Source organism: Peromyscus californicus, unplaced genomic scaffold, assembly GCF_007827085.1.
Source record: "Peromyscus californicus insignis strain IS unplaced genomic scaffold, ASM782708v3 Scaffold_22__1_contigs__length_63687245, whole genome shotgun sequence".
NCBI lineage: Eukaryota > Metazoa > Chordata > Mammalia > Rodentia > Cricetidae > Peromyscus > Peromyscus californicus.
This window is the reverse complement of record NW_026294525.1, coordinates 57,762,956-57,835,044: the sequence shown is the minus strand read 5'-3', so window position 1 is coordinate 57,835,044 and position 72,089 is coordinate 57,762,956. Positions and strand designations below refer to the sequence as shown.

Genomic DNA, 72,089 nt, shown 5'->3' with positions numbered 1-72,089 from the left:
GATAGGCCTCTGAAGACGCAATGCATTAGTTCACTTTCTGCTGCTGTGCTAAACACCATGATAAAATGCAAATTGAGAGAGGGAAGGCTTTATTTCAACTTAAAGTTATAGTCCATCATCAGAGGAAACCAGAGCAAGAGCTCAAGGCAGGGACTTAAGCAGAAATCACAGATGAATGCTGCTTCCTGGCTTGTTCCTTCTGGCTTCCTCATCTGCTGTTTTTATATACCACCACAGTGGGCTGTGCTCTCCTGACATCAGCTAGCAGTTAAAAAAATACTAGACACACACACACACACACACACACACACACACACACACACACACACACACTTACTACCCTGCAACTTTACTATGTTTATTATGTCTAAGAGTTTAAAGTATATTATGTAGGGTATTTTAAATAAAGAATAATGTCAATTATCATAATTGGGGCTGGAGTGATGACTCAGCAGTTAAGAGCACTTGACGCTCTTGTGGAGGACTCAGGTTTAGCTCCCAGTACCCATGTGGTAACATATAACACTCTGTAACTCCTGTTCCAGGACATCTGATGTCCTCTTGTGGCCTCTGTAGATATTGTATACACATGATTCAAAGACATAGATGCAAAAAAAAAAAAAAAAACCCACCCATACACATAAAACTAAAATCAGTGTTTTAAAAAACCATGTTATCTACAAATAATGATAGTCTTCCTTTCCTATTTTTGCCCCTTTTATGTCTTTCTCCTATTTTCTATAGCTAAGAAATCAAGCAATCTAATAAGTGAGAGGGGAGATGAGGCATTCTTGTCTTGCTCCTGACTTTAGAGGAAATGCTCCACGTTTATTTGTTTCCACTACTGACTTTAGAGGAAGTATTCTGTCTCCCTTTCTTACAATGTCAGACACAGGCTGTTGTCTATAACCTTGATTATTTTTCTAACATCTCCAGGACTTTTGTTGCGAAGGCATGATGAACTTTGTCAAATGCCTTTTTGATCATCAATGGCAATGGTTATGATTATATGGTTTCTGCCCATTAGTTTGTTTATAGAGTGCATTATATTTATTGATTTATATATGTCGAACCAACCCTGTCTTTCCATAATGAAGCCCATTTGGTCAGGTCATAATGTACTTAATGAACTCATTTTGTAATATTGTGTTGAGAATTTTTGCTTTTCTCTTCATGAAAGATGCAAAATATATGCTATAAAGATTGATCAGTGGTTAAGAGCACTTACTACTCTTCCAGAGGACCTGGGCTTTATTTCACATGGCAGGTCACAACTATCTGTAACTCCAGTTCCAGGGCCTACAACAACATGGTGCACAACCACAAAAATTAAAAAACAATTAAAGATAAAAAATACCATACCTCAAATTCTATCCAGAGCTATAGTGATAAAGACATCCTAGTACTGGCATAAAAACAGACAGGTAGATCCATGGAATAGAACAGAGAACTGGGAATTAGCCAACATAACTATGCCCACCTAACTTTTGACAAAGGAGGCAAAAAAACAAGCACCAAAAACAGATAGCTTATTCAGTAAATGACTCTGGCAAAGCTGGATATCCATCTGGAGAAAAACAAAACTAGATTTATATCTTTTACCTTTTATAAAAATCTCAGTTCAAAATGAGTCAATGGCCCTAATTTAAAGCCAGAAATACTGAAATTTCTAGATGAAAATATAGAAAATACTTCAAGGGAGGGCAAGAATTTTCTGAACAGAACATCAGTGGCACAGGAAATAGCCCCAAGGATCAACAGATTGGATTACATGAAATTACAAAGTTTCCGCACAGCAGAGGAAACTACCAGCAAAGCACTCAGAAGATCACAGAAAGGGAGAAAAATCTTTGAAAGCAATATTACAGACAAGGGCCAATGTCCAGAATTCACAAAGAACTGTATAACTTAGATATAAAGGAAACAAAACTATCAATCAACAAATGAGCTAATAAATTGAGCAGACAGTTTTCAAAAAATAAAACAAATGTCCAGATGGACAGTGTATTAAATTAACTCCTAATGATTTTTTTCTCACCCAAGACAGTATCTCTCTGTGTAGCTCTGGCTGTCCTGGAACTTAATCTGTAGACCAGGCTGATCTCAAAATCAGAGCTCCACCTGCCTCTGCCCCCTGAGTGCTGGGATTAAAAGTGTGTACCACCATACCTGGTCTAATGACCTATTGTTATGCACCCAGAGCACTGCATCTCTCATCCTTTATCTGAGAAGATTCTAATTAGAGTAGGTTGTGGCTAACACAGTGGCTCACACCAACCAACCATGGTGCAGTGAGCAAGAGACCAGAGAATGTTCAGTCCTGAAATGAATGTATAGACTGCAACCCACTTCCCAAAATCATTGTGAAAGAGGAGGCATAAAGAATATAAGAGCCCAAGGTGCTGCATGACAACAAGAAAACATTATCTCTGGACACAGCAGGGTAGCTGCACACATGAATACATAGTAGTTCTGACAGTATGTGCAAAATCCTTGCAAGTCATCAAGGAGAAAAGTATTGGGCAAACAGTTCTACCCCAAGCTGGAGGGCTATTGGCAATTATTAACTACTGGGAGAGAGTTTGCTCTAAGAGTATAACCCCTGGAAATTTGACCATTCCTGAGAATAAGGTCACAAATCCAAGAACCTTTGGGCAGCATAAAGTTAGTTTTGAAAGATATTTCTTTTTAAAATACACAAACTTGGGTGGGTAGGAACAAAAGGAGTGAATTGGGGGAATTCGGGTAAATACAATCACAACACACTGTATGACACTCTCAAAGTAATAATGGAAGGAAGAAACATAAAAGTTTGCAGCATCTCTAGCCACCAAGGAAATGCAAATCAGAACTACTTTGAGATACCACCTCACCCAAGTCATAAAGAATATCCTAAGCAATCTTACAGCAAATGCTGGAGAAGATGTGGAGAAAGAAGGATCCTTAGTCCTTCTTAGGACTTAGATGTGGGGATGCAATTTAACACCGCCATTTTGGAAATCAGTTTGGAGGTTCCTCAAAGGAATTGAAAATAGAATTACCACGTGACCCATCTACTTGACTCTGGGTCTACACTCAGAGAACCTCAGACTCTACCAAAGAGTTATTTGCATCATATTTACTGCTGCTTTATTCACTGTAGCCAGGAAACAGAACAAACTTAGTTGTTCATCCGCAAATAAATCAATAATGAAAACATGGTACATATATAAAATGGAATTTTATTCAGCAAAAAATACAAATGAAGTGAAAAATCTTGGTCAAAACAGATGGACTTATAATGTTTAGTATTAAGCAAGGTCACACTATCTCTAACAGAAAGAAAAAAAGTGCCTTCTTCTCAAATCCAGGTACTAGCCTATGATATATCCATGTATATATGTAAATAAATGCATATATGGATATACTGTAATATATAGATAGGAGAACAAGGAAAGAAAATATTTAGTGATATGGAAGGACTAACTTTATTCAATTTTAGTTTTTTAGCAAGTAGATTTAGTGATTTGAATATAGGTAAAAGACAAGAGTCTGTTGTGGAATAATCTTTTTGTACACTGTGAAGATGTGTCTTTGCTAAGGCACCTTCTGATTGGTTTGATAAAAAGCTAAATGGCCAATAAGTAGGCAGGATTTGGGGGGCAGAGAGAACATTGGGAAGAAGGAGGGTGAAGTCTCAAGGAGACGCCAGGAACACAGAGAAAGCAGCATGGGGTTTACAGAGTAAAGGTAGCAAAGCAATGAAAAAAAAGAATGCAGAGCCAGGTGGATCTCTGTGAGTTCAAGGCCAGCATGGTCTATAGAGCAAGATCCAGGACAGGAACCAAAACTACACAGAGAAACCCTATCTTGAAAAACAAAAGAAGCCAAAAACAAACAAAAAAAAAAAAGAAAGAAAAAAGAAAAAAAAAGAATGTGGATTAAGAGATATAGGCTAATTTAAATTATAAGAGCTAGTTAGAAACAAGCCTAGGCTAATGGCTGAATTTCTATAATTAATAAGAAGACTCCATGTGGTTATTTGGGAGCTGACAGGCAGGACAGAAAAGTTCAAGTATAGGAGTCATGAAAGAGGATATAAATAAAATTGTTTATCTAGTTTTAACTCTGTCATAGATTGTATGTGTGTGTGTGTGTGTGTGTGTGTGTGTATATGTGTGTGTGTGTGTGTGTGTGTGTGTTGTAGATGAATGTACAAAAATGAAATCGACAGTGAAAGTGGAAGCCCCAAAGCAAAGCTCCACAGCTGAAGAAAGACTGTCCTAACTCTATAAAGTTCATTGAGTTGTACAGACTTTGGGTCTTGCCAAGTGTTCATTTGAGTGACTATGTTAATCTAGCTGCTGTTTTTTGTTTTTGTTTTTTTGTTTTGCAATCTCTTTATAATGAAGTAATTTTTGATTTTTTTATTTAAAAAAGAAAATGAGTTCAGATAATAGAGAAAACAATGCTTTGTAAAACAAAGCTTAAGAAAAACAAGAAAGAGGAAGCATAGCCAATTTTAATTTTATAGCAAGTAGATTTAATAATTTGAATACAAAAAGCATTCCAATGTCAATTGAAAATATAAATATCTAATGACAAAAACTACATAGAATTATTACCCTATTATATAAATATAAATAAATTTGATGTTTCTGTTACATTGTCAATGCTAAATAAATAAATAAATAAATAAAACTTGTTAAATTCCATCTTTCTCAGTTAGAAAGGTACATTTGTATATATATACATATATATATGTATATATGTATATATATACACACATGTGTGTCCATATCTCTGTATACATCTATGTATTTATAATTACCCACATATATTTATATAATGCATATGTATTTCTATGCTTATATTAGTACACACATACAGTTATGTCATTTTTCATATAGATAAAGAGCCATCTACATACCAAGACAAAGAATGCAGTAACAATCCAAAGAAAGGGCACTGTCCAACTCCAGCTCCATGAGCCGGTGTGTTTATTGGGTTTGCCTACAGGAGTATGGGGGACTCACAGACAGCTTCACCATTAGGAAAACTCCCTTCAGTCAGTTGCTGACCTTTTAAATAATGTCAACAGGAATAATAGGAAGAGGTTGGCACTTGTAAGGATCTGGAGAAGGCCTCATTAGGGTCTCTTGAGCCTGGGGAGCTTCCTACCTCTCTGCAAGATGGATATTAATATGCCTAAACTTATGAGATCTGGTGTGAGTCATCACAGCTGCTCTGCTTCAAGACAGGTATGATTACAAACAGTCACTCTCTACACATACATACAGATAGTATGGAAGATATACAATAGCCTGCTATTGATTCAATCAATCATTCATTTTAAGAAGCAGAGTTCACATTTAATGTAAGCTATTATGAATGCTAGAGGCTTGCTTTAGGTGTTGTCTCCTTTTACAATGCAGTGATGACTATGAAATAGCAAATTCTCAATCAGATTGTTTTCTTCTCTTACCTGAATGAAAACAATATCTGACACCCCACAGATAATCTTGCTTCTCTGAGTGAGGTCCATGCAAGCCTTGAACTTGTTGTCTTCTGGCTTCAGCAGTTTGATTGACTAGGATTCCTGGACCCCTCTACTTATTGCCAGCCTTGTTTTCTAAGCATCTATTTGTTAAGTTAGTAACAACTGATAATATCTTGAAAACAGAACATTGCTTTACAACAAGTCTTGCAGATGCAGTATTTCATTTCGTGATCGTGTTATAAATACTCAGGGTGCTGACCTAGCACTCATAGACCAGTCAATTCTGTTGTTATTGACTGAGGATATAAAAGATAAAACAGCACAATGCATAACAACCATGGTGTGTTTTTAAAGGATTTCTGACACATGGTTACTCTCAACTTCACTTAAAAAGTGAAATGAATAAATGCAGAACCAGAAATAGTTTTTTCTCACATATGTGAAATCACAAAAGAAAAACAAATTAAAAGATGTATGAAAGCAGAAGAGGAACATTCCAGAATTGGGGGTGACATTGGGAAGGGTAAAAAGGGTTAAGCATAGGTGATTGGGGGGTGGTGGTAAATAGAATCAGAATACTTTATGTATGTGCATGAAAACATAATGAAATACATGGCTATGCCCAATTAATATACAACAATAAAATGTTTTCTCCATTTGGATATTTTTCTTATATTTGGTTCAAAAGAGATTTTTGAATAAAACTATACGAATGCAACACATATCCAAAGACATGTAGAATAAATATTATTGGATAAAAGCTATCTAGTTCAATTTGAATTTATGGTTGATAATGTATCTTTTTTTCATATACCCGTAGTAAATACTGAAACTAAGAAATCCTTGTGCAGCAAAAATTCACAGTTAATTTCTCACCCTGTTTTGTTTCAGACTTAATTTGATCAATCTGCTTCACCTATGACGATTGCTCCCCTTATCACTGGAACCGGAAGACCACGCTGCTTCCCTGTACATTTTAACCTGCAGAAGAAAAATAAATGAAGAGTGATAGTGTCTTTAAAGTGTTTGGGACATGTTTCTCTTTTCATTATCTCCGAGGCTGCTTGACTTCACTGAAGAAGGCCAGGGTCTTCATTAATTGCATCATTAAACCCCAATCAGGGGAAAGGTGTGTGGACAGTGATGATTTTTAAAGCACAATCTAAAGCAAGTGTCTGGATAAAAGGCTTCCGCCTTCCCTTCTGCATTTATCTTCATTACACTCCGCTCTGACTTATACAAAAAAGCTTGCTGAAGGCTGAAGGCTGTCAGGTGCATGTGAGTGGGGTCACTTTATTACACTGACAAGTGCCTCTGGCAGCCACCGCAGCTTTACTGCAGTGGACCAGAAGGACTCAGGGATGCAGCACAGCCAGGAACTCTGGTGAGGAGGTCCTGAGGCTGTACTCACTCTGTATCTGGGTGCTGAGGTGGCTCTAGAGCAAGGTGAGGTAAACAAGTTTTCAAGGTACATTTCCTCAGTCCAGAAATTGTGAATTCTGATCAAGAGTAGCTCTCAACATTCACTTTATAATGAATATTCATACTTAGGTGAACTCACTGATACTTAGGAGTCTAAGAAAAGGAAAATTTCCATGGCAGCCATTAGAGTTTATCCTGGAATTAAACAACAAACAGACAAATCTCTCGCAACACGAATCATTCCTTTTATGTAAGAGAACATGTCACAGTCCTGCAGGTTTGGGGGCATGGTGGTGGCTGAGGATCAAAAGCAAAAGGCTCATGTCAGCACCATGGAGCCAAGACCACTGTTAAGTGTATGCACGATCATGTCCTTTACTGCCAGGTTTGTTCTAGAAGAGAGGAGGGATTTCCCCTTGGAGGGACAACTACAGTGTTGTCTCCTGTCAATTTCCAAGTAAAACTTGTGAGGTATATTTGCATTGAGAAATGAAGAGCACTACTAGCTATTAAATAAAGAACACTAAAGCGATTAAAAGCTACTACTAAAGTTGTATGTAGGTAAAGAAGATGAGGATGAATGTTCAAATTTCAAATGTACAGCGTGTGCTATTACTGTTTTAGCGTGTACATAGACAAATGACTGCTTTTTGGACATTGGAAGGGAGTGTGCATTCCCTTGTCATTGCAAACCAGTGTGTATTGTCAATGGTTTAGAAGGATATTTGCAAATTGAATTCAGAAGAAAAAAATTCTGATTTTTAACATGTAAAACATACCCACAACTGCATACCATGAGTGCATTTTTCCTAATCCTGAACCAAGATACAACCAAGCCTTGGTGCATTTTTATGACCTCTAGCCATATTCCTGCATTTGGAATAACATTCAACATCTTCATTAATATTTTTTAACATTGTCATACTCCTTTTAATAACCCTTAAATGAATGGGTAATTGTTTTACCATTACAGCCTACAATCTAGAGCTTAAGTTATCAGTTATAAAAATTTAAAATATTGCATAATCCACTTAGAGAATAGACCCATTTTTCTTACCTCATTGTTTATATGTCAGACAAATTTATTATTATTACTCATATGTAGATCCAAGACAAATTCTTGGAGGCCCTTCAGTTAGCAAAATAAACATCAGTGCTTTATGAGTATGAAGTAAAATTAATTAAAGTAGCATAAGAGCTCATTAGAGAATTAGAGTGTACCCTTCTCTTGGAAAATAGTGCCCATCTTTTTATGAATGGAATGCAAGTATGAACAAGGCGAGGATGACCCACTGCTCATCATATTCAGGTAGAAATCTGGAAATAGTGGCCATAATGGGTTAAGCATGGCAGCACATTTCACTGCTACTCATCTCACTGAGAAGGGGAATCTAATTATCCTCCTCCTGAATTACAGTTGCTCTAGTAATGTCTTTGACCAACAGAATATAGCAGAAACACGTTCTGGGACTCATGTGTCTATGTCAGAAGAGGCTTGGGAGTGTCTACTTTGGATAGTCTCCCAGACATCTAAGCCTAAATGTAAGAAATCAATAGATCCCTAGGTCATGACCTGAAGAGATCACGTGAAGGTGTCTAACAGACATTCATTGCTGAGCCTGGCTTCCTAACCATCTCCACTAATATGCTGACATGTGAACCAAGGCGTGTTGGACTTTCTGACCCAGTCCAGCATCAGGCGATTATGACCAAGTAGTGCTTGTGGGTAATACATGAGTGGATTAGTCAAGTGATGCCTCCTAAATTTCTGACCCACAAAAATACGATAAAAACATTTGCAGCTCTAGTCTATATGTTTGTGGAGTTTTTCTTTTTCTTTCTTTTTTTTTTTTTTGTATGTAAGCCTGTAGGGCATTTTCTTTTTTTTCCCCATCTTTATTTATTTATTTTTCTATTATCAGCTTGATACAGTATAAATTCTTATCCTAATAGTGAAATGTTTCATTGAGGCTTGCCCAGTAATTGAGTAAAACCAAAACTTATTATAAGCCACAGTCATCCTAGGGTTCCTCCTGTTATATAGCCTCCCTGGTTCTGTGGGTTGCAGTCTGATTTTTCTTTGCTTTATATCTAGAATCCACTTATGAGTGAGTACATACCATGTTTGTCCTTCTGGGTTTGGGTTACCTCACTCAGGATGATATTTTCTAGTTCCATCCACTTGCCTACAAATTTCATGCTGTCATTGTTTTTCTCTGCTGAGGAGTATTCCATTGTGTATATGTACCACATTTTCTTAATCCATTCTTCAGTTGATGGGCATCTAGGTTGTTTCCAGGTTCTGGCTATTACAAATAGTGCTGCTGTGAATATAGATGAGCATGTATCTTTGTGGTATGATTGAGCATTCCTTGGGTATATGCCCAAGAGTGGTATGGCTGGGTCTTGAGGTAGATCGATTCCCAATTTTCTGAGAAACCGCCATACTGATTCCCACAGTGGTTGTACAAGTTTGCATTCCCACCAGCAGTGGAGGAGTGTACCCTTTGCTCTGCATCCTCTCCAACATTGACTGTCATTAGTGTTTTTGACCATGGCCATTCTGACAGGTGTAAGGTGTTATCTCAGAGTTGTTTTGATTTGCATTTATCTGATGATTAAGGATGTTGAGCATTTCTTTAAATGTCTTTCAGCCATTTGTGATTCTTCTTTTGAGAATTCTCTGTTTAACTCTTTAGCCCATTTTTAAATTGGATTGTTCAGTATTTTGATGTCTAGTTTCTTGAGTTCTTTATATACTTTGGAGATCAATCCTCTGTCAGATGTGGGGTTGGTGAAGGTCTTTTCCCATTCTGTTGGCTGTCTTTTTGTCTTATTGACCGTGTCTTTTGCCCTACAAAAGCTTCTTAGTTTCAAGAGGTCCCATTTATTAATTGTTGTGCTCAGTGTCTGTGCTGCTGGTGTTGTATTTAGGAAGTGATCTCCTGTGCCAATGCATTCAAGAGTACTTGCTACTTTCTCTTCTATTAAGTTTAGTGTAACTGGATTTATGTTGAATCTTTGATCCACTTGGACTTGAGTTTTTTGCATGGTGACAGATATGGATCTATTTGTAATCTTTTACATATTGACATCCAGTTACACCAGCACCATTTGTTGAAGATATGTTCTTTTTTCCATTGTATAGTTTTGGCTTCTTTGTCAAAAATCAGGTGTTCATATTCGCTTGGATTAATGTCAGGGTCTTCAATTAGATTCTATTCGTCTGTATGTCGGTTTTTATGCCAGTACCAAGCTGTTTTTATTACTATAGCTCTATAGTAGAGCTTGAGGTCAGGGATGGTGATGCCTCCAGAGGTTGCTTTATTATTCAGGATTCTTTTAGCTATCCTGGGTCTTTTGTTTTTCCATATGAAGTTGAGTATTTTTCTTTCCAAGTCTGTGAAGAATTGTGTTGGGATTTTGATGGGGATTGCATTGAATCTGTAGATTGTTTTAAGATTGCCATTTTTACTATGTTAATCCTACCTATCCATGAACATGGGAGATCCTTCCATTTTCTGATGTCTTCTTCAATTTCTTTCTTTAGAGATTTAAAGTTCTTATCAAACAGGTCCTTCACTTGTTTAGTTAGTGTTATCCCAAGGTATTTCATATTATTTGTGGCTATTGTAAAGGGTGATGTTTCTCTGACTTCTTTCTCAGCTCTTTTATCATTTGTGTATAGGAGAGCCACTGATTTTTTTTGAGTTGATCTTGTATCCTGCCCACTTTACTGTTTTTTAAGGAACAGTAGAACAGAATTCATTCTCTGTGTAAGTGGCAACTAAACCCTATTGACTTTAGCCTTCTGTCCTGTGGGTGTGTCTGGACTTTTTTCCAACAATAGGACAATCTTGCAGCTAACCAAGTGACCTATAATGTCAGATGAAAGGAGGGAGCTAGACTGGCTTCCTAAGACCCATGTGTAATAACATTACTCTTCGAGTAACTACTTGCCTTTAGGTACTATGGATCTCATGCCTTTTCCAGTTCATAAATCTGAGCTTGATTCTGCTGCTCAGATCAGTGTCTAGGCCTGGTGAGTTGCTGCCAGAGCTCACTGATGAGATAGCTGAGTGCATATGCCTGCTCACTAATTACCTGGCTCCTTGGCTGGGCTTTCTGATGGGTATGTTATACATACAGCCAGAAAACGGAAAAACAAACAAACAAAAAAGTTAAGACACCCAGAAGAAGCTAATTACCTTTAGCTGTGTGCTGTAAAGATCAAACCCATCATGTCTGAAACTACCATCCTTTGGAAAGCCTGCTTGTAAACTTGGCCCCTTTGCTGATGTTTGGGAGCAGGTTTATGGAAGAGTTTCATTATTTACTAACTGAGAAGAAGGGCTTTATGATTTCTAATATGTCTTTACAATGTGATTTGTGCTCAATGCCTGATTTTGTTTGTGGAGTCTGGAATTTTGGTATGTCTTCAACTATGCATATATAACCAGCTCACAATATAATCTTTGGCACCATGGCTCTTACAGACTTTTTTATTGAGCAATATTTTGTACATGTCATGATTTGATGCTAGAAGACCCAGATGTGCCATATGCGACTCCATCTGGGAGAGGACTATTGAGAACTTGTACCTAATCCCCTCTGCAGCTCCCTCATGGGTTCATCCTCTTGTCTGGCGGCTTAGTATCTTTTTACTGTGCTAAATCACAACCGTGAGCATGGCCGTGGCAAGCACAGTTCAAAGAAAAGTCATTCTCCCTCTCCCTGCTCCTCCTGTGTTTTGATTGAGACTGTCCTGCTAAAATAATTGCAAGATTATTGATGAGAGTGGGTTTTTTCTATATTTAAAAAATATTTTTATTCATTTTACATACCAACCACAGATCCCCCTCTCATCCCTCCTCCCGCTCCCCCCATCTTCCCCCTGAACCCACCCCCAAAAACAGTTTTAATAAAGAAAAATTACAAGCAACAACCAGAAATATCTATTTATAAATGTTTATAGAAAAGCAATGAAAATTGACCACCTATTTAGTTAACAAAAGAAAACTTCTAATCCCACGAGAAATAGAGACAAAGAAAAGTATTGACACTGTGGGAAATAACATTTAATAAAAAGTAAGAGTCCATTTGGGAAGTGGTTAATAATGTAAATGCTTATTTATAGAGTCATCACAAAACAAACCTGCAAACTATGTAGAGAGTGGGTTTGGTTTTTCATTAAATAATACTGGTAACATGGAATCATCTATGCTATGATTTTATTCTTGTGTTTGCTTGACTTATCAGTTTCTACTTTCTGGTTGCTTTTTATGACCTTGACTAGCTCCTTGATCAACTTCAGTAAGGCCTTCACCCATCTCTCTACCAGAAAGCTCTTCTCCAGCTTGCTTTCTGCCTCCTTGCCCATGCTCCCTTCTCATCCTTTATCTCAGCAGCATCTCTCACAGATGAACTGTCTCTTTGAAGTGCTTTGATCCTTTGGCTTAACATATACATATAACAGTGTTGTTTTAAATTTACTCTTTGAGAATTTCACTCATGTGTATAAAGTATTTTGATCATATATACCTCTCACTTCCCCTTCCAATTAATTCCTAGACTCCAGCCTCTATAATCCCTGACAATTTCATGTACTTTTCTTATTTTTATGCCCAACTCAGTCCTGTTAGTACTTGAAATACTACCAAATTTCCAATTTTCATACTACCTTTCTATCTACTGATTTGCTTCATATTTCAAAGCTTCACATATTCTGAGCTATTTGCTCTTCTTTTCTTACCTATTCTTCATAGCCTCACAGCTCCCAGTCTCATGACTTTAAATAGCATCTATAAGCTTCACCCCAAAAGTTTTATGACTAGCACTGAACTCTCCCTTGAGCTCTGGACGCTTAAAGGAAATCACCCAGTCAGCAACTGTTTAGAGGTATAAACACTTTCTAGCAGAACTAGCAGAGTTGAGCTCCTGTTCATTTTATATATACGCAAAAATATAAGTTAAAATATATACAATTCCAAATTCATTAAAAATGTAGACAGACCTTTCTTTTTTGGGCTACTAGCTCACAAAAAAATGATGTGGAGACTTATTAATTATGAAAGCTCGGCCTTAGCTTAGGCTTGTTTCTGACTAGCTCTTATAACTTAAGTTAATCTATATTTTTTAATCTATGTTCTTCTACACCCTTGTTACCTTTTCTCCATTATGCCTATCCTGTTTATTCCATATCTGGCTGGCAACTCTGCCTTTCTTCTTCCCTGAGCTCCCTCTGTCCAGAAGTCCCTGCTATACTTCTTTCCTAACTATTGGCCATTTAGATTTTTATTAAAACAATCAGTGACACATCTTCAAACAGTGTAAAGGAATATTGCACATTATTTTCCCCTTTTATAAAACTATAAACAATAAGAATAATTATTAGGTAAGAATTACATTTACAATGTCCAGTCCATTTGCATTTGGCAAATTTAGAGAAAATACCCCATTATCTATCCTATCTTAGTCCCAAATTTTATACTTAGTCCTAAATTTTATACCGTTTTTGGCATAACTTATATTACCATCCTAAAAGAATCTTTTTAGACTTAAAACATCTTTTTAGATAAACAACTTAAGCTTTTATGTTTCTTTATGTTTCTTAACCTTAGAAACTTTGTAATGCTTATGTAAATTTCTTTTTTGAATTTGGTAAAAAGAAAAACTGAAAAACTATAGCTATCTAGTCTTCAAACTCCATCAGAGACCCAAGAAGGATAAAATATTACATGAGTAAACAGGAGGAGCAGGGAAAGCAACTTCTATAACTATAGAAATGACAGAAACATCTGGCTGCCTGGACAGTCATATATTTGGCAAAATTAAAGAAGTTATCCTATCTATCCTATATTTGTGAGTCTAAAGTTTCATATCTAATTTATCTTTTATCATAACCAAGGAAAAGTATAACTATCTAAGTCTTCAACTACATCAAAGACCTCAAAAGGATACAATATTACCTAAGTAAATAGGAAATACATTGTAAGCAACTTCCAAAAATCTACAATGACAGAGACAGCTGCCTGCCTGGGACAGTCATCCAAAGTTCCTCTGTAACTTTGGGGCATCCATCTTCGGCCCATAGGCCTAAAGTCTCTCAGTCACTTCTCTCTGTGTCCTGTAGAATGTCTGGGCAGTTTCCTCTGTGAAGCAGGAACCTGAAGGATCATCTCTCCTTGCAAAGTTCAGTGGTCACCTTCCTATGGATCCTGCATGTCTAGTAAATACAACATTTTGTCAAGCAGTCCAGGCAAGAACAGTTTCTTATCCAAATGGCTATTTTTGCCAAGAAGAAGATAAACTCCATATGGAGTGTCTTTGACGCCCATCCTCTCTGAAGTAAATCGGTCCTGCCAGGAACAGACATGTCTACTGTCCAGAAAGTCTAAGTTTTAAAAACATTTTAAATGCCATATTCTGTAGGTCTTTGAAGTGTTTGAAGAATACCTATCTATCTGAAATATATCTATGTATACCTAGAAAACTTAACATGACTATAAGTTTGACTATCATAGAAGATTAATTGTTAATCTGTATTTCTTAATTATCCACTGCAATTTCAAATGAGCTGCACAAACATAATACCTTAAATGAGATTAGAACAAAATCAACTCTAAATTTGTATCAATAAACTAAAATCCATAGCAATGTAAAACATTTCAAACAAGTTATTGCTCTTTAAAAGTAGGTTCATTAATCTTCCCTTTCATCCTATCATATCTATACCATCCCCTTTTACTCTTTAGAAAGAGATTGCATTTCTAATCAACCTGATTTAAATAAAAATAAATATTCATAAACAATATTTTGGGAATTTGGTATAGCTTCTCATACTACTTCCTGTTGGATGGGGGCACTGGCAATCTAATGGGGATCCTGAGAAAATTAAGAATTATGGTCAAGTCCTGACTCTAATAGTCTGTTAGCCTGCATTGTTTGAGCCAGTTTCCTTGAAACGATTCTGGATGTTGGATGATCTAGGCCATGTTGTCATCAGAGACCTTTCAGGGGGTCTTGACTTGTCAAACCTGATGTATCTTAACCTGGAACAAATCCATAGCCTCTTTCCTGTGGAAACAAAAACAGAGCCTCCTTCACAAAGCAACATATCCTGAGATCCAAATTTTGAAGTCAAAATACCTTTGAAATATACATATTGATTTAACTGAGCAGCCTTTACAATCAAATGTCTTTCTGCAGTTAAAAATATCAAAGACAACACAATCCAGATTCTCTGTGTAATATCCATCTTTACACAACTTATCTTTTATATTACTTTTATTTTATCTTTAAAGACTTTATTTTTTATAACTATCTATTTCCTTATATAGCTGTCTATCTTCCTTTTCCTCTTTCTTTTAAGCCTATGTACAATTTTACACACAGTGTAAACCATTTAGAGGTTTATTTAATCTGAATTTGATTTATTGTTAATCTATTGTTTTAAACTGCACCATTACTAGGACAGAAATGGCAGCTTTGACTGCTGGCTCCGCCCATCTCATCTTTCCAACATGGTAGTGGTATGTTTACCGCCAGCTCTGGCTCTGGAGCCATGTATACTACCAACTCTTCACCAGGCACCATACTGTGCAGCTTGGAAATACCTCTGTGTACTGTGGTGCGAATCCACAGCCATGCTGCAGGCCAAGCCTGCATGCCATGAACCTGCCATACTGTAGCTCAAGCCTGCATATTGCAGCCTCTCGCCACCTGCATGAGACATGAATCTGGAACCTGTTTTTGGCTCCTTTTAGAATTGTTTATTAAGTATTCTCAGGTTTCAGTTGGAAACTCGAGCCAGCCCATTGGGCATCATTTGTAGCTGGAGTTTTCTCCAGTCCTGCCCGGGCCTGCAGCTGCTCAGACCCAAATAAACACACAGAGGCTTATATTAATTAAAACTGTATGGCCTAATGGCTCAGGCTTCTTGCTAGCTAGATCTTACATCTTAAATTTCTATAAATTTCTATAAATCTATACCTTGCCACATGGCTTGTGGCTTACATCTTGTTTCTCATGGCGGCAGCTGGCAGTGTCTCTCTGTTCTGCCTTTCTCCTTCCTCCTCTCTAGTTAGAATGTCCCACCTAACCCTATTCTGCATAACCATTGGCCAAACAGCTTTATTTATCAACAAATCAGAGCAACATATTTTCACAGCATACAAAAAGACACTCCCATGAGGCTTGGATGGATGGTTCTCTTAGTTCCGAGATTCTCTAATCCAGTCGTCATTTAGAACACTTTCTACTTCTTTACAAGGTAAACTTGGACTTGTAGGTAGAGGCAATATGCTTGCCTTTGAGAAGTTAAATACAGTTGATGATAGTAAATCATAAAGTTCATCTACAGCACTTGTTACTTCAAAGAAAGCATTTGTGTACATTGGAAATTTGTCAGTGAATATAAGAAACATTGATTGATTAACATCTCCACTTTTAAAATACTCCTCTGACAAACTAGAAAAACAGTTTCAGTGTCAGGGACATTACATAAGTCTCAAGAGCTTTTCATGGGAGTGTCTTATGTAGGGATGGACTACTAGTATCAAGGCTTTGGTAAAACCTACTCTACAAGCCCATTACTCAGAATCTCAACTGAAATATCTCTGTTCTAAACTTTCATTTGCATTTTTTTGGTCAGAAATGAAGTACATAAGCTGTGAAATGGATTATGCCATTGCACACTTACTTAACCCAGCTATTAGGAGTGTGTGCATGCTTTTTGATAAACAAAACATATAAATTTAGTATACTTTCTCTGTCACCAAAGGATAATCCTGGGTAATGTCTCAGTTACTTATTTTGAAATACACACACACACACATACACATACACACACACACACATTTTAAAAACATAATATATGCCTTCAATTTATAGTATAGCCTTCAATCCTATGATATTAAATACTTTTAATATACTTACAAAAGAGCTATAGTCCAAATATTATCGTCCATCTTGCTGTGTCCATCTACTATGAGAATACTATCTGGTTTTACAACAGGATGCTGAGACAACACTGGATATTACCATAGAATGTATTAATATTAACTGTCATAAAGCAGTTTCCTCTAAATTGAAACATTCATCCAAGAGGGAATGGGGCAGCTCAGAAGACTCTGAAGGCTAATGAAATTCAAATGCTTGAGAAGGCTAAAACTCCAAAGATTCACGAAGTTCTCCCAGGGTTACAGAAGTAGTAAACAATTGTGATTGGAGGAGACTCTGACCAGCCAAATACAGAGAAGACATTTCTCAGAGCTGTCCAAAGCTGCCTGGAAGTTATGCAGAGAGCTCCAGGGTTGTATCTTTTGTGAGTCCTCACCCCAAACTCTGGTCCTCTGGAAGAGCAGCAAGTGCTCTTACCTTCTGCGTTCTCTATCAAGTCTTAGTATGCAGCTTGCTGCCACCACATTATATAATCTGTTCTAACCTGGGTAGCAGACAAAACAACACTGGTATACATGAGGAATCACATGTGTGTTGTTACACTCTTATTTTGTTATGTAGAGAAAGTATTTGTAAAGCTACATTAAGAGCATACCAGTTGTCTATGAAAATTGGTATTGTGTGCTGCTCTGAAGGATTGAGTTCACTTTTCCCATCAGTCCTACAAGGGAGTACTCTGGGCCTTTACCTTTCATCATTTCTGCACCAGACGAGTTCATGAAGTAGGTATTGTCGTTGTTACTATTTTTATTATTACCACTTTTACAATATGATATAACCAGCCATTAATAGAGAACACATACACAATTAAAACTGCAGTTTCTCTGTCTGACTAAGTCTCTGGATTATTTACTAGAGAGATGAAAATCAAAAGTATCTATACTAAGTTGATTAGATACTGAGTAAGCAGGGCTCCCCCTGTTTGTTTTATTTAAAGCAATGTGTGGCTCAGCATGTTTACAAAAAGATATTTGACAAATCTGTAAAATATCTCAACAGTGGATTTTTAAAAGCCTACATTACAGAAGCTATCCAGAAAATTAATTGGAATATACTTACCCTTTCAGATGCACAGTGTAGGTTAAGATCTGAAATGAAAGTAAAGCATTCCTGGGGTAGTCTCATCAAATATTTAAAGCCTTTTCTTTTCAGCAGTGTCCCAGAATTTACGTTATCACTTCTGCATTCCAAGTCACAAATCTACTTGGATTCCTAGTCTCTGCAAATTTTACTTAAATTGTTTGAAGAATTTAATCTCATACAAAGACAGAATACGTAACTGTGTTGATTTGTCTCCTGATTTTTGCTTTTATCATAAAGGAGGTTTTGCTTTATTTCAAATCATAGATTCTTTTATATTCTCGGTTATTTGTAAACACCTCCCAAGATCATGCAAAATATCAACAGACTTCTATCCCTTAAAATGAAACACATGAAATGACTGTTGTATTCTTTCATTTGATTTGATGTATGTTAGATGACTCTAGTTCTGAAATAAAAGTGAATACAAAGAACTTTTACCTCTGTAACACACTGTAGGATAGCAAAGGCATTATGTAAGTAATCGATAGTAAATCTCTGTTGTGAGTCTGGATTCACTGAGATGAATGAACTAGATACTGAGGTTTCCAGAGCAATTTGCATACTAGAAAGATGGCTTCATTCTATGGTTTAGTTTCATGATTCACTACATTTGACTAAGATTTAGAGACAGAGAAGTGAACTTAAAATACACTAATCTTCAATTTCAATCCAGCAAGGGCATTTGAAGCCATAGTTCTATGTTCAATCTGTTTGTGTAGGGACAATTTGAAATTCTCGGACCAGTGAGATGGTGCCATGGTTAAAGGTGCTTGTCATCCACCTGAGCTGGATCCTTTGGTCTTGCATGGTTGAAAGAGAGAAGGGAGAACCAATTTCTGAAAGAAGTTGGTTTCTGTTCCTAGTGGTGTTTGGCAGGGGTGGGGGAGGTGGGAGGTGGTAGGTGGGTCACATGTATTTGCAGTACCACACATATATAAACAGCCCAAATAAGTAACTAAATATAAAAAAGGTTTAAGATTCTCTATTTGGACAACCTAATCTGAGCTGTATGCCCCATTTCAACAGAACAGAGTGGACAAAAATAGTTTTTCTCATCACTTTTGAGACTGATATCATCCTATGAAAGTTACTCACTACTTTTAATTATTTTTTTGTGATATTGTCCCCCACAGCTTTTATTCTGTCAGCCAGCATGTTTCTTTCAAGCTATAAACAGCATATGTCTCTTCAGGGCCAGCTCCTACAGGATGGTTTTACCTGGAATCCTAGACGGCTTTCATACAACTATCTTTTATTGAGCTATCAGAATCTTAAAGATACTTTATTGGAGAAATTAATGTATTTAAGCAGTCAGACTTTGCAACATTGCCACTGTGGTTCACTAGTGACTCCCACCATCTTCATTCCCCAGACCCTCTGTGCTTAACCTCAGAAGGCTAGGGAGAGAGAGATGGGCAGGGGGAAGGCAGGGGACTGAGTTTTGCTATTATAATGGGAAATAACACCTCCTTGACATTGGCTTAAAGGTCATTATTAAGAATTGACTTGTCTCAAACTCCATTGAACTCAATGGGGTCATCTAATTTCCTTGTCTGGCCTTCATTCTGAAAACACCTTCCTAGTTTTCCTTTTCTGATAGGAACCAACAAGGCCTGGCTTAGAACATGTTGCTAGTGACGACGGTTTATGGTAATACCTCTTCTGCTCTGTCAAAGTGTGACTACTGGCCCTCAACAAGTGCCCAGACATATTTGAATGATGCCGTCGATGGGCCTCACCTCTTTTTGGTTCACGTGAAAGCTGGGACTCCCGTGGTGCAATCTCCGTTCTGTAGGAGATAAGTCATGTATTTTTAAAGTCAGCTTCCTTTATGAACAACTCCATATGTCTATGTTTCTATTTCCTGTCCCCACCACACTCCACTGAGAGGGGCTTACCTGTCCTACATACATTGCCACGTTGGTCTAAATCTGCCATGTCCTCTTCCTGGCGCCTGTCAATGTCATTTAGTGCTGATGTGCTTGAGTAAGGGTGTTCCGTTAGTGAGGTCCTGCCACATCACAAGGAGCAGAGGAGACACAACACAGCTTGACATTTGTGCCACTGGAAAAAGCACACAGATTCAAGTTTATACCTAGAAACTAACATGAAAAAGAGCATCCCTGTTTTAAAAGATACTAACCCCTGTCTATGGGCATGCCACCCCAAACGAGCCTGACCTCAGCTGAAGAGACTTGCTCTTGAGGAGAAGGAGAGTAGGAGAGCATCTTCAATTAACTTTTAGTTTTGATAATAATCTTAATGATTTGATCTTTTTATATTTTTGGTTGTGAGCCTAGCCTTTAATGGCTGAGCCATCTCTCTAGCCCCTGATTTGATCTTTTTAAAATTTTAACCTCCAAGCTAATATAATTTTATAATGTTTCAGATTTCAGTTTGATTTGATATTTTTTTCACATGTTTTCAGTACATTTTATTTTGAATAAAATAATAGCTTCTTATTTTGAATGTGTTCTTGTTTCTTTAGTAAGTCTAATCCAAGTTTTTTTTGAAAACAGTATTTCTCTGTGAAACTGGAAATCAAGAAATTATTAACTTTAAAAAGGCCCAGTAAAGCTCATTCCTGAAAGTCATTGTACAATACAAGCATTTTTCTTGTGGTGTTGTTTATTTTATTTTATTTAGTTTTCTAGTCTGGCCAGATCTCCTTTTATGTCATACACACATATTCACACTTCCGACGTAACAGGAGTGTGTCTACAGCTCCCTGTAGGTGGCGCTGCAGTCCTGCAAGAATAATAGTGGAGCCACCAAGAGGTCTTCATTATGGTTTACTCAGGTACTGATTTAAGATTCCTTCAGAAAATGGAAAACCAGTGGGAAAGAAACTGGTTAAGTGTAAGCAATAATAAGCAAAAAGAGAAAATCTACTGAACAAACCTGGGAATTAATATAGACATGTACAGACCTCTTTAAATATGACATTAAATCACCCTCAACTGCTAAAGCTGTCACTTTATCCTTCCTAAGGCCCCTAGCAAACCTGATTTACACACTGAAAAAGAGTGGCATCAGGAGATGTATACTGACTTCCTCAGCTGAATCTTCGGTGTTATATTAATAACATGAAGACATAAACCTGTGTGGTAAGACAATCCATTACTCAGGCCCTGTAAGAAAATTTTATTTGACAAATAACAGAACTAATTCACATAAGAACTTAAATATTCAAAACTGGCAAAGAATAAGCGCAAAAGAAAAGAAATATATGTATAAACTAATTCAGTGGGAGCTGTAAATTCATGCAATGGAAGTAGAGGAGAGTCCAACATTTTACAGACTTGAAGCAGCAGAATGTGTAGCTGTGACCTACAGCAGGGTCTAGAATTCCACCTCTCTGGTCTCTGCAGAGCCAGTCTCCTGCTGTAGGGTACTGACCTGCATGTTGTAAGAAGTTTAACAACATCTCCAGTCTCCACACAATAGCATTTGGCCAATGACAGCACCCAGAAGACCTCATATGAAGTGTAGTAAGCCAGGCACAGGAACACACATGAGTCCTATATGATCTCATTTATTCAGGGGAATATATTTAAAAAAAGAAAAGTTAAGCTGTAGAAGAAAAATGAAAAATAAGAAGAGCTTCTATCATACCCTTATAGATGCACAACAATTACCTGTGATTTACAAAGGACAGCTTTTTAATGTTCTTGCTTATAATTCAATAGGAAATATTATTTGATAATTCTGTAAAATTGTCTTGCTCACTTTTTCTCCCCCAATCCCTCAGTTTGTAAAAAGGAAAACAACATCTCCAGACATTTTGAAATGCCTCCCGGAGGACAAAATTGCCCTTGACTGAGAGTTAGTTGTTGGACTATAGTAGTTGAGTTTTTATATACAGAGGAGAAATTATTTTGAAGTGCTCCTTCTTGCAAAAATGCTGTTTGTTTTCTAAGAAATGAATGTTCCAGAGGATCTAGAAATTCTTAGCCTTTGTTAACATGAACATAGCAATCCAATCCTATGTCTTGAATATATCCTGGCATGAACACATTGCCTCTACTACATTTTAAAAATTATTTTATTTTATAATTAATTTAATTTTACATATCAGCCACGGATTCCCCTGTCCTCCCTCCTCCCACCCCCCAGCTTTCCCCCCCAATCTACTCCCCATTCCCACCTCTTCCAAGGCAAGGTCTCCCCTGGGGATTCAGCTCAGCCTGGTAGATTCAGTTGAGGCAGATCCAGTCCCCTCTTCCCTACACCAAGGCTGAGCAAAATGTCTCAGCATAAGACCTAAGTTCCAAAAGGCCAGCTCATGCACTAAGGACAGGTCCCGGTCCCACTGCCTGGGGGCCTCCTAAATAGTTCAAGCTAATCAACTGTCTCACTTATCCAGAGGGCTTGATCCAGTTCCATGGGGGCTCCTCAGCTATTGGTTCATAGTTCATGTGTTTCCACTAGTTTGGCTATTCGTCCCTGTGCTTTTTCCAAACATGTTCTTAATATCTTTTGCTCATATAATCCCTCCTCTCTCTCGCTGATTGGACTCCTGGAGCTCCACCTGGGGCTTGGCCATGGATCTCTGCATCTGCTTCCATCAGTCACTGGATGAGAGTTCTATCATGATAGTTAGGGTGTTTGGCCATCTGATCACCAGAGTAGGTCAGTTCGGGCTTTCTCTCAACCATTGCCAGTAGTCTATTGTGGAGGTATCTTTGTGGATTTTCAGGGACCTCTCTAGCACTCTGCTTCTTCCTATTCCCATGGGGTCTTCATTTATCATGGTGTCTCTACTACATTTAAAGAATGATACTATTCTGTAAAAAAAAAAAAAAAAGCCTATGGTTCTTTCAAGTTTTATCAGACACTCAAGTGGTAATGGCATTCCCACAAAATAAAAGTATCTAATACTATATCTTTTTTTTTTCTGCACTCTAGTGTAGTCTTCAAACAGAGATTAATGACCATGCCAGGCTCTTTTAGGATGTAATTTCAAATGACATTGGAGCCACCCAATCTGGCCTTCAACTTGAAGGAGACTGGCCTATCTGAACAGGAGAAAAACACACTGTCCTTGGAGTTTAGATACTTAAAGGAACTAGCAATATGAAACATGAAATTGCATCAGATGCCTAGGGAGGTCTAGTAATCTTCAGTTCTGTCAACCACGTGGAAGCAGTGGCTTAGGGGTGGTTAAGTAGTGTGCTCAAAATTATGCAGTGGGTAAGAGTGCCAGGACCAGAGCCCAGGTGTCTAGGACACCCTTTCCTGGCTTCCTCATCACACTTTCTTGTGTTAACAGGGAAGCATGGCATTTCATGGTTCCACACTCAGTGAATCTCTGCGTTTGAATTCAGTATCTTGAGTACAGAACATGCTGGCTTTCTTAGGTACAAGGTCAAGATATTTAAAACTATACTACCTATAATTTTATACCTATTATTCATTCTTCCCCAGACTCTAGTAAATATTATTCTACTTTTTTTTAACTTCAACAACATTAATGGTTTTAGATTTTACAAATGTACGAGATAATGTAGGTCATGGAGGGCTCATTTGTGTTTTTGTGCCTGGCTTATTGCATTTTATATGGAGTCCTTCTGTGGTAGTTTGAATGTAATTGATCTCCATGAGCTCATAAGAAGTGGCATTATTAGAAGGTGTGGCTTTGTTGGAGTAGGTATGGCTTTGTTAGAGGAAGTGTGTCACTGTGGGGGCGGGCTTTGAGGTCTCTTTTGCTTAAGCTTAGCTTTTGCTTAAGTTTAACTCGGGATCACAGCCATATCCTGTTGCCTCCAAGATGTAGGACTCTCAGTTCCTTCTCCAGCACCATGTCAGCCTACACACTACCATGCTCCCCACCATGTTGATAATGGACTGAAACTCTGAAATCACAAGGGAACCACCCCAATTAATGTTTTACTCTATAAGAGTTACCATGGTTGCCAGGTGGTGGTGGTGCATGCCTTTAATCCCAGCACTCGGAAAGCAGAGCCAAGTGGATCTCTGTGAGTTTGAGGCCAGCCTGGTCTACAGAGTGAGATTCAAGACAGGCACCAAAACTACACAGAGAAATCCTGTCTTGAAAAAAAGAAAGAAAGAAAGAAAGAAAGAAAGAAAGAAAGAAAGAAAGAAAGAAAGAAAGAAAGAAAGAAGGAAAGAAAAAAGAGTTACCATGGTCATGGTGTCTCTTTATAGCAATAGAAACCCTAAGACACCTCCAGACACTATCATTGGTCACACACAGTGTATACATGTATTGAAATACCATAGCTACCCATGTCGAGGTACACATGCCTGTAATTTATAAAAGCAAAAGATTTAAAGTCTTCTTGCTTTGTTTAGGACCTAGTCTTTCACTAAATCATTCAATATCTGTGTGAGATATTATTTGATAATTTTGTAAAGCTGTCTTATTCATTTGAATGTGAGAATATTAGTGAAGTTTGAATTAAATAAATGATTGATAATTTTCTTAGAAAAAGAAATATCTAAAAATTTATGGTAGACTTAATAACTGGTCACTCAATGGCAGTGCGAAGAGAAGGATGCAGTCTGTTTCACAAACATGGCTATGCCTGCCCTTTGTGGTTGATGTTGTTCAAGTTTATTATATGCCCTGTGATTAGTAAATTATTCCAATACCTTTCTCTCTATAAAACAATGTATTAGAATATATTCGATCACATAGCTTTGAACATAGGGCTATATTATCAGCTATATGAAATGCAAATGCTGATATAATTACACATTGGAACACCAGGTAATCCAAAATCGGAGTGGTTTGGATGATTTTCATAAAAAAAAAACTGATGAAAAATATTCTTATAGAGATCTGTTGGCCCTGGATAATGTACTTAAACTTCAAACATAGATGAATTAGCTTAATAGGACTCCACCTCGTATATAAAAGATTATATAATTAGATCTGACCACCAAGGTCATCCTTTGAAATGTTCCTTTCAAGTAAATCAAACTCTGTTTTATCTTATTCAATTGCTCTGACTGAAGACGCTCTAGCTGTCCTGACTTGAAGCTAATAGAAACCCAACCTTAAATATTATGAGTTTTCCTCCATCAGGATTAATTAGATTATAGGAAAAGAGAAAACTGGAAATGTGGTACAGAGTGTCTTTTGAGACAGGGAGGAGTTGCAAGAAGACTCTTAAGAAATGAACAGTTATGCAGAGAATCGCTACACAGTGTTTCAAATTCTAATTCCATATTTCTGCTTTCAATTTAAAATCTCTTGAGTCAATCAGAAAAGATGCTTTTCAAGTCACAGCTAAGCAGCTCTTGTCCTTCTTGTGTTGTGTACTTGATGGAATGTTGGTAGAGCTGAAAGTGAGTTCTGAGGTGGACTCCCAGTGAGTCTGAGCTGAGAAAGAGGCACCACACCAGGCTCTTTCTAAAAGTAGAAGCCTGGGTCACCACCTACTCCTTTGGTGGGGGAACAAATCCTAAAATGTTTCTTTAGGTGGACAAAGAAGAAGCAATTACTTGTCAATACTCTTGGAGTAAGCTGTGAAGCAATCAGAGATGAAAATGAGCTGTTGGTAAATGGCTACAGATGGTGGAGAGAAGAGCCATCTCTCCAGATGTCTTTTCATTCCTTCCTGGCAAGGGATTGCGTCTTGACCTGGTGATCTCAGCTTCTCCTTCCTAGATTGATGGCGACCTTGTTGGCCTCATTCTAAGAAGAAAACAATTTAGGGATATTTCCCTAGAAGGGACATGAAATGAAGTCTGTAAAATATAGTGTTAGAGGGAAACATGACTGACTTTGTCTCTTGTCTACTCTCAATGTGAAGCTGTACATTGGCTTTATACACATATATACTGACTTCTTCAACAGGTGGATTAAGGAGCTGTATGGGTGACCATTGTTTCCAGCATCAAAGGATCAAAAAATAAAAGTAGAAATCAGGAATTCTCATACTTGAGTTCACTCTCTAAAGTACTAGGACATGTAAACTCACTAAATCTTGATTTCTACAAATGATGTAGAGTAGGTACCTGTATGAGTTAGTAAACAACTACCCAAAGGCTGGAACCTAGCAGGACATAGATAGATGTTGAAGGTAGACCCTACCTTTGGTGTCTGGTACACATGTGTGAGAGCTCTTTAGTACTGTCTCTTTTCACCAACTCCTCGGAAGAGACATCTTTTACTCTAAAGACAGAGTCTTAGGGTCTGCATTTCATCTCCACTTCATCTTAAAGAACCTCCCAGTCCTAACAGCACATCCAGCTACAATTTCTCTCATTGGGGCTTGGAAATTATGGACACTGCTCTTCTGACAGAAACTGAAGAGACTCAGTAGAAAACACACAAATGACTGTCTTGGAGGATCCAGGCACACAGAGATGGGTGCTCAGCGAATTGTGTGCACATCAAACTTCCTCATTTTTGTGCTCTCGGTAAATAGACATGGCTATCCACAGGCATTTATCTCAGATAAGAAACACCTGAATATTTGATGTTGGATTGCCCTGCTGTTTGGTTGTTAGGAATTCATTCACTATTTCAAAACAAGGAAATCACCTTTTAATTTTCCCTTTGTAGATTTAAAATGACTGATTGTTGTTGCTTTCTTTATAAACTGAGAAAGCAAAAAAAAAAATATTACTGAGACTAAGATTCCTCCATTTTCTCTTTCTGACACAACAAATCAGTAAGAACAAAATCTTCAAAATAATGATTGACATTTAGAAAGCATTCACTATGTACAAATATCTCTGTGATTATGGGAACTAGATATTGGTATTTTCTCCAGTCTAGAAATGAGAAAATTTTGTACCGAGGGGACTTAGTTAACCCTATGCATTACCCAAATTTTCCTCCTACATATTTCAAGGTTGATATACCTTCATTTTACTTTATATTTTTGACTTGTAAGTATAAACATATTCCTGCTCATTATGCACATTTCCAAATGGACTAGGAGGATTGCTCCGTCCACAAACTCAGCATGAAGATCAGATATGTTGGCATGCTTGGGAACTGAGGAGGCAGGAACAGGAGGATCCAGAGATCCCCAATCTCTAGGCAGCAGAGCCTAGTTGGTCAGCTCCAGACCAGTGAGAGACCCTTTCTCAAGAAACTTTACCTGAAACTGTCTTCCGGCATCCACATCCACAGGCACACATGGGAATGTGCACACACACACCCAAATAAATGTGCAACTGCACACATGCAAGCATGCATACATATGCACACATGCCCTCTAAAACTTAGATGTGGAGCAAGTTAGTTACCCCTTTTCAAAGGTTTTGTCAATGTATATGTATATATATATGGTTGGCGTGAGTGCTTTAGTATAGCTTTGTTTTGTTTTTATTTATAATCATTTTCCTAGAAAAAAAAGAAACATTGTCAGTCAAAATGTGTAATTGCTTCTAAGATCTTAGATTGCTTTTCAAGGAGGCATGTAAAAGTCCCTCTAACAGTGTTGAGATTGTCGCCATGCTAAACTGAAGATGAATAATTTTAAAAGAGAAAAGGAGCAAAAGGAAACGTGTGGGTGAACATCACTGTAGTGATTTTGAAATTATAGTTAATAGCGGCTGCTGGGGAGGAAATGTCAGCTTTCTTTGGAGATTTGGCCCTGGACAAGTTGTCCATGCTCTAGTGGATGGTCTTACACTCAGGCACATACTGACATAACCAAATGAACTCAGTGGCTAAAATGGAGGGGGAGGGGATTGGGAGGGAGATGTGGTAGTGGTGGGGGAATCTGGGAAGATTTGGAACAGAATGATGCAGAGTAAACTGGATTCAAAGACATAATATACAAGTAAGAAATTCTCCAACATTCAACAAAAATACTGAAAAACCTAAGGCTGAGTAGTTACTTTGTAATTTAACATATTAGTATTTTCTTTATAGCTGTGTATGCTTTGCAAATGTTTTTGTATTTTATTAGTGCTATACATTCAGTATGAATAAGATATTAGTACAGCAGTGACTTTTTGTCAAGTTTGCACAAATTTTAACTTTGTTCAAAAATGTACATTCAAAATTTAATTTCACACACACACACACACACACACACACACACACACACACACACACGCGCGCGCGCGCACGCACACGCACGATCGCGTCACCTAAGCTCATGTGGGATTATATTGGTAGTGTCAGGACTGAGAAGGCAAGCTCAGACAGGATTATTTCAAGTTCAAGGCTAGCCTGGGCTATGAGAAAGGCCTCATTCCAAAACAAACAAGCACCAAAATCAAACTGGAAATCAAATCTAGAAGGACATTCGGTTAACTCATCACAGGATTCTGATCACCTTCACACAGCTATGCTTGTTATTTTTATAACCCATTTTACAACTGCTTCATATCCAACACTATACAGTCAAATCCAATACCATGAACATCTGATGCTTTATATACAAGTATAATATCTTTGGAAAAAGCATAAATAGCTGCAGAAAGACACACAAAAGAAAGTGGATGTTTCTGAGCTTCCAAACTTTAAAACATGGCCCTTTTCTGCCTGAATTTAAAAACTCTTAGAATATTGTTTATAACAAATAAATTGTGATGCATTATATAACCTCTACAGCTTGTTTTATTTCAAGGCAATACTTATATTATATTTATAACAGTGGTTATTATTTTCTGTAACAGAAACTTAAAAATATGAAATGTTCTAGCTCATACGTGCAGCATGGTTGGAAGGACCTGAGGAGAGAGGACCTTCATTCTGAGGCTGTTGCCCGCAAATGTTTTGTGAAGTAGACTGGACTTCACAATGTGAAAACATTGACTATGTCATGTGATTGATTACTGTTCACTTTGAAAGAAACTCTGAGCACGGTGTGATAGAAACCAGTGTATGTTAAATTAGGAAAGATAAACAGATTTAAAGGAGGCAACTGCTTTGAGACCCCATCTCGATGAAGCAGGAAAAAAGGAGATACTTGTTTGATAAAGCAATTATAATTTAGATACATGTGCTAGGATTTCATATCTGTTTTAGTTTAAATAAAGAATTTTTAGCTGGGAAAGTCTGACAAGATCTGAAGATAAAAAACTAAAAACTGCCTGGATTTTGCTTTCTTTTTATGCAATGTGGTTTCTTCATGTCACTGAGGAATGTTTTATTCCAACTTCAAGCCCGACAGAAATGTGATTGATTCAGACACTGCTTTCTTATGTCTCTGTGTAGTGTTTACCTGAAATATAAGCCACTATTTCAGTAAATATATTGGTCAGATAAAAACAAAAATTAAGGAAGTCTGAAGATTCTACATAAAATGCTGCTGTCTAGCTATACTCATTTCTTACAGGAAGAGTGTGTGTAAGGAATAATGCATTCAGAAAAAAAGCTAAGAATTCCCGGTCCTAGACAAGAAGCTACTGGCATTTGACAGATGCTCAGAAAGGAGATTCAGTTTTGTAAATAGTGTTAACTATGGTGTATTAACTACACTCACTGTAAGACAGGCCAGACACCCAAGAGTAGTTTATCAACAAGAACTGCACTTGATGGAGAAAGAGGGAGAGAGGGAGAGAGGGAGAGAGGGAGAGAGAGAGACAGAGACAGAGACAGAGACAGAGACAGAGACAGAGACAGACAGAGAGACAGAGACAGAGAGACACAGAGAATGAAGTTGGGTAGCTAGGGAGGTAGAGGTGGACCTGGAAGGAGTTGGAAGATAGGGTGACTACTATCAACATGCATTGCATAAAATTCTAAAAGAATTAATAAACTATTTTTAAAAAATTCAGCATAGCTAACAACTTGTAAACAACAAACATACATTTCAGTTCTATTCCATGACTTCAATTACTATTGATTTGTAAAGGCCCTTCACTTCCCCTATATGTAGCTTCTTTTGTGTATGTGCATGTTTATAAATGTGTGCACATGTGGGAGAACATATGCATGAGTGTGCACATCTGAGTGTCAGAGTTCAATTTTGTTATGTTTCAGGTAGCATCCATCTTGTTTTGTATTGTTTTGTTTTGAGACAAGGTGGTCTTGCCCAGCTTGGGCCTCTCTAATTATGCTAGCCTCACTCCCCAATGAATTCCAGGGCTTTGTCTGCCTTCACCTGCCTAGTGCTGGGCTTACAAGATTGTGGGCCAGGACACTGGGACTTTTTTTTTTGTGAATTGTGCAATTGAACTCATATTCTCCTGCACACAGGACAAGGACTTTACTGACTAAAGCTATCACTCCAGCCCTACTCCCTTCTACCCGCTAATACACTTCCATCAATCCAGAGGTGTGAGTTATTTGAAACCCCACAGCCCTCTTCTTCCTAAGGCTTGATGAGTGGCAGCTTTGAGTTCGGAGGCTGTGCCTAGCCACATCCTTGCTCTTCGGCTTGCACTCTGGACACTGCTATTTACTATTCTTGTCTTGAAGTCTGTATCCTAATGAGGCCGTCTTACCCCAAGGTTGTTCTGAGAACAGAGATGCTGGATATGCTTTGTGTCTTTTATGCTTTCCTGTGAGATTCTTCTCAAGTGTGACGATCCTGTGAGTATCTGGGGCTGCTGTTTGCTGTATTTTCCAAGAGAAAAAAAAATCCATTAGCGCAACTGTGTAAACCTGATGAATATTAACAACTGTATTGATTTGTGTGTGTGTGTGTGTGTGTGTGTGTGTGTGTGTGTGTGTGTGTGTGTGTGTGTTGAGAATTCTGCTGTGCCAAGAGCCCTTAAAATAACAGAGTATGCATGGCTGTAGATTTAGAATGTGGGTCATGATGTAGGAAGGCCATATTACTGGTCTGCAGATCATTGATTGTGATTTTTGTGAAATATAATAAAGAACTATGGATGTAATTTTAGTGAGTTTTTTTTTCTGATTCCATAACCTTGAATTGATTAGATTTTGTTCTGAGGGAAAAAAAATCTGTATGCAATGACACCAAGGGCAATCATTTTTACATTTTGAGACTTATTTTGGAATCTTTTGTGTCAGTTATAAGGCAAGTTATAGATTGTATTGATTCTTGAAATTCGAGAATGACATGAGATGTCATATGTCTGGCTGGCAGATGATAACAAGTCCATGCCCTATGAAGATATTTGAGTTATAAAAGGCATCTTATGAAGTTTTATGAATCTTAGGAAAGCCAAGAAGGGAATGTATGACCAGTGCTATGCACTCTAAAATTCCCAGTGACCATCTGTCACCAAAATATACATACAGAAATCCATACTCTAGTATTGGGGCTATAAAGTGAAACAGACATTCTTGAGAGGAATTAGAAATACTCCATGAAATAAGATATGCACATTCCTTAAGTTTTACCAGTTTCACTCTATGTACTGTAGATATGTCCTTGGGAAACAGGGTAGAACATATTCTTTTTTTTTTTCATTTAAAAATATTGTTTACTTCTATTTCATGTGAATTGGTGTTTAGCCTGCATGTACATCTGTGTAAGGGTGTCAGAGCCCTTGGGACTGGAGTTACAGTCGTGAGCTGCCATGTGAGTTTTGGGAATCAAACTATCTCTGATTGGTTTTGGTTAGTGTTTTATCACAGCAATAGAAACCTAAGGAGTGCACCATCCCATAACCTTACAAAGAATTGAAATCTGAGACTCCTCAAAGCTAATGAGAAGAAAATTTGGGAGACGGGGAAATAGAATTCATATACGTTAATATAAAAGACACATTAGGTGATATTTAAAACGTTCATTTCAGGATGAGGAAAGACAAAACAAGGTGGAGCTGCAGACAACAAGGAACACCCTGTGTTTTGAAGCTTCCTATGAGGTAAGGAATTGACTAATGGTTCTGCACAAGAAGGGGCAGAATTCTGAAGCAAGACCTGAGCAAAGCCCTGGGATTTGGTGGCCAGCCATGCATGGCATGGTGTGGATGAGATTTCTTTATGATGGTGTTAAAGATGATATTCTGAAGCAGATAATAAAATTCAAAGGAGCATTTAACAGGAGACAGATGGCTAACAGGAAAACTGTATCATCAGTTGTGATAACACAAAACGTGAGATTTGATGAGGACCAATATATTTGGAAGAGCCCCAGATGTGGAAGCATAATCCTCTTTACAACTCTGCAGGCAACTTCTTGTGAAATGATGAGCAGGGTGTCTACTCATTCCCAAAATGCAACCAACAGAAGCTGAGATAAGGAAGGTGTCATGTTGAAGACTGCTAAGCTTTATCACAGGGCGTTTCTAAAATAATGGCTTGGAAAGACTTTCATTGCTTGAATCTATGCTGTCAATTCAATCATAGAGTCCATCTAAATGTATTTACCAGAAAATGTGAATTGGCTTGCTCTTAAGACAATATAGGCTGATGAACACATATCAGTGATTTTACCACTGTCATTTGTTGTCTGAGTTAGGGTTTTTATTGCTGTGAAAAAAACGCAATGACCACAGCAACTCTTATAAAGACAATATTTCACTGAGGTGGTGGCTTACAGTTTCAGAGGTTCAGTCCATTATCATCATGGAGCTGGCTATATCTTGACCAGAAGGCAGCAAGAAGTCAACTGACTGTCACACTGAGGGAAGCTTGAGAAAAAGAAACATAAAAACCTACCCTCACAGTGACACATTACCTCCAACAAGGCCACGCCTCTTAATAGTGTCACTTCCTTTGGGTGCCATTTTCTTTCACATCTGTATTCATCAAACTTAACCAAATCATATTCTCTAGGGACTTAAAAATAGACACCTTAACACTCACATGGTGTGAAATCTGATTCACTGTTGCATTTTTTTAAATAAGAATGATGCATGCAGGAAGGATAACCCTGGAGAACCATGCCAAGTGCATTCCATCTTAACGCTTTGGTTCAGTTGTTCAAATCTGTTTGGATACTCCGCTCCATTTTTGATAAATTAGCAGGTGGACAGTCCAAATTATGCATGAAGGCTCAAAACCTCACCTTCATCTGAGAACAAGGACTTTGGTAGAACCTTAACAGGCTAAAGCCCTCCCACGTGACTACAGTGACAATATCAGAGCATCAAAACATGCATCCTGCTATCTTCAGCTTAAAAGTCAGCATGACTGAGGCCCAGGCTCACCATGCTCTCTCTGAATTTTTCTCAAGAAGTATTTACAATATACTTACTGTGTGGGAGTGTGGCCTTTGATCATTTTATTTGTTAACTTTTCTGGGGTGATCTTGCCCACAAATATCTCTTTTCTCTGTCATCTGTGTCCTCTCCAGGTCAGACAGATACACCGAAAGACAGACTAAAGTAGCCTGCAAATCAACATATCTCTCAACTGTATCAATCTGTTTGCAACTTAACATTTCAAACATAATAGTGTTTTAACTAAACCCACACTATGTCATCATCGGGCTCTGTGTTGCTTTTCTTTTGAAATAGAGGCACATGAATTCTGTTTTCCAAGTTAGATACTTAGAGGTAGTTTAAAATTTTTTCTTTGTTTTTAGTTCTTCCAAAATGCCAACAAGTTCTGCTTTTCTCTATTTGCTTAATATCTTCCAAATCTGAATTGTATTCCCCATTCTGACCAGAATCCCATCGCTCAGGTTACCTTATGTCTCACTTAGAATACTAGAAGTGCTTTCTAATTGACTCAGTGGATCCTAGTCTATCTATCAAGTATCCATTGTACAACTGCCAGTGGGAACTCGAAAATACAAACCTAAAATTGTCTTTTGCTTCTTCTTTGCCTTGAGGCAAAAGTCTGAAACTTTTGGTGTGTAGACAAAGATGATGATTCTGTCTGTCTCTTTATCACATGTCAAAGCCCAAAAGACAGTTCACCTTATCTGTCAAAATCACTGTGCAGTCTCCTAAAAGAAGCCTGGTCCCTAGTTTAGTCGATTTATTCCAGATACTGCTTTTCTTGCCTGGAACATCTTAATTTTATTGCAAAATTTAAGGAATTTCTAATAAGACAGAGTTAGAGTATTACCCTTTAATATCTTTACAAAGCTTTTCTTTACGTTTATTGTGTAAGATGTGTGGGTGTAGGTGCCCCTTGTACACGTGTGGAGGATAGATGTCCGAGGGCATCTTTGTGGAGTCAGTTCTATCCTTTCATGCTTATGTGCATTTTGGGTATTGAAGTCAATGCAGACTTGTGGTGGAGTCCAGTCTACTGGCCTGGATTGCCTTCTAAAGAAGGCTTTTCTAAAGTTCTGAGATTGTTTTAGGTGCTTCATTCAAATGTTACAACTGAGTCTGTACTATGCATACATTTAATTAAATGTCTTCTAATTCTTTAATGTTCCTTACATTTGTTTCAGGGTTTCTTTTTTTTGGAGGGGAGGGGGATGATGAACATAGTAATTGTTTTGATCTTTATAGTTTCTGAGGAGTTTTTAGCTCTTTAAACTAAGAAAGTGAATAGATAAATAAATGAAATGCAAGGAGTTATTTTGAGATGAAACCATGGAGAAGAATTCAAGAAATAGTGAATTGTGATGTATTCAATTTTATTTCTTATCTTCATGGATAAAGATATTTTTTTCTAGTCTACCAGAAAAGTACATAAGCACTAATTGTGTACTAGGTAATAATCAAATATAAATTATGTTACTATTTCTTAAAGAAATATTAAAATTCATGATATATAAGTAACAAGATAAAACTTCAATGAATTTTTTTACTCCTACTTTGACTGAACTTATTTATATAAAGCAATAAAGAAAGATATACATGTAATTTCTTATTATTCAATAGAAGAAAACATTTCATACAAACTTTTTGGGATAAGTCATTTTCTAAAATTCCTACAAGAAGTAAAACAACCAAACAACTCTTCAAGACACTCTCTTGTTTTCCTCCGGTATACTTGCTGTCAGATCCAGTTAAACTTTGTAGGTAGCCCTCCACAGGAAGACAAGCAGCTGAGTGGGCTTGTATTTCTTCTTCAGTTTCGGAAACCGATACACTGAAGGCGGGTTCTGATGGTAAATTTTCTTTTGAAGTTGCTATTTCTAAGCCCAACCCTCTCTAACATGGTCCCCAAAACAAGTGACCGAGAATCAAGTGTGTGAGAACCTGAAATATTTGTCTCAAGACTGAGACTGTCATGTTTGCCCCCAAATCTTTTTGCTGGATTTAAATACAAAAATTCATCATATTGTGGAAAGAGAAAGGGAGTGAACAAATTGTGACAATTTTCCTATACTTTTATAAATGATGCATAAAGTCAAACTCACCCTGAGTTCCTAATGGTCAATAATGTCTGCTAAATGAAAATGCTTGTCATTTTCTTTTCTCTTTTCTTTCCAGGTATAGAGTTTGAGCTAGATGGAAGTGTAATTTGATGCAAAGATTAACCATGTAATCACCCACCTTCTCTTTTTGAACTAATTCATATGCCAGAAAACAGAGAAGCCTGAAAACCCCTCAGTAGCCTTTAATGTTGTTTCAGACTTTTTGATTTTTAAAAGTCTGGAATGTTTTGGAATACAAAGAGCAACTCAGCTTCATGATGTGCGATGTGAAATGCCATGTGTTTTCCTTCCCTGCGCCTCGTTTCCCTGCATTCCTGGTGTATGACGAATCTTCTTCTCAGTTTACAGGTATGTGGACTATTTTGGGTCATGTCTAAGAATTTAACATTCTAGAAAAAGCAGAAATGTCTTAAAGGGCCTCTTCATCAGACAATTTTGGAGATTCAGAATCACACATAGATGACAGTTGTTACTCAAAGTAACTTCATTCACATGCCTTTGTCTCAATATCACATTTGTGGATTTTGACCTCTCTTTGCATAAAGAAAATTAAGGATTTCTAGCAAGGAACATACTTAAATAATTATCTGTATTTTATTCGTGAACACATGTAAAAATTAAGATTTTATTACCTATTGAGCACAATATTTCTGTTTAGGTAATCCCATACTGTATGATTCTTTAAAATTATGAGATGCAAGTGTTCATGAACTGAGTTTTCCAACTGCAAACTATTTGTTTTCTTTAATAAGATAAAGCAGTACAATCTTTGGAGAGTGAATTTTATTTGTTTCTTTATATATTCTGCCTAACGACCCATGATACTCATGAGGCTTCTCTGGTAAGTTAATGAGCTCTAAAAACAGACTTGCATGAGTCCCAAGTAAAAAAGTCATCTGAACACTAAAGGCCAGAAACTTGCTAGAATGAATCAAATATTCCTCCAAGTGAGGAAGTTGTTTTATGTTGGACAAGTTACTTGATAAGCCATTAAATGTCTCTAGTGACAGTCTTGAAAATTTAGCAAAAGTGTCATAATGTTCAATGACACTTGTTTACTGAGGAACTTACTACATGGCTGGCAGTCTCGGCCTATGTTGGGGAAAACAGGCACAGTGTAAAAATGACTGTATTTAGCAAAGCATTTGTACCTTAATTTTAATGTATTAGCTGCTAGAAAAGAAGTAAAGAGTAGCGTAGCATGGGATAAAAGACACTTGTATTACTATTACAAACGGTAAAATATTCACAAGCCCAGTATTGTGCACCCAAGAACAGCTACAATGAGCTCAAGAGTGCATCGGCTGGGACGTGCTCAGGAGACACTTGTTTTGCAGTTCTCCCGACCTCCGGCTCTTATGTCTTTTTGTTCCCCCCTTCTGTAAGGTTCATTGAGGGGTGTGTGTGCGTGTGTGTGTGTGTGTGTGTGTGTGTGTGTGTGTGTGTGTGTGTAGTATGTGGCATGTGTTTTGTGTGTATGTTGTGTGTGTGAATATCTGTGTTCCATTTAGAACCCAGTACTCCACAGCCACTTTTTTTTGTACTTTGACTCATTATGAGTCTCTTCAATTAAATAATTTTTTGATGAAACAATGGGAAACTAAAGGTTAAAAATCTGATCTATAGTCTAGTGAACAACATGCAAATAAAAGAAGGCAAAAAGTTATATATTCATTTGATTGTTGAGTCTTCTTCCAAATGCCTCCATCAGCCTTCATGTTCTCGGTGCTTCCTGCATGCCTTTGCCCACGATTCCACCAGATTTCCCTGCATTATCACCATGTTTCTCTGAGCACTGTCTATGGACTTCTCATCTTTCTTCATCTTGAACTGCTCATTGCACAAAATGTACTATGTAATTTGGTATAATTTTCTTATCTAAATCTATTGCTGTTTTATGAAGTTTCAATGTATAGAGCAGCTTTACAAAACCTCCAACATTCAATTTTTAACCGCTTCTCTGTCTTTTTTTTTTTTTCTTTCTTTCTTTGGTCTCCCCTTTGTTCTATGCAACAGAGATTTATTTTTAAACAAAAGAGTTTCCCACTTGGAAATTAATGTTTCCTCAAGCATTCTTGGCCCTCAAAGATAAAATTAGACTGTACACTGTACATTGTGTTTCAACATACACACTGATTTTAGGGAAACAGGAGTTCTACTAAACAATGTCAAATCTTTCTAGCTATGATATATTCTAATATTCTCATCAATTTTCCTGTCTACTTTACCTAAAAGTTCATAAACTGGATTTCCAATTTGCAGTTTTCATACCCAAGAAAAGATACAATTATAGCATATTCTTAATGCTGCTGATGTGGGAAACTCATGGGAAAGTCCAAGTAAAACACACAGAACACTCCCTGAGTCTGGCTAAAGTGCTGCGATCATTTCTACTCTACATAATAAGATGTCCATGCAGTCACTTTTATTAAAAGGATTTTTTCTCGGTGGCCACACCTATGTTTTCTGGGCAGTTCCATCTTAGTCCTGTAGCTCTACACTAGGAAACCATTTCCCCCACTTCTATGTCTGGAATCCTAACTCAGCTGCCTTCAATAGTCAAGTAGGAGTTTAAATTTGTGAAGCAGCTCCCCATGACGCACTGGCATGGTCACACCTGTAATAAAATACACTCATGTGATCAAACACTCACACCACTGCTGAGCCACAGATGGGCTAACGTCTGATCCCTTTTCTACAGTTTCACCCAGAAACCTAGTCTTCCCTTTTATTTTATTTTTAACACTCATTTCAAATATTTGTTGACCACCTAGCTTTCTCTGAACATACTTTAAATTCATATAATAATGCTACAATATTTTGCTTTGTATCTCTAGTCCCCAAAGTAAAGCTTTGCATCTGGTGTTTCTGAATCAAGTACAGCAGAGTGAACGTGATACATTCTGATTAATGCCCTCATGTGACTCTAGCTTGTGCTCATTAGGGAGACACATTTGGCCTCTTTTGAATAAATTCCTGGCATTGTAACTGTAAAAGATAGGCATGAGGACAAAGGGCCAAGCTGGAGGGAGAGGATATCTATTGGAATGGTATGGAGGGTGATGGTGATTGACTGGGTACCAGTACCATCACCAATATGTTGGTCTTCATTTTACTTACTCTTGGAAGAAGTCTCTAGAATTCAAACTATTTTGTAAAGTCCCTTTGTGTATATGAGAGTGCAAATCAACATGAGTGGATTGAGCAAAGCTGATGCCAGGACCATTCCAGTGTGAGAAGGAGGAATTCTCATCTCTCTTGTGATAGTATGTTCTTATCGTCAGTTATTGGCAGCATAAGGCACACAGTGGGAATGTCTCTCAGGGAAGAGCCTCTCAGAGGACATTGCAGCATGGAGCAGAGCATGTCATGCTGGTCTAACAGAATCTTTGCAGGCTCATTTTTTGAGTTTGAAAGTTCCTGTGAGACTTCTTGAATGGGCCCAGAGGTAAGTTACAGTCTTTGAGGATTTAGGTTGGGTTGAGATTTTAGAAACTATGTATAAGGGTAGGGCAAAACAAATACAGTTTTGAAACATCAAGATCTCAGTTTTATTTTCAGGTTAGAGTAACATAAATCATTATAATCATTATTTGATATTATAGATAATACTTTATTTTTTAAGGAATTTTTGTAATGTGTGGCTTATTATTTCCAAAATTGATTTTAAGAGAATATAAAAAAATAGTATATATTGCTTGGATAATTCAGTATGTCATCAAATTTTCTCTATATAGAATTACATGTAGACATAGTTAAAATCATATAAGATATATAGCTATATATAGCTATAAACCACATATTTTGTGTTTATACAGACATACATAATTATTACCCATAAAGAGTTGCTAGATTCATTTTACAAAAAAGGAATTTGAAACTTTTGAAATGTCAAGATTTCTGCATAAAAGTAGAAATCAGGTACAGGTTAGAACCACAAGTTCATGTAAAACTGTTTCAGTTCTCACAGATAATTTTTTTCCCACTTAAATAGAAAAGGAAAAGACACTTCTCAGCCTGGGGAGGGAAGAATCATGTTTATGTTTTGTTTTGTTTACTTAGCTGAATAGTGGGAGCCACTGTGGAGCTTGGGGAGAACAAAAGAGAAGTAGCAGAAAATAGCTCTTGAAATAACAGGGTCTATGCAGTAACCTCTACTTTACCCTCTCCAAAGGAATTATTCAAGTGCATTTTATAATTATCTTGGTGTTTACTGACTCAAGCATTATTGCTACCAGACAGACATTACCAGCATAATTTTGGTAGCAGTAAAGAGTAGAAAGGGAAGATTTTACAAATGCCAGGAACCTCGGGAGTAAAGCAGGAAATGTCCACAGAGGTGCCAGAGTATCTTAGCAAATGCTTTCTCTATTTACATGGAATTAAAGTGCTTATTTACCTCAGTGGAGTGAGGCCCATAATCCTAGTAACAGTAATTTTGTGTACTGTTAAAATTTTCCAATTTTGGAAACTAGATTTAACTTATACTTTAAAAAATTCCAGATTCATGTACATGTCCTCACACATGCCAATTTAAAAACCTTTTCAAGGCAAAAAAAAGTTGCATTTTGAATTATTATCAAAAACTTTGTTCTGGTTCTTCTCTTCTGTAAATTGATGTTTTCTGTCCCAACTGCCCGGTCCCAAATAACTAATGCACAGGCTCAATATGAACTATAAATGCTCTGCCAATAGCTCAGGCCTCTTACACTTAAATTAACCCATATTTCTATTTATGCTCTGCCACATGGATCATAGCTTGTTACCTCATTTTTCTACGCATTCTGATTGCTTGGTGGCTGGCTGACATCTCTCCTGACTCTGCTCTCCTTCTTCTGATCATTCTCAGTTTGGCTTTCCTGCCTAACTTCTTACCTGGATATAGGCCTGTCAGCTTTTTGCTAACCAATGAGAGTAATATGCTGTGGATATCCTTCTGTATAAATAAAACACTGATTGGCCAGTGGCCAGGCAGGAAGTATAGGTGGGACAAGGAGAGAGGAGAATTCTGGGAAGTGGAAGGCTGAGTCAGAGAGACACTGCCAGCCACCACCATGACAAGCAGCATGTGAAGATGCTGGTAAGCGACGAGCCACGTGGCAAGGTATAGATTTATAGAAATGGGTTAATTTAAGATATAAGAACAGTTAGCAAGAAGCCTGCCACGGCCATACAGTGTGTAAATAATATAAACGTCTGTGTGTTTATTTTGTAAGTAGGCTGTCGGACAGCTGGGGCTTGGCGGGACCCGGAAAGAAAACTCCAGCTACAGTAATACATAGTCATAGTGTAGAAAAGGATTGTTACACAGCACTATTCAAACACTATTAGAGTCAGATAAACGTATAGGCAAATGTATAACTAGACTCTGGAAATGGTTCTAATTCTCTCTTTTCCTTGTGTGTATAAGCATTTATCTACAGTACTTATTTATTCTATAAATGTTCTGAGGGAACATAAAACAAATATTGGCTAATAAAGCTGAATAAAATAATTTTAGTCTAAAATATTACAGTGATTATAATTTCTGTGAGTTAGTGTCATGTGTATCTTAAGGAAAAGCCCTGAAGCCATATGGCCAACTGTTGGAGAATCACTCTCAGGCTCCATAAGATGTCAGTTATTATTCCTGCTCATGTGCTATTTGCCATTCATTTGGAGGATGTGCAGTGATGATGAACATGCTCTGATTCTAGCTCTTCAAATCCTGCTTGTTGCAAGTTCATATTTCTGGCCAACTCTGTAAAATGGTAGGTAGGCTTAGGACCAATGATGAGAGCAAAGGATGTTTACCCTCTTCCAAACTACATGTATGCTACACAATGGACCAGTGTGGCACAAAATATAGAGATTACTAGGATGTTAAAAATAAAAACCTAAAGCAGAAAATGATGCACTATTGCAAACCACACAAGAACAGTCCAATTATCTTATTTACAAATACAATTTCTAAGATATTGTAGCTATAGTTTTCTTGCCTGGCCCACAGTCAGGAGAAATCTCTGTCACCCGCCAGTCCCACAGCCGCTCAGACCCAACCAAGTAAACACAGAGACTTATATTGCTTACAAACTGTATGGCCATGGCAGGCTTCTTGCTAACTGCTCTTATATCTTAAATTAACCCATTTCTATAAATCTATACCTTACCACGTGGCTCATGGCTTACTGGCATCTTCACATGTTGCTTGTGCTGGCAGTGTCTCTCTGACTCAGCCTTCCACTTCCCAGAATTCTTCTCCTCCTTGTCCCGCCTATACTTCCTCCTGCCTGGCTACTGGCCAATCAGTGTTTTATTTATTAATCAATCAGAGCAACACATTTGACATACAAAACATCCCACAGCAAGATATAACTTATACAGCAAGTATTTCAGGGTGTGTGTGCTGGTGGACATGGGAGGATTCCTGGGGCTCACTAGCCACCCAGTATAGCTTTTTAGGCAAGTTCCCAGGCAGTGAGAGTCTCTGTCTCAAAACTAACAAGGTGTCTTGTCTGAGGACCAATGCTTCAGGTTGACCCCTGACCTTTAAATGCACACGTACACACATGTGTCATCACACATACAATTGGCCTGTTATGTTAATATAATTTTAATAACATGTTAATTGTGTTGAATCCTCAGTAAACAATGATGCTTTAGGTAATTACATCTATGATCAATGCTCTCATCGACTTTACTCTGTGGGTGTGATTCCTGTTTTACAAAAAAGAAATCCATCGGCTCTATGACTTGTATACCTTGAAATGGCAAATAAGGACACATTATTTTGGCTCAAAGAGTCTCATGCCAAAACATATGATTAAAATATATTTAAATTTAAAAATTGTCTTAAATAATGAAAAAAGAAAGAAAAGAGAAATAGAAACCAAACAAAGAAGGAAAAAAAACAAGAAAAAATATCCAGCAGCAACAACAAAAAGCAACCACCACCAACACGATATTGTTCTTGATCTTTTGTCTATGAGATCATAAAATAGAGTATAAAATTTTCATAATTTTTGGAATTAGGGGAATTCCAAGTCTAATTTATCTTTGGCAGATAAACTAATGTAACAGCTATCCTTGGAATTCTTGTACCTGGACTCAAGTATTACACTGAACATCTTGTTGACTAAAGAAATAGCAATCAGAATAACACCTTACAGTTTTGCTTTTTAGATGTGAGTCTTTAAAATTTAAGTAGTTTTTGTAAAGGTTGCTTTTCCTATATTCAAATACTGTGTCTGGGGCAAATCCCTTTTCTCTTTTTCCATGGAGTGATGACTGCATGATCTTTAAAAAAGTGTCCACCAGCAGTCACTCACAAAGGAATGAGACAGGGCTAGTTCTCTGTAAAATGTGCAACGCCACATCTTAGCCACAGCAGCCTTGCTCCACCCAGCCTATCGTATTCTCTATTTCTTTCACATGGAAAGAATTGCCCCTGCAACACAGATATATATTTGAGATCTCTACTGCTTCAATTTTGAGGTAAAAATTGATTTTTGGGTCCATTCCCATGTGTTTTGTAGGAACACTATCCATGCTTGTTATTAGAGAGCTTTTATTTCTGTACTTCAAACAGTTTAGCAGCCTTCTCTCTTCACTAAAACATGCACCTCATTTTTTCACGTATACCTGTAGGCCTTTTGACTGTGGAGTCATGACATCTCTTTTCTCCTTACAGCTCTTGTTCATTCAGAAATGTGTGAGTCCTGTGAGTTACAGCTCATATATCATTTATTCCTGAAAACATCTAGTTTGAAATGAATTTTTCTTTCATGTGCCAACATCTTAGAAACACTAATAAATACATAAATATTCTTTATGCATTTTCCAAAGTCACCCATACATTAATGTTTTCCATAGTCTTTTACTTTTCTAGATTTCTGATGAACTTAGATACTGAAAATCTCCCATAAAAAGAAGATAAAGTCAGATACAAATTCATATGAATAAGTGATGGAATTATCAAACCTCAGTTAAGATGAAATATTGGCAGTAATGCAAACTCTAATTTCTTAATGAGTTTAACGTGTCTTCATGAAATGTAACAGTGTGCTATTTTGAAGTGCACCCCTGGCTATTAATCTTCAATCAGTACTAAACTGGAAGAGAAGGCTTATGTCCAAGAAGCCCTCTTTTGAGTTTGTTGACCAGGCCTATCCAAAACATATAGCCTATTGCTGTTGCCCTTGGCTACCCCCTAGAGATGGAAGACAAGTCCCTATTACTGAAGACACTGTGCTCTTCAGAAATGGGGCCCAGAAACCCCTGAGCTGGAACTGTCCTGAATGTCCCTTCCCCGAAGACTAGCCTTCATGGTACCAGAAAGTACCATGCAAGCTTTTAGAGGGGGCGGCAACCAACATTCCTACTAGCTGTGATGCCTGTGAAGCTCCTAAAGAGCCAACATGACTCGATAACCACAACTGTACAGCAGTAGTAGCATACATGACTAGGTGACTAGGTGGTAACCAACAGTTCTCTATTTGGACTTAAAATTCACTCAACAAGAGGGAAACTATGCTTGCTACTAGAAACCGAGCTAATTACCCAGTGCTAGGGAAATCATGGTTGTTGGAGGGCATTAATACACTATACTAACGTAATCCCTAACAACAATCTATAAACATTTATCCTTGTGCCCACAAATAAGTGTAGTCTTCACCCCTCATCATGGAAATTTCTTTATTACAGAGATCCCAACAGAAAACCATAATCAATCAATATGCAGAGTTGTGGAGCCCAGTCCCAATGGATACATTAAAAACAAAACAAAACAACAACCCACTCTAGCACCTAAAGGCTCAGGGAACATTATTGAAGAGGGGGGTAAAAAGTTACAAGAGCCAGATGATCAGATAGATTGCCTTGAGTCTGTTGTCTAGTAATATCAGAAGATACAGCCAAAAGTATCACCAATATGGCTACCCAAATGTCAGTGGAACAAGGGAAATACCACTAGACATGCCAAAATGCATGGGGAAAAGCCCACAAGGCCTTAACTCTACACAAAGAACTGTAAGCAACTAAGAAAACTGAGAATGGGAAGGGTGGTCTTCTCCAGGAAAGAGCACACCAACTGGCCAATCAACCCTGAAAACACACATACATATGTAGCATGAATCTTAAAAGTTCTTATTAATAAAGTCAAACCTGAGGCCAGTTATTGGGGTGAACCCTGGAAGATCAGAGCCAGAACAAGCCACAGCTATCTCACCTTGCCAATTCCTCAGCTGGTCTTGTTTCCTCAGACTGGAAGCTTCTGTGTCCTCATCCCAATGGCTCTCAGCTGAACTGCTCCTAGAAGCCTGAATGCTTAACCAGGCAAAAAGCTTAACCAGCCAAATGCTTAACCAGGCAAATCTTCTAGTTTCTGGTCCTCACGCCTTATAAACCTTTCTGCTTTCTACCACCACTCCCTGGGATTAAAGGCTTGCTTTCTGGGATTAAAGGCGTGATGAGTCACCATACCTGTCTGTATCCTTGAACTCATGGATTTCTGCCTCTGGAATGCTAGGATTAAAGGCATGTGCTATCACTGCCTAACTAGTGGCTTTTCTGTTCTCTGACCCCAGATAAGTTTATTAAGGTACACAATATTTTGGGAAACACAATACCACATACATATATCAACATATGCATGCAATAGTGATTAGTGAAAAAATGGGCCATAAATTAGGAGAGTGGGGAGAATTTGGAGGGAGGAAATGGAAAGGAGAAATGTACTTATACTATGATATCAAAAATAAAAGTAAAGAAGTAACTTGCAAAAAAAAAAATTGCCTTAGGCCTGGAAAGATGGCCCAGTGGTTAGGAACACTTGTTGTTCTTTCATGGGAGCAGGATTAGCTCAGCACTAAAATCACAGCTCACAACTGTCTATAATTCCAGTTGCAGGTAGGTGGTCTGATGCCGGCTTCTGACTTCCTTTGGCACACATGATGCACAGATACACATGCAGGCAAAGCACCCATATACACACAGTTTTTTTTTTAAAGTTAAATTTTAAAACAGGGTTAGGTGTTTAGCAGTTCTAAGTAAATAGAAAATTTCCCAAGCCTTTCTAGTTTCAGTTCCAATTGTACATATAGGTCCACAGTACTATGCAGAGTGCTGATTCAATTCTTTTCTCATTGGAATCTCTATGCACACTTACTTCACAGTATTTCTAGAGTATCCCAGGTGTTTGTGAATATGTACTTTTAAAAAACATCAGGAATATCATTGACAGTATCTATCTATCTATCTATCATCTATCTATCTATCTATCCATCTGATTAATAGGGTAGTAATAAATTTGTTTCTTTAATAAAAATATGATAGAAAAACATATATGCTGTGCTAACCTGCAAGAGGTATTTCTATATGGGCATAACAACAGTGTGCAAAATATGCAATATGTTGAAAGTGTTCATCTAAAGGCCATAGAATAATAGACAGTTTTGATTTCTTTTTGAATTTTTTGTTTATGCTTACTTTATTTTACGCATGAGTGTTTTTCTTGTATGTATGCACACCATGTATATGCACCATGTACATGCCAGGCATCCACAGAAGACAAAAGAAGCCATTGGATCCCCTGGAACTGAATTACAGATGCTTGTGAACCACCATACATTGCCAGGAACCAAACCCAGGTCATCTGCAAGACCAGCAAGTGCTTTTAACCACTGATTTATCTCTCCAGCCCCTTTACTTATTCCTTTTACTTTTAATATTTCCAATCAGTATAAAGTGTTTGCCTTGTTTGTGAATTAAAGAACAAATATATAGAGATATATTGAACAACTGGCAAAAACAAATTCAAGAATAAGATGCATCTGTTGCTAGAGTTTTCCTGCCTGGCCCACAGTCAGGACAGACTCTCTCACCCGCCAGTCCCAAGCCGCTCAAACCCGATCAAGTAAACACAGAGACTTATATTGGTTACAAACTGTATGGCTGTGGCAGGCTTCTTGCTAACTGTTCTTACAGCTTAAATTAATCCATTTCTATTAGTCTATACCTTGCCACGTGGCTTGTGGCTTACCGGTACTTTACATCTTCCTTATCCTGATGGCGGCTGGCAGTGTCTCTTCCTCAGCCTTCCACTTCCCAGCTCTATTCTCCTCCTTGTCCCGCCTATACTTCCTGCCTAGCCAATGGCCAATCAGTGATTTATTTATTGACCAATCAGCAACACATTTGACATACAGACCATCCCACAGTATGCATCTGTAGTGAACAGACTATTTCATTGATTTTATAAATATTTATTTAGAATATTATATGTTCTTAGGATTCTTGTGGGATATGTCAAGTTTTCAAAAAAGGAATGAAATTTGCTTCCTACAATTAATTGTGTAAGACATATTTATCTCTAGCCTATTGAGGATAAAATGCTATGCATATAAATACAAGGAGCATGGGATGCAGAGATGAGGAAGTTTTTCCAGAATTATGATTAAAATACTTTATGAGCTTAGTAGATATGGACAGCAAGATGTTGACAACCAGAGAAAAGATGTCTAAATGAAGTGCCCATATCCAGGAATGGGGACAGACAGATGTAGATGAAGCATTTGGAACAAAAGGAAGATAGATAGATTTGAATCAATTAAAATACTATCTGAAAGCCATTGATGAATAAAAATAAACATGCCGATATTCCTGGGTTCAGTTTACAGAGTCAATAGAAGGGTAAAGCAGAGATTAAAACAGTGACCAGTGATAAATTTTAGGTAAGGTAGATCAGAGTCACGTGGCAGGTCAATAACAGAATGGGGGAGACAATGAATGTGGTTTGAAACAAGTTGCACTTGGGAAACTTTCATAATCCATTTGAAACCAGTTCATTCAGCTATGAGCTGCATGGATGTGGGGCTCAGAAAAGAGGCTTTGGTGAGACACAGAGGAAAGTGGGTAGTCTTTGTGAATATGGTTACCAGAATCACTGCCAGGAGTATAAAACCACTTCACAGCAAGAACTAGGGTTTACTAACCCAGCCACTGAAACTGCAGCATAATGAGAACAAAGAAAAAGACAGAACAAAATGGAGTATTGTATTAAGTTCAGGCAAATGACAATGAGAGCCAGATGTGGTGTTATGGTAGTAACAGCTGGAGGAAGCTGAGGACATTAGGGTTACTTTCCTTGCTGCTTTATCTTTCTGAGTGTTACCAAGAACAACCAAGTAGCATAGCCAGTCTATGAATTGAGAATTCCTGGAGCCAAGTGCATGGCAGACACTTAGAGAGCCATATAGAAATGCAATAGACTGGATATACTTTAATTGAGCGAAGGAATAACTAAAGCCTAACATATATCTTAATCAACATTACCAATATCCTTTCTTATTAACATCAATTTGTGCCATGAAAGGTAAAAAATACATTGACCTATTAAAATTAATGCAATCTATGATGTAGATACAACAAATTTATTCATATGCAATTTTGACATTCATATCTTGACATCAGAGGTTACAAAGCTTGAAAAATGTATATATTTAAACATTAAATATTCTTCACATCACTTATTTGGTGCTTTCCTTTATTGTACTGTCAGAGAGAGTGATAATGTGACAATGCTCTTGTGGTCATCTGATTGGGAACTTGAATTTACTCCAATATTTCTTCAGTTTCATATTTAGTTTTTGATATTGTCATTATCTATCAAAAAGCACATTGGATTCATTCTCCTAAGGTATTGAAAGAATGATCTGATTTTATTTATTTTTCCTTATTTTCTTACAGAAAACTTGTGAAATCTGGGCTGTGGCTACAGTTCATTGTTAGAATGCTTACCTAGCACAAATAAGGATCTAGGTTTGATTCTCAGAATTGGGGGAAATTCCTTTTCAAAAAATTAAAAAGTTAATGTCTACTTACAAGAGGACAAAATCAATGATCTGAAAAAAAAAGACATTCCTGGAGCCCAGTTGTTAATAATTATTGTTTCAAAACAAATTAAAATAGCTATTTTCTTGAACATTGATTGGGAAGATTGTGTTCATAGTTAATAAAATTTCATGAGGTCCAATGTCTACAGGCTTCCATAATACTTTCATTCTCAAAAATAAACCCATGTAAAGAAAATGTCAGATGGCTAACTCTAAAATCAAGAATATTAAATTTTCATGTGTCTATTTTTCACCACAACACAAACACACTTTGAAAATTAATTAGCAATGGCTGCTGGGATCATATTGCAACTTCTGTACTTCATACACACTAGTGTTAAAATATCCAACTGTGCTCTTATGCTGTGCCTATTATTGTAATTCATTGTGATCCCAAAGGACATATATGACTTAATAACATGGGATTGCCATTAGATTTTCCACAGAAGAGCTTTGAAATTGGCAAATTGATCTTCAAAGATGAGGATTGTAAAGAAAGGCCACTTCCTCCATCATGTTTTTTTCTTCCTCTAGGTATTCTATTTACGTCATCTCACTTTGTATGAGTTTAATTTAAAAGAATCCAAGACTTCAGAATCAGAAACAGCTTTAGACAGTTTTTTTAATCAAGCCCTTTATTCTATTCATATGTCACCCTATTCTGTGTTATTGCTGTAAGCGGGCCCTGAGTCCAGGTCTAACATTATGAGAACACAGCTTTTTCTTGGCAATTTGAACTGCCCAGAAGTTGCTCCTTGTAAGTACGTGATATATCGTTCCCCATTTTCTTCCTATCACTGGTTTAAATTCCATCTTTTGGAGTCATGTGGAATAAGATATATTACACTGATACGATAACCTTGCCCAACTTCGTCTGGGGCCAGCTGACACATGCAAATCTTGAGGCTTAGGCTCATCTATAACTTACTAGCTGCTATATGCTTCAGAAAATATTGGAAGTAGTCTCCTCATCATTCCTAATATTTGTCACATAATAAAATTTCAGATTTGATGGGTTGGGGAGATAGCTCAGTCAGTAAAGTGTTTGTTATGCAAAAATGAAAACCTGACTTTGCATCTCCAGCCCCACATCAAAAACCTGGAGCAGAGGAAAATGTCTATCATCCGTGTCTGCAATCCCCATGCTGGAGAGGTGGATACAGGCAGTTTCCTGGGTTCAGTGAGCAGCCAGTCTTGACAAATTGATGAACTCTAGGTTCAATGGGAGACTTTGTATTGGTAAAATTATTAAGGCCACTCCACGTAGTTAAAAGGGAGGTTTATTTAGTGGCATAATTTACAAATGAAGGGAGAGGCAGTTTGCAGGGTCTGGGAAAGACGTAGCACAGTCTGGAGGTGTTCTCTGGAGAACTCTGCTCAGTCTACCTCCAGCGTCCAGGGTCCAGCAACCAAGAGAGGTGGCACATCTGGATCTCTGGTCTTTAGGGTCCTCTCTGGGCTCCGCCTTGTAGGCGTGACAGTTACCGAAGCCTCAGTGGGGTTTGGAACTTCCAGATCAAAGCTGGAATGGCTACCCACTACAACTTTGTGTAAAATAAAAGATAGAGAGCAACTGAGGAAGATATCCAACCTCCACGGACACACATACACACACTAACATGCACACATGTACATACACATAAACAATCACACACAATTTTACAACTCATTTTCTAAGCATATAAACTCATGACCAAGTGCCAACTTTTGTCTTAGTTAGGCCAAAGAGTTTCACATGAGAAGGAAGGATATAGACCAAACTGGAATGTATTCTCTACCTGCTCAGATTTCTTCAGTGAGAAAGAACGTTGGCCATAGTACCCTGAGCTTGAGACTGAAGTCAGATTAGACGGCTACTAACTGGCTGATTGTCATCCAATGCAGCCCTTGGCTGTGGGTATTAACAGAGGAGTTGTGAAGATTATAGATGAGGTGAGTCAGTTACGATCCCAAACAGTATATCAGACCTGTCAACAGCACAGTATAGTGATTACAATCAGCTATGGATCGGAAGAAGTTTCCTTTTAGGTTTCCCTGGATATCTGTGGTCAGGCTACGTGGTTGTTGGAAAGAAAATGGCTCCCATAGGAGGTGTGCCCTTGATGGAGGAAGTGTGTCACTGTGGGGGTGGGCTTTGATTTCTCCTATGCTCAAGCTACTCGCGGTTGCTTCTGCTGCCTGAAGATCGAGATATACAACACTTGACTCCTCCTCCAGCACCAAGTCTGCCTGCATGCTGTCACCATGTTCTGCCATGAAAATAATGGACTAAACCTCTGAAGTTGTAAGCTGCCCCCAATGAAATGTTTTTCCTTTATAAGAGTTGTCATGGTCATGGTGTCTCTTCACAGCAATAGAAACCCTAAGACAGGCTATTTGAATTCTCGTTCTCATAGGTCAACAAACTTTGTAACTGGCTCACCCCTACCCCTTCTTTCCTTTCTTTTGGTGCTTATACAGTGCCATTAGAAATCTCTTTGGTAGATGTAGGCTTTGTGCTTGCTGCTGTGGTGGGAGAGTTGGTTTCTCCCCTCTTAACAGTCCCAACCATTTTTGTAGAGTACTGCCTGCTGCACACACCTGTAATGGATTAAACTAACAAGAGTTATTCATCCTAAAACTGAAATGTAGATATTTTGACCACAATATCTACTCTATTTTCTCTTTCTTCTCTGAAGTCCCCGATGATTACTAATCCTACTGTCTGTTTCTATGGTAAAAATGTAGCTGATATTAGCTAAACTGGAACACTTCTGAAAAAAAATCAAATTTTGAGAAAATAATGAAGACTTTTTTTTTTAAATCTGAAAGTGAAATAAGGTTGTAAAAATGAAGCATATGAGGACAGCAGACTGTTGGTAATTCCAAACCAGGGAAAGAAAGCATCCTCCTTCCTTAGGTACCTGCAACACAAACTGCCCCTCCGCATTCCATGCACAGAGAGAAAAACAATCTAAGGGCACACACACAAAGCTTGGAACCAAGTTCACCAAAGGAAACCAGCATATTGGTGAGCTGTTTAAACTGAGACAGACTTGGTAAATGCATGACTTCAGGCAGGGTGAATCTTATCATTAGGTTATCCGTGGGAAACAAACATAAAGGGTCTGGTTTTGATGTCATGGTTTCTGCTCATTCTCTTTCATTCTGGTGTCTGGAGAAATCCAGCTAGCCAAGGTCTCTGTGTAAAACCCTGAGTGATAGAGTGCCCCTGACTGCTCATGATTTGAAAACCTCACCTTTTTTTCTGTCATGACATAACACAGTTCAAGGGTTCTCTCTCATCGATGCTTCTCATTTGATATTTTTACTTATCTTTCCAAAGCAGAGTGCCACAGTCCATCTCTCATTCTAGCCTTTCTCAACCCCTTACCTACAGTCCGTCTATTATCTAGAATTTTAAAAAAATTTGCAAACGATAACTCTCAAATCTACCTGAACCTTCTTTAGTCATCAGTTCTATGAACCCCAAGGTTACCCAGACCATTGTACTGGAAAAATCCATTAGTCTATCAAATTCCATAACCCTTCAACAGAAATTCTCTCTTTTTTTCAGAGCTCAGCTTTGCCCAATTTAAATTTGGACTTAAAACATTGCATATTCACATTTTATAATAATTAAATGTTTGTTAGGTGTTTGGAATATGTCATGTTAATCTGAAAATTATCTCACCTAGGTCATTTGTATCAAATGAACTTGAAAATTCACAAATTAATGACTAAATTCATCCAGAAAGGTTGTTGTAAAGATGCAAAAGACTATGTGTAAAAATCTAGGGCAGTAATTAATATATTAAAGGAATGTGACAAATAAATAATAAATTCATTAGACAATGACTTAGGTGTGGAATTTCTAATATTTTATTGTATGAAAATTTTGTACATGAATACAGCTTATTTTGTTCATTTCTACCTCTGACACCTCCCTCCTCCTCCTCCTCCTTCTCCTCCTCCTCCTCCTCCTCCTCCTCCTCCTCCTCCTCTTCTTCCTCCTGAATTCACCACCACATAACTTGAAATTTCATGGCCTTTCTCTCTCTTTGTCTCAGTGGGTAGTGAAAAATTTTTGCAAAATTACTTAGATTCAGTTCCAAAATGGATATAACATTGACAATCATGTTTGCTCTCTCTCTCTCTCTCTCTCTCTCTCTCTCTCTCTCTCTCTCTCTCTCTCTCTCTCTCTCTCTCTCTCTCTCACACACACACACACACACATTTATATATAGATATAGATATCCCACTGATTTCAGTTATTGTTGTCCATTGATAAATGGGTGTGGGGCCATCCACTAGATTATGAGACACCTGACAACAGCAAGACTTCCAAAGAAAAATGACTCTTCTTACCCTAATAACCATCTTCTGCCAATAGCTCCTTAGGTGTAGGGGGAGCCTTGTGAATGAAAATACTGGAGTTTTGTCTGGATTGACTTTCTATGGGTATTATTCAGATATCCATAGCTAATGTGATATCATGGTTATTGCAAGTTATAAAATGTCCAGAAGACAATATTTCATAGCTTTCATCTTCATCCTATTCTCCTATATTCTGCCCCCTCTTCCTCAATGCTTCCTGAATCTCAGTAGGGTAATAAGTTGATAAAGATGTTCCAACTAGGGCTGAAAACTCCAAGTGATATGCTTTCAGCATCTTGAGCAGTTATGAGACTTTGCATTAACTGCTATCTACTGTAAAAAGTTTTTTTCTGATCAGGGCTGAGAAAAGCATAGATCTATGTACATAAACAATCATTTAGAAGGCAGTTTGATAATATTATCATTTGAAATAATAATAGTAGGTTTCTCATTAATTTCTATGGCATACCAGGACATGACCTTTTGACCAGGTTTACAGTAGTGTACATGAAAGCCCTCCTGTAGAACAGGCCTCAAATCCAATCAGAAAGTGACTGGTTACTCCCGTATCAGTCATTTCACTCTTGAACCAGAGGGAATATCCTTCATGGAGGTCTATATTGTAACTCACAAAGTGAGCTGTTGGGTAAGTCCATTGGTGTCTTTCTTCCTTTAGTAGTATGTATAATGCCTTTTGGCATCAGGAAAGCTACCCAAAAAGGGGGAAGCTTCCCAGTCAGCTCTAGATTGATTTCTCTATGTCCTTCAATAAAATTGCATGATATCTTCAGCAAAAGGATCTTACCATGTAGTTTTGATGGGTTATCAAAAACAATAGCAATAACTTGTCTTCTATTGGGGATCTCTGGGATCTATGTGAGCAGTAACTTATAGGGGAGGTATCTTATTCCTAGCACTGAAAATCTTGTTTAATAATTTATGTCTTATGAAAGTAGCAATGTCTACCCATACAGGGTACTCCTGTTCAAACAGAAATTGAAAGTTTTCTTTTCCCCTTGACCACCATTGTAAGTTACTTCCTGGCTTTGAGACAAAAAACTTTCGAGACTTAAAGACTGTCACATGCACATATGTAGAGATTAGGGCATTTTACAGTGATCTACCTTGGGGGCTAGGAATATTAGTAAATAGAATAGAGCCATGGAGCTGGGCAAACAAGCTGTTGCAGCTCAGTGTCCTTCTTTACTCACATGGAGCTTTCGTGTTCCTCGACGTGTGAAAGCAAGTTAGAAGCCACACAGATTATGCACCATCACTGTCTCGCTTCGTGCTAGGGTTCTGAAAGAGGCTTGTGAATTGGTGATGAAAAGCAGAAGTACCAAATAAGCTGTTGCTGGGATTGGCAAGAGTTAGCACACTGTTTGTCTCCTTTCAGTTCCTTCTAGACTTGGAGGAAGATTCCTTCCCAGTCAGAGAATCTGAGAGTGTTACATTCAGGAGATGTCACTGTAAAACCACAAAAGACTGGCAAAAATGATTGTCCTTGGGACAAAATTATCAGGGGTGATATTAATGGTTCATTTGGTCTACGTTACAACAGAGAAATATTTCTAACAAGATGTTGGTCAAAGACAACATGGAATCAGAAAAATAGCCTTGCTTAAAATAAGAATATGTATTATCAGCTAACCTGTTTTGAGTGACTGGTTTAATCATGTCTTCGTCAGTTGGAAACCGTTAGATGTTTACAGAAAAGCAGATGCATGTAGATTTGTCTGCATGGCAACACTAAGAACAAGAGACAGAACCAGCCTTCCTCATTTACATTGCAGTGATATTTCAAGACAATTAAAATCTGCTTTGAAAAAGTTAGACTAAAATATGAGTTTATCATCTCAGTGATATCTGGTGTATGCATCCAGAAGAGACAGATCTCGTTACAGGAATGAAAAAACACCGTAGTTCAAAACCTCTTTTTTTTTTTGTTTATCAAAAAGCGATTTATTTATACCACATACCCCACAATTATCCTTGCCTGTTTGAAAGACCAAGGACTCAGGATGATTATTTATAATACAAGAGTAAGAGAACAATTACAGAGATCACCGCAGAACTATTCCTTACTGAATTTCCCACCAACTTTGGAAAGCTCCCAGAAAAAAGTGAGAGGAAGAATCTGAGACATGATTAAGGAGGCTATGGTGATGAAGTACCACAAAGATCTCTACTTAAGAAGGATGTGTGGGCTCTCTGGAGGACCATTGAAAGAGTTCCCATTTTACTCATATAACACAGTCCATTATGCTCGTTTGGGATATGACATACAAAGGACCTGTCAATGGCTCAAAGTAGACCTTCAAAGTTATAATTAACCAACCAGCTTCAAATGAATGGCTTTATTTACTCATATGTATTTTTATATCAGACTCTTTCATAGATGCTTCATATCTGTTCAATCCATCTTCCCAAAGACATGTCCAAAATGATAAAATTAATTCTGTATTACATGTATGAAGGGTTATTACATTGCAAACTTCCTGAAAGCCATTTGATACAATGGCTTGAATGAGACTTAAGTTAATTTCCAGTACCTTCTAGAAAGGATTATGGATAAGCTGGGAAGAGTATATATTTTCTAAAGAAAATTAAGACTTCATAATTGAGAAAAAATCTCTAGTGAGCAGTGTAGCTCGTATAATAAATTTGAAAGCTATTTTTCAGTTTAGATAAAGTTTGGTTAAATGAGAAAACACACCAGAGTGGATGACTTCCTAGTTATTTTTCTTGAAGGGGCAATTATAAAGGAAACCCTGACTTATTGCTAATACACTTCAATGCGAGGTTTGTTAGGTGGGTGTAGCATGGGAAGCTGGAGTGCTCCACTTAGACTCTTTAATGCAACTTATCTCTACTCAAGAACCTCAAACAGGGAACTGGAGGAAAGTGGGCATCTCTACACCACAATTCTTTAATCAAGGAGGAGCCCACTTGACTTCTAGTACTGAATGCAACTCCTGTTCTCAAGCTATGCATGAGTAGTTAGAGAAATAAAAAAAATAACAGAAGAGTAGAAAGACTGGGTGTGTGTGGAGAGAGAGAGAAGGAAAAAGAGAGGGCGATGTGAGGAGAGAGGTAGATTGCAAGTCTGAGAGCAAGCAGAAGGGGAAGGAGGGGAAGGGGGATGAAGAGGAGGAAGGGTAGATAAAGAAAGGACTGAAGAACATTTTCTCACACTGATTTTAGCAGGAGTTTTAGTAGCTATATAAACAGTACAATCCCCCAATCCCTAGAAGAGCAAACCAAAGAAAACACACACACACACACACACACACACACACACACACACACACACACACACACACACACAGACAATTCTTCTCTCCTCAGATTTCTTCAGAATATCAAATAGAAAGGATGCTTAATGACACCATCATTATTGACTGGGGTATGTTCCCTTTTCCACAGAACCGGCCCTTGAAAAAAGTCTGTAATACACATGGAAGACAACCATATACAGAATGTTCTCTTCCTTGACTTTTCCTTCATTCCCTTGAATGACTAAATAACTAAGAATCAAATATTGTTGCTCGTGCTATAAATGAATAAGTCGAATACTACTTAGGTACATAGAAGAAACTTGTTTAAGCAGAACTTAAGGTTGTAGTTTGACTATGATTACAATTATTCAAGATAAATATCTAAAGTTTATCCTTTCAAAAAAGGATAAAACCCAGCTTCAGACTTTTCCTCAAAATGTTGTTTGCAACTTTTTTTGTACAAATGTTCAGGGAAAAGAGATATTATGTCATAATTCATCAAAAACCACTAGAATGCTACATAGACCCCTCTATAAACATGGTTTTCCAAACCATATTATAAACTTTGAAAACTATCTCTCTCACGAATTACTTAAGTTGACAGGGATGAAAATTACAAGCTGCTGCTTACCTACCTCTATAATATGCCAGGTCAGAATCCAAACTGAACTTGTAAGTATGTAAGGTTTGCTAAAAACCTATGCAGAACTGTTCATTGCACCAACATGTATTGCTATTAGCAGAAGCTCCAATTCACTATCCTGGTGAAAACTGGTCTAAATTCTATCCACTTCCCCTGTTTTTGGTGATGGTAATCAGGGGGTGGATACTGACTATTGATTTATGTTTGTATCTGAGAAAAATGAGACTTCTGGAACTTTTATTCAGCATTGACCAAATTTAAGGCAGTTTCAGAAATGTTACTTAAACATTTTCTCCATTAGTCATGAGAGAGGATGGGCATAGGAGTATTTGCCTATGAATCCCAGCAGTGGTGTGGCTGAGACAAAACATTTGTACAATGTTCCAGCACCCTTGTTTAAAAAGCCAGGACAACAGCAATATCAATAAGAAAAAGCAGAAGGAGAAGGAGGAGAAAGAAGAGAAACTGGAAGAAGACAGGGAGGAGGAGGAAGAACAACATCATAGGTGCTTGGTTTCAGAACCAAGAATTCAGAGAAGCACATGAGAATTGCTATGAAATTGGAACTTTCCAATAAGCCCAAGTATGCAAACCGAGAAACTAGAAATAGTCCTCAGAGGGGAGCTGAGGAAAAAAAAATAACCCAGAGAACTGTCAGGACAGGGCATGCTCAGATTCAGTCCTGACACTGACCTTGAAGTACATACAGTATGAATGTATTTCATGTTTCTGAAATATGTGGGGATCATCTTTAGAATATGTTTTGTGGCATCATGACTGGTATTACTTGTCTCCTACTTGTGTTTCTACAACTGTCTCCTCCCCACCCCGTAGCCACTATGTTTTCTGGATTCTGAATAGGTAACCAACATAGCTGAAATTTAGCTATTTACTGTGACTAAAATAATCTATCCAATTAGATTTTATTCCTATTTAAATTTACAATGCAAAATACTAGTCAGAGAGAATGGTTTTAGGAGGAAGTAATTATTTTCTACAGGGAAATGTTTTAGTTGGGAAATAGCAGACCACTCTGTGAAGTATCAGTGTAGCAGATATTTTTTCCAGTGAAACAAGTGCTAGCTGCATCAATAGACGTAAATTCCAACTGAAATCATGCATCTCCTAGAGGGATGAGTAGGAATTTTCAACCCTCAAACCAGGTGTACACAAATACTAATAAAATCAACTTCTTTTTGTTTAAAATAATCTGACTTTTACTTTGAAATATTATTATGTTTAGTTGCAGAAAACTTAATATTTCAGCTCTAGGTTGACATATCCGCAATACAATATCATCACTCATTAATATAAAAAAACCATTCTACAAGAATGATACATGTTGCCATTACATGGAATGGACATCTTTCTTTTCCATCCTCCACCAAGGTGGTATCGACTGACTTTTAATTGGTTCTGTCTGACATTTGGTTTGGATCTTTATTTTAGCTGATACTGAGTCCTGTGCCCCAATGCGTGAATCATGAGTAAATGATCTGCTGTTGCTCAGCCAGGTTGGTTTATAGAACTCCATGATCAAAGAGGCAGGGTGGAGCTCTCTTGACCCTAGACTCATCTTCACACTCTATTTCTTCTCTCTTAGTCCATCATGATAAAAGCACACACACACACACACACACACACACACACACACACACACACACACACACACACACATCTTGAGACTACTTGTTAAAGGATACAGTTTCTCAATATCTACTAGCATTCCTAGGAAGCTTCTGTTACTTACCCTGCCCTCAAGCCAACTTCAAGAATGATGGAGAGGGGCATCCTCGGTGTAAATCATCTAGTCCTCCCCAAGTCCCTGTATTGATGAGGATTGACCATGACCAGAGACAGTGTACTCTCCTGAGTGTCTTAATTTTTCAGTTGGAGTCCTGCAACTTTAGTTAGGATTTTGGTGTGTGACAGAATATGTGAAGTGAAGAATTTTCCGGAGGAACAATGTGTTTTGGCTCCAAGGTTAGAGGTGGGACTGAAGTGATGCAGAAATATCATGAAAGGAGGAAATTGCAGGGAAGAGTATGTCACCTTGGGTAGGCAGAAAGCAGAGAAAATGAGAGTTATGTACCAAAGACAATGTGACTCTTCATAGACTTTCTACCAGTGACACAATTCTGCCACCTGAGACCCACCTCCTTAGTTCCACCAACTCCTAATGAAGCCATAAAACCGTGAATCTGTCAGGGGATTAATTAACTGATTATGTTTTAGCCCCTATGGTCCAGTAACTTCTCAACAATAGCTCCATTTATGGACCAAGTCTTCAATACTTGACACTTTAGGGATATCAGTTCATATCCAAACCATGTGCAAACATAAAGTCAAAGGTTGAAAATGGGAAAGAGTATATCCTAGAATATTAAAAATAGCTATGTCTAAATTTTCTATTATTCTGTATTTTAATACCTTATCTTAAAGTGTTTTGTTTTTTTCATTCTGTGTCAGTTCTACTGTGTTACTGAGAAGGGATCTATCTATACATGGAGGGTTTCATGTAGCTTAGGCTGTCCTCCAACTTACCTCACAGCCAAGCATGACATAGAACTTCTGCTTCTCCCATTATCATTTTTCATGGCTTGAGATTCTAGGCATGCACCACCATGCCTGGTTTTATGAGGTGCTGGAATCAAACTCAGAGCTTTCTTCACGCTATGGAATATTCTACCAACTGCATTCTCAGTCCCAGAAGCTGGTTTCTAACGTTTGTCTTCTCCTCCTTAGGCTTTGTGCATGATAGACAGGCACTTGCTCTATTGTTAATCTCAGTCCTTCTCTTCCCATTTGCTTTTAATCTTTCCTCTCTTCCTTTTTCTTCTTTCCTTTTCTTTCTCTTCCTTTGTCCCCCTCTTCACTTGTTCCTCTTCTCCTTCTTCCTGTCCTCATTACTATCTTGCAAAAATTACTTGACTGTTGATATCGACGTTATATTTCTTTCCATTCTGGAAAAGATTTGCAGAACTTTTATTTTAATGATGAAGCATCTATGCTTGGGTGTGTTTGGCTGGCTGCTTTAAGCTCATTTTTAGTAGTAAATTATAAATGTGGCATACGAAGAAAGTCTTTGTGGACCCTTTATTATTTTTATCCCTTTATTAATTCATGGATCCATTTTGTAACAAAGCAAATCCATTTTGTAACAAAGCAAAAACAAAACCATAAATACCAAACACAGTTAACACTAGATATTTGCTGAATGCTGATAGGATCCTTGTTTGGGGTGCTTATCTCCAGTGTTTCTGGTGAGGCCTAAGTGAAGGGAATAATGTAGTCAAGTGATCAAGATGAAATCAAGTGATTAAATAATCTAATGTATAGAAAATTAAGTTCTATGAAATAATAAAACATAGAGCTCTGAGGACTGATGTTAAGAGAGCACTTTCAGAAGAAGTGGTCTTTTAATTCATGTCTGAAAGGTAGACATTGCTCCATTGACATTATTTTAAGAGTGACTTATTGAAAGAGTGGAAATAGAGTATATTACATATTAATTTGTGAAGAAAATTAATTTTTTCTTAGAATGAGATAGAAAGGAGAATTACGAAATAGCATTAGGAAGATAATGGTGATGGTTAATACTATCAACCTGATAGGGCCTAGTACTAGTTAGGAGACAAGCCTCTAGAGGAGCCTGTGAAATGACACAGGTCAGGTTGACTAAGAAGGAAAAGTTCACCTTTATGTGGGTCTTTATGTGTGGTATTATGCCATGGGATAATATCCTGAACTGAATAACAAGAAGAAGGTAGGCTAAGTATGAGCATTCTTTTTCCTTGCTTCTTAACTGAAGATACTATGTGACAAATTGCCTCAAATTCCTGCCACCATGACTTCAATACCATAATACATTGTGTCCTCAAACCATAACCCCAGAATGTCCTTCCCTCCTTAAATTTCATTCATCATGTGTTTTGTTACAGCAAAGAGACAAGAAATGAATATTCTAATATAGAGTTTTAAATAGAAGTGTGACAGTCCAATTTGCCTGTTTTGAAGATCACTCAGGTTGCTTTGTGAAGCATGGATATCGGTTGTACCAAAATAGGAATTTTGAAAAGAGCTTGCTGGCTTCTCGGAAGATTGCATTCATGTACTCGCCAGTTGGAAAACAAAAAGCAACAAGAGTGGCAAGATAGACTCAGTCAAGCAGTTTGTAATAGACAATGGAGGTGCAGGCGTCAAGGCTGATACCAAATCTTACCATAGTAGTTTCTATGCTTCTGTACTTTTTGTTGCTGTGTCAGACTGCAAACTGGAAAATACAATTGTTCATTTTACTCCACAGAATATATATTTGACATCTTCTTCCAGTGTTACTCCCTTTAAAATAAAACTATAAGATGCTGTTTTCCAGTGTATTCATTGCAAAGTAAAGAAAGGACTTTGGACCCTTCCAGCAATGTTTCATTACTTTCATGCTGTTTTTCCTATGAAAAATGTAACCATTAGAATCTTTCCCCCTGTTTCCTGGAGAAAGATCTGGCACAGCACTTGAATTCTTTGGTATAAAGATACCTTCTAGAATGCCAAGCATGGATTGATTGCCAACTGTCTGCTGGATGCTGTAATGAACATAAACTACAGTTTCTCACAAGTGAAAGCTTAGATTATGGCTGAAAATATGTTTCAACACAAGATTCCAGGTGGCCCAGAAAAAGCAGCCACTGCTTATTCATGAGCTGTTTTTTTTTAATCACTGAATAGAACCACATACATACTCATCGACAAAGACATCTTTCTTGCTATTGTAAGCATATGTCATAATATTCACAGACTGTGTCTGTGTGCATGGGTGTGTGTGTTTGAACCATATGTATTTTCTAAGGACTAATTTGCACCTTTGATTACAGAAATCATTTACAGAGAGCTTTTAGCTAGATTCCCATAAACACACAATAGCTGCTGATCTTGAAGCATCCTTGATTATGGAAAGTTGGTGTTGCCTTCTCAGTAATATATATTCTGCCTAAACTTTTAAAATTGGCAAGATCTGTTCTTATCATACTCTGATTTTCTTATATTTTCTCTGCTACTTGTATCATTTTAGTAGACCACATGCATCACGCTTTTCATTGGTTATACATTGTCTTTCCCTCCTTAAGAGCAAGAACAGAGGCCTCCTTGCATTTGATGATGTACCTCAGGTATCTGGCACAGAGTTGGCACCTGACGTTTTTGCTTAAGTCCTTTTTCTAGTAACTCTCCATCCACATGAAGTTGAAGGATTAGTTCTGTAGGTAATGATTATGACATCTTTCTCTGAGAAAACAATACTTTTATGATATCCGATCATCTAGGATGTCTGGTTCAACTCTTGGGTTTCAATATTCAAACTGTCTTCTGATTTTCACTTTTTCCCTATAGTAATCGGATGTTTAATCATAGGAAAACAATAGAATGTTATTTTATGTGGTATTATTCTACCAACCAAATAAGCATTTCCTGTGTACTGTTTGGTTTGTGGAATAATAAGGTGAAAGGGACTACCTCAAAATGCAACATACCATTTAAAACTGCGCACATTTTTTTTTTTTGTTCCATGTAGGCATTATATTGGATAGCTCTGACTCAACCTGAGCTCGGCTGGGCTCTATAGGGCTGAATCCAGGCAGTGGGTTGGAAATGCATCTGCTGCCTGTGATTCTTTGTTCCCCTGGGTCCTGCAGCTATTCAAAGTATATTCTCCCTTTTTGACAAATTACTAAATGTCAGTAATCACACTAAACCACACCAATACATTTGGGGACTCTGCTTCATAACGTCTCATGTTCACTGACTAAAGCCTGACAAATAATTATGCTTAATAACAGTGATGGAAAATATGCTTATGTTGAACTTTAAGAAATAGATAAGTCACTATTTTATGATCAGCAGGAACCCCACGCATTATCTCCCAAATGCACCCATCAAGATCTACCACAAATCTGACTACTCACTGAACTATACTCAGATCATTCTTTCACTTCTTTTCTTTTCTTTTTGTTGTTGCTGTTTCCTTGTTATTTTTTGTGATCTCGGTAAACTATACATGCTTCTGTTATTAAAATCATGTTTGACCCTTCTCCTGGACTTCAAACTTCTAAGCCATAGAGCACTTTTCTATTGAGACATTTATACCTAATGCTGATAATAGCGACATAAATAAATGGAGCAGTTCATTTCAAAACTAGATTCTATCCATGTCTGTATTCTGGTCATGTAAAATAGGGAAAATACTGCATTAAAGTTAAAAAAAAAAGTCACACTGTGTGTAGTGTACTTCTGGAATGTTCTTGTTCAGAATCAACCAGAATATGATCTAAAATTAAGTCTTAGAATAAAAAAAAAATCGCTATTTCTTTCCATTCTGCTGCCGCCATGCCATCCAGACTGAGGAAGACCCGGAAACTCGGGGGCCACTTGAGCCGCGGCCATGTCTGCATCAGTAAATACCACAAGCACCCAGGAGTGCGTGGAATGCTAGAGGCATACATCACCACAGGATCAACTTCGACAAATACCATCCAGGTTACTCTGCGAAGGTTGGTAAGAGACATTACCACTTAAAGTGGAACCAGAGCTTCTGTCCGACTGTCAACCTGGATAAATTGTGGACGCCGGTCAGTGAGCAGACACGCGTCAATGCTGCAAAGAGCAAGACTGGAGCTGCTCCTATCATTGATGTTGTGCGATCAGGCTACTACAAAGTTCTGGGGAAGGGAAAGCTCCCTAAGTAGCCTGTCATCGTGAAAGCCAAATTTTTCAGCAGAAGAGCTGAAGAGAAGATAAAGGGTGTTGGAAGTGCCTATGTCCTGGTGAAGCACCCAGGGTGGTTAATTAAATGCTAACACTTTCCCAAAAAAAAATAAAAAATAAAAAATAAATAAAAAAAATCACAGTGAATGCTAAAGTATTATAATAATTGCCTAAGTATTATTTCCTGAAGGAAGTGGTGGAAATACTCTTGAATTTTGAGTTCATATTGAACATATTAGACATTGACAGAAATATTTGGTGGTACTCTATATTGGTCTCTCAGAATTAAAACATTCTCTCTTTTTGAGGGTGGAAAGAGGATCATAAGACTCAGCAGGTGAACATGACTTACAGGTATCAGGAAGCTCCTGAAACTTGCAGTATTCCAGAAGTCCTGCCTTCAAGGCTATGGAGGCAGTAAACACTTGTTCAACAGAGGAGACTCTGACCACTGCACTGCCAGCAAGCTTTACTGACACAGCTATTATAATGTATAGCCTGTGCTGGCTGGGCTTTCCAGTGGTGCAGCTGCCTTTGGGGTCACCCATATTCTTGCAAATAATCCCAATAAACTCATGGGCTCACTAAGTTAGATGTGGATGGAAAAGGGTCACTGTTCTGTCATGAGTGCTATAGAAGGGTTAGATAGATGCCTATTTGTTCATGTCTCCTGGAAAAAGTCACCTAGCATGCAGTCAAGACAGCAGAGTATTTTTAGCTTTCTTTTAAACTTTGCCTATAAGAACTCTGTTTTTAAAAATGACAGCTATCACCCCAATGGACAAATGTCTGAACTGATTCTAGAAGATTAATTGCTTCATCTACCCATCTATTTATACACCCAACTTGTTAGTCAAGCTTTTGTGCATTATGCATGTGGTTCTATTTTTTCAACCAATTAAGCCTTATTACACTTAACTGTGCATACTATCGGGTTTAAAATCTGTATTAGCCTATTTCTGGGAATGTAACAAGATTTCTGAGTCTATACTCCTTGTCCCGCCTATACTTCCTCCTGCCTGACTACTGGCCAATCAGTGTTTTATTTACTAACCAATCAGAGCAACACATTTGCCATACAGAACATCCCACAGCAGTATCCTGGTTCTCTGGCCCTTCAAGTCTTTCTACCTCCTCATCCAGGATGCTCTCTGAGCCTTAGATGTGAGGTTGTGCTGTAGATGAATTAACTGAGGCTGAATAACTCATGGTCAGTTGTTTTCTGCATTTTGAACAGCTGTGGATGTCTACATGATTTGGCTTTCAGTAACATCTTCACCAACATTCTAACATACATTTCTCTCTTCCTTTCACTGTGCTCATCTGTGTGGTGACTAGATGACCCTGAGTACTGACTTCCATTCCACCTTGTTGAAGCATCAGACACTGTTTCTTTAATTAAAAGAATCATCTCTACTCCTTGTACTGCATAGTATATACACTATTGACTTTTAAGATTTATACTTCCAATATTAAATTAGTTTTGAAAGTAAGTCACACAGTGATTGTCAAGTAAATAATATGTGAGAAGAATGTGAATTGGCCGTGAGATTGCAATCTCCATAGCACACTGGTTATATTATCATCTGCATGGTTAGCAATAATAAAATAAATATTAAATGACAGACTCTTATATACAATTTATTTTAAACAATCAGATCTCCAGAATTTCACATTGGAATTTAAATTTCTTTCTCTCCATGGGAAGTAGTCACAAAAAAACAGGAGCTAATGTTATCTACTAGTAAATTAAAAAATGATCACATTGGATAGAATATCAAGAGCAATGAGAATTTTTTTTTAATATCCAAATAAGTTACTGTTTATCATAGGGAAATGGGAGGGTCAAGCTGGAACAGGGACAGAGTGGGAGGGCAGGGAGGAAGATACCATGATAGATGAGGACATCATGGGAATAGGAAGAGGCAGGGTGCTGGGGAGGCTCTCAGGAATCCACAAGGTTGACCCCACCTTGGTCTGCTGGCAGTGGTCCAGAGGGTGCCTGGACTGGTCTAATCTGGTGACCAGCCTAGCAAATAACCTAACTGTCATCATAGAGCCTTTGTCCAGTAACTGATGGAGGCAGATACAGAGATCCATGGCCAGGCACCAGGCTGAGTTCCGGGAATCCAACTGATGAGAGAGAGGAGAGATCATGCAGGCGAGGGATGTTAAGATCATGATGGGAGGACATGCAGAGATGACTGGCCACACTAGTGGAAGCCCATGAACTATGGACTAGTGACTGTGGAACCCCCATGGGACTGGACTAGGCCCTCTGGATATGGAAGACGATTGTTTGGCTCGAACTGTTTGGGGGGCACCCAGGCAGGGAGATCGGGATCTGTCCCTGGTCTACGGGTAGGCTTCTGGAATCCGGTGCCTGTGGTGTGACACCTTGCACAGCCTTGGTGCAGTGGGAAGGGGCTGAGACCTACCTAGGCTCAGTGTGCTAGGCTTGCTGACTCCCCATGGAAGACCTCGATTTGGGGGATGTAGGGTGGCTTGGGAGAGAGGGATGGAGGGTAGGAGGAGGCAGGAGGGGGGGGTCTGTGGATAGCATGTGGAGTGAGTAGAAAATTTCTTTATGGTGATATTTTATTTGTACTGAAATGTGATTTTATTTGTATGTTAATAAATAAAGTTGCCTGGGGGTCAGAGTTAATAGTAAGTCATAGCAGAGCTGGGCGTTCGTGGTGCATGCCTTTAATCCTAGCACTTGGTAGGCAGAGCTAGGTAGATCTCTGTGTGGTCAAGGATACAGCCAGCATTGGAGACACACGCCTTTAATCTCAATACCAACCATAGAAGACCTGGAGGTCTGTACAGACAGGCAGTGACGAGGGCAGTCATGTGTTTGGGTTTACAACCAATGAGAAGGCAGAACAGAAAGGCTATAAAGACAAACACACAGGAAGTAGGTCTCTCTTGGCTGAAGAGGATCGCTGAAGCAGGAAGGGTAAGACTCTTAGATCTGACCTCTTGGACTTTTATCTTTACATTGGCTCCGTGTTTCTTATTTAATAAGACAGTTGCTTCTACATTTCTTAATAAAGAAAAATGAAAAAAATGTTACTGTTCATCTAGATTTTAAATTTTCCACTATTTATTCCTTTACCATAAGGCTTGGTATTTTCATTTTAATGACATTCTACTTTACTATCTGTATATCTTACCCAGATAGATTCACAAACACATTAAAACTGGTAACTGACACATTCAAACAGATTAACTTAACAGAAAAGTATGCATAGCCATGGAGGAAGATGATCAATCTTTATGCTCTGGTGAGTAATTAGATATGATTTGAAAGAAGACAGAGTAATGAAGAAATATCTAATCCAGTAATAATAGCTTAACTGACTTTATGTCTTGGAAGAAATCTTGTGGACATCTAGTCACCACATAGACAAACACAGTAAAAGGAAAAGAGGAATGCATGTCAGAATGTTGCTGAAGATGTTACTGAAATAAAAGTAGTACATTCCTGTTCTACCTGAGAACATTTCAGCCCAATAGACTGAATCAGCCAAATAAAGTACCCCAGAGTCCCCATTGTGAGGCTACTGATCACAGAATTGACTGCAACAGAGTAATGGATCCCTGGACAACATGTTTCAAAAGTCAGCAAGCATACAGGGCAGGAGGAGTCTTCCAGCAGACAGGTGCATCTTCTCTATTATCTATCTATCTATCTATCTATCTATCTGTCTGTCTGTCTGTCTGTCTGTCTGTCTATCTATCTATCTATCTATCTAATCTATTTATCTAATCTATCTATCTATCTATCTAATATAATCAATATTTCTTATGTTGAGAATGTGCTTGTTTAATGCTGTAATGTTTAGATCATACAAATATACATATTTAAAGCAGAAAGTCATGATTGTTTCTATAATAGGCACAAAAATTTTCCAAAAACAATCAAACCAAAATCCACAAAAGGAATGTTCTTGCACTGTGAATTTTTCAAATAAATTTATAAAGCAAAAAGAGATAAAGAAAAGAACACTATGTCACATAAGTAGTGGTACTGGATATTCTTCCTGTCCCCATTTTCCCCCGTCCATGTACTTTTCATCTATTTCATAGTCTGGTTTTGCTTATGTCCAGAAATCAGAGAGGAACTACAGGATGGTTCTTTTCTTTCTATTATCCATGTATCCATCTTAGAGAGGCAAAGAGATCTACTTACTTTATGTTGCATTCACTCTGTGAGCCAACAAACTACCTGGATTATGGTTCACTGTGACTAATCATCATTTATTTACTCTAAGCAGCCTGGATTATGGTTCTCTATAATTGGCTATCATTTATTTATTCTATGTGACTAAAACCTAAGTCTTTAAGCAGGGCAAATGAGTGAGAGTACTTGGTATACAAAAAAACACAATATACCTGTGGTGTGTCTACTAATGCTTGCCAAGTAGTTGAAGCACAGTGCAAATAAATTTACTAAATTATTTCTCAAGTAGAAAACATTCCATATAAAGACTTTACTTTGTTTGTTGACTGTAAGGCAGATTTTTTTTTTAATTCTGGAAATCAATAAGCTGTGTTAACTAGATCTTGTGATCATCAGCAATTTCCTTAAATGCAATGTAATTCAATTTCCTTATCTTTGAAATGGGAGCAACTTTAAGAAAGTGTATCTACTTCCTGTAAAGTAGTAGTAATAGCAGTATTTGTAGCATGAAACCCAAAGTAAGCATTAATAATTCAAACAACAGAATACTTATAAGATTATTTTAAAAATCAAGGAAGAAATCAGATGAAATACTCAACATAGGAGGGGACTGCTATATCACCAATGAAGTGCTCAAAAATCAACAAAGTGTCAAGTATTCAGAAAGCTCTGTGTACTGATGAAGAGGAGAGTGAGAAGGAGATCCCACAGCAGGCTGCTGCAAACTAAAAGGCAAGATAGTCTGGAGTGGCAAGGGCTGGGTAGTGTGGTGCTGTTCTTTCATGTTATTGAATCTTACTTGTTTCCACTTGTCTACATTTAAGATTATCTGTAAAAACTTAGAAGATTCCATAGGATACAAGAACAGTTCTTAGCTATGTATTTTCATTCAGTCAAGCTATAATTACTGTGTTTGTTAACTATAAAATATATGCAAAGACAGTTCAGAATATTTCCTAACATCTGAATATTTGTCACCATGAAGGCACAATATTGTTATAATTTCATCCAGAAATACTGAGATCAAGTAGTATTTAATGAACACCTAAAAATTTATTTCTTTTAATAATTACTTTCTAGAGCTCATAGTAATTTCAGATTTAAATGTATTCTTCAATGTTGCTGGCTATGAAGATTATATATGCTTTAAATATGGAAGATAATGTCCATACATTTTGGATTAATTTATATTTCTTTCTCCAAGTATTCTTTAAAGGAAAGAGTATACATTTTATGAATGGCATCGACAGAGGATAAGTTATGCTACCAACTGACTGAAACAAAGTCACTCTGGCAGGAACTCTGGAAAGAGAAGACTCTTAGTACCTGACTTATCATGAGTTGAGATAAGTATATTAGCCTAAGAACTCAGAAAAAAGATGAACACGTTCTTAAACACAGTGGTTTTGCTTTCTCTGATATCGTTATGATCAGATATTTTCCACTGTGACAAAACTAAAGTGTTACATGTTTAGTATTTCAAATACTGGTTTTTATTTTTAAAAGTTCTTTAAAAACATATGTATGTAGTTTTTGACATTTTGGTATTTTATTTATTTTTTGACATTTGGGCATCTTATTTATTTTTATATTATGAATTTTAGTAATTTTAATTTCTCCTCCATCTCCCATTGAAGCCTCCCACTCAACATGTGCCCCTCCTACTTTTAGATCTTCTCTTTATGAATGATCCATTGAGTTGAGTTATAGTGCTTTTCCAAAGTATAGTTGGGAATTATTTACTGGAGCATGGGCAACTCACCATGGGTTACAGCACTAAAGAAAATGGCAAATCCTTCCCAACAACCATTGGTTATCAATGGTCCCTCAGTGAGGGATGGTATCTTATAGGTCCTTTCCTCAGTTGTAATAAAAGGATTAAGGGCTCAGTCTTGTACAGATCTTGTGCAGCAAACAAGAGTTGCAGGAAGTGCATGATTACAATGAATGTGTCATGTCAAGAAGAGATCGTTGTGCTAAATTTCCCCATCATCCCACTCAATATTCATTTTGTCCCTTCTTCCACAAAGATCCCTAGAGGAGGCAGTGTAGCTATCTTCTGTAGGTCTGAGTGCTCCACCAGCATTTGTTATTGGCCAATTATAGATTTATACGTTTAACGTTACTCACTTTGCTAGGAAGCCTGGTAAAGCCTGGGTTCTGTACTCATCTAGGAGTATAAGAATGAGTATTTAAAAGATAATTTGACAATGTAACAATTTAGTAGAATAATAATAGTAGGTTTAATTTTAGGGCCAATGACTTCCAAAATCCTGGACTTTTGATCATTTTTACAGTTCGTTCCTCTGCAGCAAGCCAAAAATCCAATCAGATATTTGGAAATCCCCATAGTAATCATGCCACTACTGCATTATAGATCACATGTGATATAAGGCACTGGTGCTCATCGATAAGCACTGGAGAAACCAGGAATGTTAGTCATGCAGGATTGTCTCCTCAATGGAGGAAATGAATACCTGTTTTCCACCCAGAAGGCAGAGAGTATATGTTGTTAATGACCTGGTGACCTTTGCTATCTGTAGAGCCAGACCTCACCCAAATTCCCCAGAATGTTTATCCAGATTCTGCATCCCTAGATCTTTATCTTTAGTTTTGTTTCTCAGTCAATAGAACATGTCATTAGGGAAGATGTCACATGTACTTTATTTTCTGCTGACCCCTATGCTATCTCGGTCAGAACAATACCAGATCCTAAGCCCTTAAGCTATTAAACCCATTTTCATGGTCACATGTACTTTGCAAAAGAGTTTTGATGTAGTCACACTTTGAGCTTTATTGTGCACATGGGATTGAGAAGGCTGTTACCAAGAAACTTTTTCCAAAAATTATAGTACCTAAATTTGTCTAAAATAAACTGCCTGGTGTCAGACTCCAGTTTAAACCAGTCCAACTAAGTCAGGCTGAACTGAGTTTTCCTTCTTATCTCACAGATTATTTTTCTGCTGGCTGTGATGACTGCCGGGACTGTGAGACATGTTGTCTGACAGGATAGTGAAAAGTAATGGCCTCCGTATTGCAGCTTACAGAATTCATAACTATATAAGACTACTGATGACTATTCTCCTCCAGCAGTCTGTATAGCACCTTATGGCACTGACTTGATTCCTTTATAGCCTATTGCCAAGTTTCCTGGTGTTCTCAGCAACTGGGACTTACCATCAAGCTCTGGTTGATAGCCAAGAGCAATGACAAATGCTTGCATTGTTTTGAGTGTGTCTGGAGCCACCCTGAGCAATGACTTGTAGGAATATACCACATATCTGGCACTGAGATTTTTATTTAATAGTCCATGGCTTCTTAGAGGAGCATAATCCATGCATGGAGCTTCCTTCTGTTCAAAGTCTTCTCCTTCAGATTATATTTTTAATAAGCTTATGACATAGTAGGTTTCCACATGACTTTTTCATCTTCAGTTTGAGTGCCTACTGTCCTCCCTGGTTCTCATCCCTATTTTTCACCCCTCTGTTTGGACATTTGTGTAGTTTGTGTTTCTACCCCTTATACTTTCATGTCTGATTTATTCTACTATCTCCCTTCCTCCCTCTTTTGATCCCATCCTATCTTTCTGACCTTTACCAGCACTCAGTGTTCAACAGACTTTTCCAAAAATTCATATAAGGGAGAATATGTGGTATTTGTCTTTCTTGAACGGGGCTACTTCACTCAGTATAATATTTTCCAGATCCACTCATTATCCTGCAGATTTCATAACTTCATTCTTCTTTACAGTTGAATAAAATCCCATTGTGAATATGTACCACATTTCATTATCCATTCATCTGTTGATGAACTCTAGTTGGTTTTTACTTATTAAAGTTCTTAGAACTATGTTTTTTTTTGTTGTTGTTGGTTTTTCGAGACAGGGTTTCTCTGTAGTTTTGCGCCTTTCCTGGAACTCACTTTGTAGACCAGGCTGGCCTCGAACTCACAGAGATCCTCCTGCCTCTGCCTCCCGAGCGCTGGGATTAAAGGTGTGCCCCACCATCGCCCGGCTGAACTATGTTTTTTATAAGATTCTTTGGCATGGATGAATACTTAAACTCTGATCTAATATCTTTGCTTCTCTGATATATATGAAAACTTCTCTTTGCTATTTCTAGATGTGCTTGCCCTCAGATCCACTCCTGCCTGCCTCTGGTAATCTTTGTGTCACAGAGCACTGTGTCCTACATGTTGCACTCCCAAGCCTTCTGAAGAAGATGGCTTTCCTCTTGTTTGCCTGCTGGTCAGAGTAGGAGGAGACTGGAGAATAGGAGACAAGAAAAATCAGAGTCATTCATTCCGCCTCAGGAAGAGTATCAAGCAGCTTCATTTTCTCCATTGTTCCCCCTTCTGTTGGCAATAAAACTTGGCTTTTTATATTTCAAAATTCATTAGATGACTCTGTTCTTGAACTACAAAAACTCTCCTCTATCTTCCTTCTTCTAGCTCAGGGTAGGACTTGGTGCTTCCTGTTACTGACAATTTTGGACAAGCCTTCCCAAACTTACAATTAACAGTTCTTCCATAATACAATCCAGTCCATTAAATTCCTTCAGTTTTCAATGAATTCATTTTTTTAGGATGAATCCCCATTGAAATACTATTTTAATCACTTGTCTAGTTTTTAGATAGAAACTATACTATTCCTAAGCAAACTAACTATAAAATATTCTGAACAGTCATGATTTCTTACCATGAAAAACAGCTCCTTGCATCAACTTTGTAAAGGGAATATAAGAACACATGCGTTTGTAATACAAGTACATAACCTAAAACCACACTATAGTCCTGTCACGTGCTTCTAGGCTCCTGATTTAACCAGAAGGTGTTGGAATAAAGAACCACTGCATAACATGTAGCATGTACACATATAATTAGATTAAGTGTATGTTGTATAATCCCCCAGACAC

At 37.7% G+C, this 72,089-nt stretch overlaps 1 non-coding gene and 1 pseudogene across 1 annotated transcript; one reads left to right on the top strand and one right to left on the bottom strand.

Annotated features, from left to right (window-relative positions):
- Positions 1-51,997: 51,997 nt before the first annotated feature.
- On the bottom strand, positions 51,998-52,071 carry LOC128118827 (small nucleolar RNA SNORD70). The gene has a single exon (XR_008221351.1). It is a non-coding gene; the product is annotated as a small nucleolar RNA SNORD70 (small nucleolar RNA).
- A 10,541-nt stretch (positions 52,072-62,612) lies between these two features.
- On the top strand, positions 62,613-63,082 carry LOC128118208 (60S ribosomal protein L27a-like; annotated as a pseudogene).
- The last annotated feature ends 9,007 nt before the right edge of the window (positions 63,083-72,089 follow it).